The sequence below is a fragment of the Oncorhynchus masou genome, chromosome 31 (assembly GCF_036934945.1).
Source record: "Oncorhynchus masou masou isolate Uvic2021 chromosome 31, UVic_Omas_1.1, whole genome shotgun sequence".
NCBI lineage: Eukaryota > Metazoa > Chordata > Actinopteri > Salmoniformes > Salmonidae > Oncorhynchus > Oncorhynchus masou.
In genome coordinates, this window is record NC_088242.1 from 1,940,487 (window position 1) to 2,012,575 (window position 72,089).

Genomic DNA, 72,089 nt, shown 5'->3' on the forward strand with positions numbered 1-72,089 from the left:
ACCTGAGCGCACACGTCCCACCACTGGATACCGCTGGTATCACTCCCACTATTCACTCCGACTCTGAGAAATACCGGTGGCCCACTTTGGCGTAGGACGTGGCCCACTTTGGCGTAGGACGTGGCCCACTTTGGCGAGGACGTGGCCCACTTTGGCTTAGGACGTGGCTCACTTTGGCGTAGGACGTGGCCCACTTTGGCGTAGGACGTGGCCCACTTTGGCGTAGGACGTGGCCCACTTTGGCGTAGGACGTGGCCCACTTTGGCGTAGGACGTGGCTCACTTTGGCGTAGGACGTGGCCCACTTTGGCGAAGGACGTGGCCCACTTTGGCGTAGGACGTGGCTCACTCTATCAACTCATGCTCAGTATGTGCCCAAACAAAAATCCCCCCAGCAGGGAAACTCCTTCCCCTTCCCGTGCCTCAGCGTCCGTGGTCACATCTGTCCTTACCCCCCCGACGGTTGGTGGACAGATTCTCTAAATCATACCGGTTTTTATTCCTCTCTCTGTGGTCTCCCTCCCGCTCTCCAGGTCACTGTTCCAGCAGGTCTTCAGGTGGCCTTCCAGAGGACATCGTCTCCGACCGTGGCTCCCAATTTACGTCACGGGTATGGAAGGCATTCATGGAGGGGTCACCAAGGGGTCACTGTCAGCCTCACTTCTGATTCCCAGCCTCAAGTGGAGAGTGGAGAGGATGAACCAGAAGCTGGCGCGGTTCCTCAGAATTCACTATTTGCTAGATTACTTGTTGGTTATTACTGCATTGTTGGAACTAGAAGCACAAGCATTTCACTACACTCGCATTAACATCTGCTAACCATGTGTATGTGACAAATACATTTGATTTGATCTGATTTTGATTTGATTTGAGAATACAATGCAGCGTTTTCTGGAAGTATTCAGACCTCTTGTTGACTTTTCCCACATTTTTCTTATGTTACAACCATGTTCTAAAATGTATTAAATTAATACCGCCCCCTCAAAAATCTACACACAATACTACATAATGACAAACGCAAAAACAGGTTTTTATTTTTTTTAAATACAAATCTGAAATAACACATTTTAAGTAAGTATTCAGACACTTTACTCAGTACTTTGTTGAAGAACCTTTGGCAGCCATTACAGTCTTGATCCTTTTTTAGGTATGACGCGACAAGCTTGGCACACCTGTATTTGGGGAATTTCTCCCATTCTTCTCTGCAGATCCTCTCAAGCTCTGTGAGGTTGGATGGGGAGTGTTACTGTATTCATACCCCAATACATGTCAGAATCACCTTTGGCAGAGATTACAGCTGTGAGTCTTTCTGGGTAAGTCTCTAAGAGCTTTGTACACCTGGATTAGACAGTATTTACACATTATTATTTTAATTCTTCAATCTCTGTCAAATTGGTTGTTGATCATTGCAAGACAGCCATAGATTTAAGCTGATTTAAGTAAAACCTGTAACTAGGCCACTCAAGAACAATGATACAGTAGTTTCATTTTTAGTTATGACGGTATGAGAAGCACAGAGCAGATTTCAAAAAGTAGCAGGAGATGAGTCTACTTTACAGTAGCAGGAGATGGGTCTACTTTACAGTAGCAGGAGATGATCCTACTTTACAGTAGAAGGAGATGATCCTACTTTACAGTAGCAGGAGATGATCCTACTTTACAGTAGCAGGAGATGAGTCTACTTTACAGTAGCAGGAGATGAGTCTACTTTACAGTAGAAGGAGATGATCCTACTTTACAGTAGCAGGAGATGATCCTACTTTACAGTAGCAGGAGATGAGTCTACTTTACAGTAGCAGGAGATGAGTCTACTTTACAGTAGAAGGAGATGATCCTACTTTACAGTAGCAGGAGATGAGTCTACTTTACAGTAGCAGGAGATGAGTCTACTTTACAGTAGAAGGAGATGATCCTACTTTACAGTAGCAGGAGATGGGTCTACTTTACAGTAGCAGGAGATGAGTCTACTTTACAGTAGCAAGAGATGATCCTACTTTACAGTAGCAGGAGATGATCCTACTTTACAGTAGAGGATTAGTCTACTTTACAGTAGAAGGAGATGAGTCTACTTTACAGTAGCAGGAGATGATCCTTCTTTACAGTAGATGGGTATTGTAACGAAACCAATTATTAGCCTGCTAATATTGTTGCACTCGCTAAATCTCGGGTCTTAGTAACTTGTCTGTAACCTGATTTGATGTGTACAGTCCCAGCAGACTATTCGTTGTTCAAAGTGCTTTTCCCAAAAAGTGTTCAAAGTGCTTTTCCCAAAACGAAAATGACAAAAAAACATCCCCAAAGATTAAAAACTCAAAGTTAAGGCATCCTGGCCACCAAACTAAACCTCACAGCCTGGTTACTGCTGCCTCCTGGCCACCAAACTAAACCTCACAGCCTGGTTACTGCTGCCCCCTGGCCACCAAACTAAACCTCACAGCCTGGTTACTGCTGCCCCCTGGCCACCAAACTAAACCTCACGGCCTGGTTACTGCTGCCCCCTGGCCACCAAACTAAACCTCATAGCCTGGTTACTGCTGCCCCCTGGCCACCAAACTAAACCTCACGGCCTGGTTACTGCTGCCCCCTGGCCACCAAACTAAACCTCACAGCCTGGTTACTGCTGCCTCCTGGCCACCAAACTAAACCTCACGGCCTGGTTACTGCTGCCTCCTGGCCACCAAACTAAACCTCACAGCCTGGTTACTGCTGCCTCCTGGCCACCAAACTAAACCTCACAGCCTGGTTACTGCTGCCTCCAGACCACCACACTAAACCTCACAGCCTGGTTACTGCTGCCTCCTGGCCACCAAACTAAACCTCACAGCCTGGTTACTGCTGCCTCCTGGCCACCAAACTAAACCTCACAGCCTGGTTACTGCTGCCTCCTGACCACCAAACTAAACCTCACAGCCTGGTTACTGCTGCCCCCTGGCCACCAAACTAAACCTCACAGCCTCACAGCCTGGTTACTGCTGCCTCCTGGCCACCAAACTAAACCTCACAGCCTGGTTACTGCTGCCTCCTGACCACCAAACTAAACCTCACAGCCTGGTTCCTGCTGCCTCCTGACCACCAAACTAAACCTCACAGCCTCACAGCTTGGTTACTGCTGCCTCCTGGCCACCAAAGTAAACCTCACAGCCTGGTTACTGCTGCCTCCAGACCACCAAACTAAACCTCACAGCCTGGTTCCTGCTGCCTCCTGGCCACCAAACTAAACCTCACAGCCTGGTTACTGCTGCCTCCTGGCCACCAAACTAAACCTCACAGCCTGGTTACTGCTGCCTCCTGGCCACCAAACTAAACCTCACAGCCTGGTTACTGCTGCCTCCTGGCCACCAAACTAAACCTCACAGCCTCACAGCCTGGTTCCTGCTGCCTCCTGGCCACCAAACTAAACCTCACAGCCTGGTTACTGCTGCCTCCTGGCCACCAAACTAAACCTCACAGCCTGGTTACTGCTGCCTCCTGGCCACCAAACTAAACCTCACAGCCTGGTTACTGATGCCTCCTGGCCACCAAACTAAACCTCACATCCTCACAGCCTGGTTACTGCTGCCTCCTGGCCACCAAACTAAACCTCACAGCCTGGTTACTGCTGCCTCCTGGCCACCAAACTAAACCTCACAGCCTGGTTACTGCTGCCTCCTGACCACCAAACTAAACCTCACAGCCTCACAGCCTGGTTACTGCTGCCTCCTGGCCACCAAACTAAACCTCACAGCCTGGTTACTGCTGCCTCCTGACCACCAAACTAAACCTCACAGCCTGGTTACTGCTGCCTCCTGGCCACCAAACTAAACCTCACAGCCTGGTTACTGCTGCCTCCTGGCCACCAAACTAAACCTCACAGTCTCACAGCCTGGTTACTGCTGCCTCCTGGCCACCAAACTAAACCTCACAGTCTCATAGCCTGGTTACTGCTGCCTCCTGACCACCAAACTAAACCTCACAGCCTGGTTACTGCTGCCTCCTGGCCACCAAACTAAACCTCACAGCCTGGTTACTGCTGCCTCCTGGCCACCAAACTAAACCTCACAGCCTGGTTACTGCTGCCCCCTGGCCACCAAACTAAACCTCACAGCCGGGTTACTGCTGCCTCCTGGCCACTGAACTAAACCTCACAGCCTGGTTACTGCTGCCTCCTGGCCACAAAACTAAACCTCACAGCCTGGTTACTGCTGCCTCCTGGCCACCAAACTAAACCTCACAGCCTGGTTACTGCTGCCTCCTGGCCACCAAACTAAACCTCACAGCCTGGTTACTGCTGCCCCCTGGCCACCAAACTAAACCTCACAGCCTGGTTACTGCTGCCTCCTGGCCACCAAACTAAACCTCACAGCCTGGTTACTGCTGCCTCCTGGCCACCAAACTAAACCTCACAGCCTGGTTACTGCTGCCCCCTGGCCACCAAACTAAACCTCACAGCCTGGTTACTGCTGCCTCCTGGCCACCAAACTAAACCTCACAGCCTGGTTACTGCTGCCTCCTGGCCACCAAACTAAACCTCACAGCCTGGTTACTGCTGCCTCCTGACCACCAAACGAAACATCACAACCTCACAGCCTGGTTACTGCTGCCCCCTGGCCACCAAACTAAACCTCACAGCCTGGTTACTGCTGCCTCCTGGCCACCAAACTAAACCTCACAGCCTGGTTACTGCTGCCTCCTGGCCACCAAACTAAACCTCACAGCCTGGTTACTGCTGCCCCCTGGCCACCAAACTAAACCTCACAGCCTGGTTACTGCTGCCTCCTGGCCACCAAACTAAACCTCACAGCCTGGTTACTGCTGCCTCCTGGCCACCAAACTAAACCTCACAGCCTGGTTACTGCTGCCCCCTGGCCACCAAACTAAACCTCACAGCCTGGTTACTGCTGCCTCCTGGCCACCAAACTAAACCTCACGGCCTGGTTACTGCTGCCTCCTGGCCACCAAACTAAACCTCACAGCCTGGTTACTGCTGCCTCCTGGCCACCAAACTAAACCTCACAGCCTGGTTACTGCTGCCTCCTGGCCACCAAACTAAACCTCACAGCCTGGTTCCTGCTGCCTCCTGGCCACTGAACTAAACCTCACAGCCTGGTTCCTGCTGCCTCCTGGCCACTGAACTAAACCTCACAGCCTGGTTACTGCTGCCTCCTGACCACCAAACTAAACCTCACAGCCTGGTTCCTGCCGCCTCCTGGCCACTGAAGTAAACCTCACAGCCTGGTTACTGCTGCCTCCTGGCCACCAAACAAAACATCACAACCTCACAGCCTGGTTACTGCTGCCTCCTGGCCACCAAACTAAACCTCACAGCCTGGTTACTGCTGCCTCCTGGCCACCAAACTAAACCTCACAGCCTGGTTACTGCTGCCTCCTGGCCACCAAACTAAACCTCACAGGCTGGTTACTGCTGCCTCCTGGCCACCAAACTAAACCTCACAGCCTGGTTACTGCTGCCTCCTGGCCACCAAACTAAACCTCACAGCCTGGTTACTGCTGCCTCCAGACCACCAAACTAAACCTCACAGCCTGGTTACTGCTGCCCCCTGGCCACCAAACTAAACCTCACAGCCTGGTTACTGCTGCCTCCTGGCCACCAAACTAAACCTCACAGCCTGGTTACTGCTGCCTCCTGACCACCAAACTAAACCTCACAGCCTGGTTACTGCTGCCTCCTGGCCAACAAACTAAACCTCACAGCCTGGTTACTGCTGCCTCCTGGCCACCAAACTAAACCTCACAGCCTGGTTACTGCTGCCTCCTGGCCACCAAACTAAACCTCACAGCCTGGTTACTGCTGCCTCCTGGCCACCAAACTAAACCTCACAGCCTCACAGCCTGGTTACTGCTGCCTCCTGGCCACCAAACGAAACCTCACTGCCTGGTTACTGCTGCCTCCTGGCCACCAAACTAATCCTTCACAACCTCACAGCCTGGTTACTGCTGCCTCCTGGCCACCAAACTAAACCTCACAGCCTGGTTACTGCTGCCCCCTGGCCACCAAACTAAACCTCACAGCCTGGTTACTGCTGCCTCCTGGCCACCAAACTAAACCTCACAGCCTGGTTACTGCTGACTCCTGGCCACCAAACTAAACCTCACAGCCTGGTTACTGCTGCCTCCTGGCCACCAAACTAAACCTCACAGCCTGGTTACTGCTGCCTCCTGGCCACCAAACTAAACCTCACAGCCTGGTTACTGCTGCCTCCTGGCCACCAAACTAAACCTCACAGCCTGGTTACTGCTGCCTCCTGGCCACCAAACTAAACCTCACAGCCTCACAGCCTGGTTACTGCTGCCTCCTGACCACCAAACTAAACCTCACAGCCTGGTTACTGCTGACTCCTGGCCACCAAACTAAACCTCACAGCCTCAGAGCCTGGTTACTGCTGCCTCCTGACCACCAAACTAAACCTCACAGCCTGGTTACTGCTGACTCCTGGCCACCAAACTAAACCTCACAGCCTCACAGCCTGGTTACTGCTGCCTCCTGACCACCAAACTAAACCTCACAGCCTGGTTACTGCTGCCTCCTGACCACCAAACTAAACCTCACAGCCTGGTTACTGCTGACTCCTGGCCACCAAACTAAACCTCACAGCCTCACAGCCTGGTTACTGCTGCCTCCTGACCAACAAACTAAACCTCACAGCCTGGTTACTGCTGCCTCCTGGCCACCAAACTAAACCTCACAGCCTGGTTACTGCTGCCTCCTGGCCACCAAACTAAACCTCACAGCCTGGTTACTGCTGCCTCCTGGCCACCAAACTAAACCTCACAGCCTGGTTACTGCTGCCTCCTGGCCACCAAACTAAACCTCACATCCTGGTTACTGCTGCCTCCTGACCACCAAACTAAACCTCACAGCCTGGTTACTGCTGCCTCCTGGCCACCAAACTAAACCTCACAGCCTCACAGCCTGGTTACTGCTGCCTCCTGGCCACCAAACTAAACCTCACAGCCTGGTTCCTGCTGCCTCCTGGCCACCAAACTAAACCTCACAGCCTGGTTCCTGCTGCCTCCTGGCCACCAAACTAAACCTCACAGCCTGGTTACTGCTGCCTCCTGGCCACTGAACTAAACCTCACAGCCTGGTTACTGCTGCCTCCTGGCCACTGAACTAAACCTCATAGCCTGGTTACTGCTGCCTCCTGGCCACCAAACTAAACCTCACAGCCTGGTTCCTGCTGCCTCCTGGCCACTGAACTAAACCTCACAGCCTGGGTACTGCTGCCTCCTGGCCACTGAACTAAACCTCATAGCCTGGTTACTGCTGCCTCCTGGCCACTGAACTAAACCTCATAGCCTGGTTACTGCTGCCTCCTGGCCACCAAACTAAACATCACAACATCACAGCCTGGTTACTGCTGCCTCCTGGCCACCAAACTAAACCTCACAGCCTGGTTACTGCTGCCTCCTGGCCACCAAACTAAACCTCACAGCCTGGTTACTGCTGCCTCCTGGCCACCAAACTAAACCTCACAGCCTGGTTACTGCTGCCTCCTGGCCACCAAACTAAACCTCACAGGCTGGTTACTGCTGCCTCCTGGCCACCAAACTAAACCTCACAGCCTGGTTACTGCTGCCTCCTGACCACCAAACTAAACCTCACAGCCTGGTTACTACTGCCTCCTGACCACCAAACTAAACCTCACAGCCTGGTTACTACTGCCTCCTGGCCACCAAACTAAACCTCACAGCCTCACAGCCTGGTTACTGCTGCCTCCTGGCCACCAAACTAAACCTCACAGCCTGGTTACTGCTGCATCCTGGCCACCAAACTAAACCTCACAGCCTCACAGCCTGGTTACTGCTGCCTCCTGGCCACCAAACGAAACCTCACAGCCTCACAGCCTGGTTACTGCTGCCTCCTGGCCACCAAACTAAACCTCACAGCCTCACAGCCTGGTTACTGCTGCCTCCTGGCCACCAAACGAAACCTCACAGCATCACAGCCTAGTTACTGCTGCCTCCTGGCCACCAAACGAAACCTCACAGCCTCACAGCCTGGTTACTGCTGCCTCCTGGCCACCAAACTAAACCTCACAGCCTGGTTACTGCTGCCTCCTGGCCACCAAACTAAACCTCACAGCCTCACAGCCTGGTTACTGCTGCCTCCTGGCCACCAAACGAAACCTCACAGCCTCACAGCCTGGTTACTGCTGCCTCCTGGCCACCAAACTAAACCTCACATCCTCACAGCCTGGTTACTGCTGCCTCCTGGCCACCAAACGAAACCTCACAGCCTCACAGCCTGGTTACTGCTGCCCCCTGACCACCAAACTAAACCTCACAGCCTGGTTACTGCTGCCTCCTGACCACCAAACTAAACCTCACAGCCTGGTTACTACTGCCTCCTGACCACCAAACTAAACCTCACAGCCTGGTTACTACTGCCTCCTGGCCACCAAACTAAACCTCACAGCCTCACAGCCTGGTTACTGCTGCCTCCTGGCCACCAAACGAAACCTCACAGCCTGGTTACTGCTGCCTCCTGGCCACCAAACTAAACCTCACATCCTCACAGCCTGGTTACTGCTGCCTCCTGGCCACCAAACGAAACCTCACAGCCTCACAGCCTGGTTACTGCTGCCCCCTGGCCACCAAACTAAACCTCACATCCTCACAGCCTGGTTACTGCTGCCTCCTGGCCACCAACCTAAACCTCACAGCCTGGTTACTGCTGCCTCCTGGCCACCAAACTAAACCTCACAGCCTGGTTACTGCTGCCTCCTGACCACCAAACTAAACCTCACTGACCACCAAACTAAACCTCACAGCCTGGTTACTGCTGCCTCCTGGCCACCAAACTAAACCTCACAGCCTGGTTACTGCTGCCTCCTGGCCACCAAACTAAACCTCACAGCCTGGTTACTGCTGCCCCCTGGCCACCAAACTAAACCTCACAGCCTGGTTACTGCTGCCTCCTGGCCACCAAACTAAACCTCACAGCCTGGTTACTGCTGCCTCCTGACCACCAAACTAAACCTCACAGCCTGGTTCCTGCTGCCTCCTGACCACCAAACTAAACCTCACAGCCTGGTTACTGCTGCCTCCTGGCCACCAAACTAAACCTCACAGCCTGGTTACTGCTGCCTCCTGGCCACCAAACTAAACCTCACAGCCTGGTTACTGCTGCCTCCAGACCACCAAACTAAACCTCACAGCCTGGTTCCTGCTGCCTCCTGGCCACCAAACTAAACCTCACAGCCTGGTTACTGCTGCCTCCTGGCCACCAAACTAAACCTCACAGCCTGGTTACTGCTGCCTCCTGGCCACCAAACTAAACCTCACAGCCTGGTTACTGCTGCCTCCTGGCCACCAAACTAAACCTCACAGCCTGGTTACTGCTGCCTCCTGGCCACCAAACTAAACCTCACAGCCTCACAGCCTGGTTCCTGCTGCTTCCTGGCCACCAAACTAAACCTCACAGCCTGGTTACTGCTGCCTCCTGGCCACCAAACTAAACCTCACAGCCTGGTTACTGCTGCCTCCTGGCCACCAAACTAAACCTCACAGCCTGGTTACTGCTGCCTCCTGGCCACCAAACTAAACCTCACATCCTCACAGCCTGGTTACTGCTGCCTCCTGGCCACCAAACTAAACCTCACAGCCTCACAGCCTGGTTACTGCTGCCTCCTGGCCACCAAACTAAACCTCACAGCCTGGTTACTGCTGCCTCCTGACCACCAAACTAAACCTCACAGCCTCACAGCCTGGTTACTGCTGCCTCCTGGCCACCAAACTAAACCTCACAGCCTGGTTACTGCCGCCTCCTGACCACCAAACTAAACCTCACAGCCTGGTTACTGCTGCCTCCTGGCCACCAAACTAAACCTCACAGCCTGGTTACTGCTGCCTCCTGGCCACCAAACTAAACCTCACAGTCTCACAGCCTGGTTACTGCTGCCTCCTGGCCACCAAACTAAACCTCACAGTCTCATAGCCTGGTTACTGCTGCCTCCTGACCACCAAACTAAACCTCACAGCCTGGTTACTGCTGCCTCCTGGCCACCAAACTAAACCTCACAGCCTGGTTACTGCTGCCTCCTGGCCACCAAACTAAACCTCACAGCCTGGTTACTGCTGCCCCCTGGCCACCAAACTAAACCTCACAGCCTGGTTACTGCTGCCTCCTGGCCACTGAACTAAACCTCACAGCCTGGTTACTGCTGCCTCCTGGCCACAAAACTAAACCTCACAGCCTGGTTACTGCTGCCTCCTGGCCACAAAACTAAACCTCACAGCCTGGTTACTGCTGCCTCCTGGCCACCAAACTAAACCTCACAGCCTGGTTACTGCTGCCCCCTGGCCACCAAACTAAACCTCACAGCCTGGTTACTGCTGCCTCCTGGCCACCAAACTAAACCTCACAGCCTGGTTACTGCTGCCTCCTGGCCACCAAACTAAACCTCACTGCCTGGTTACTGCTGCCCCTGGCCACCAAACTAAACCTCACAGCCTGGTTACTGCTGCCTCCTGGCCACCAAACTAAACCTCACAGCCTGGTTACTGCTGCCTCCTGGCCACCAAACTAAACCTCACAGCCTGGTTACTGCTGCCTCCTGACCACCAAACGAAACATCACAACCTCACAGCCTGGTTACTGCTGCCCCCTGGCCACCAAACTAAACCTCACAGCCTGGTTACTGCTGCCTCCTGGCCACCAAACTAAACCTCACAGCCTGGTTACTGCTGCCTCCTGGCCACCAAACTAAACCTCACAGCCTGGTTACTGCTGCCTCCTGGCCACCAAACTAAACCTCACAGCCTGGTTCCTGCTGCCTCCTGACCACCAAACTAAACCTCACAGCCTGGTTCCTGCTGCCTCCTGGCCACTGAACTAAACCTCACAGCCTGGTTACTGCTGCCTCCTGGCCACCAAACAAAACATCACAACCTCACAGCCTGGTTACTGCTGCCTCCTGGCCACCAAACTAAACCTCACAGCCTGGTTACTGCTGCCTCCTGGCCACCAAACTAAACCTCACAGCCTGGTTACTGCTGCCTCCTGGCCACCAAACTAAACCTCACAGCCTGGTTACTGCTGCCTCCTGGCCACCAAACTAAACCTCACAGCCTGGTTACTGCTGCCTCCTGGCCACCAAACTAAACCTCACAGCCTGGTTACTGCTGCCTCCTGGCCACCAAACTAAACCTCACAGCCTGGTTACTGCTGACTCCTGGCCACCAAACTAAACCTCACAGCCTCACAGCCTGGTTACTGCTGCCTCCTGGCCACCAAACTAAACCTCACTGCCTGGTTACTGCTGCCTCCTGGCCACCAAACTAATCCTTCACAACCTCACAGCCTGGTTACTGCTGCCTCCTGGCCACCAAACTAAACCTCACAGCCTGGTTACTGCTGCCCCCTGGCCACCAAACTAAACCTCACAGCCTGGTTACTGCTGCCTCCTGGCCACCAAACTAAACCTCACAGCCTGGTTACTGCTGCCTCCTGGCCACCAAACTAAACCTCACAGCCTGGTTACTGCTACCTCCTGGCCACCAAACTAAACCTCACAGCCTGGTTACTGCTGCCTCCTGGCCACCAAACTAAACCTCACAGCCTGGTTACTGCTGCCTCCCTGGCCACCAAACTAAACCTCACAGCCTGGTTACTGCTGCCTCCTGGCCACCAAACTAAACCTCACAGCCTGGTTACTGCTGCCTCCTGGCCACCAAACTAAACCTCACAGCCTGGTTACTGCTGCCTCCTGGCCACCAACCTAAACCTCACAGCCTGGTTACTGCTGCCTCCTGGCCACCAAACTAAACCTCACAGCCTGGTTACTGCTGCCTCCTGGCCACCAAACTAAACCTCACAGCCTGGTTACTGCTGCCTCCTGACCACCAAACTAAACCTCACAGCCTGGTTACTGCTGCCTCCTGGCCACCAAACTAAACCTCACAGCCTGGTTACTGCTGCCTCCTGGCCACCAAACTAAACCTCACAGCCTGGTTCCTGCTGCCTCCTGACCACCAAACTAAACCTCACAGCCTGGTTCCTGCTGCCTCCTGGCCACTGAACTAAACCTCACAGCCTGGTTACTGCTGCCTCCTGGCCACCAAACAAAACATCACAACCTCACAGCCTGGTTACTGCTGCCTCCTGGCCACCAAACTAAACCTCACAGCCTGGTTACTGCTGCCTCCTGGCCACCAAACTAAACCTCACAGCCTGGTTACTGCTGCCTCCTGGCCACCAAACTAAACCTCACAGCCTGGTTACTGCTGCCTCCTGGCCACCAAACTAAACCTCACAGCCTGGTTACTGCTGCCTCCTGGCCACCAAACTAAACCTCACAGCCTGGTTACTGCTGCCTCCAGACCACCAAACTAAACCTCACAGCCTGGTTACTGCTGCCCCCTGGCCACCAAACTAAACCTCACAGCCTGGTTACTGCTGCCTCCTGGCCACCAAACTAAACCTCACAGCCTGGTTACTGCTGCCTCCTGGCCACCAAACTAAACCTCACAGCCTGGTTACTGCTGCCTCCTGGCCACCAAACTAAACCTCACAGCCTGGTTACTGCTGCCTCCTGGCCACCAAACTAAACCTCACAGCCTGGTTACTGCTGCCTCCTGGCCACCAAACTAAACCTCACAGCCTGGTTACTGCTGCCTCCTGGCCACCAAACTAAACCTCACAGCCTGGTTACTGCTGACTCCTGGCCACCAAACTAAACCTCACAGCCTCACAGCCTGGTTACTGCTGCCTCCTGGCCACCAAACTAAACCTCACTGCCTGGTTACTGCTGCCTCCTGGCCACCAAACTAATCCTTCACAACCTCACAGCCTGGTTACTGCTGCCTCCTGGCCACCAAACTAAACCTCACAGCCTGGTTACTGCTGCCCCCTGGCCACCAAACTAAACCTCACAGCCTGGTTACTGCTGCCTCCTGGCCACCAAACTAAACCTCACAGCCTGGTTACTGCTGCCTCCTGGCCACCAAACTAAACCTCACAGCCTGGTTACTGCTACCTCCTGGCCACCAAACTAAACCTCACAGCCTGGTTACTGCTGCCTCCTGGCCACCAAACTAAACCTCACAGCCTGGTTACTGCTGCCTCCTGGCCACCAAACTAAACCTCACAGCCTGGTTACTGCTGCCTCCTGGCCACCAAACTAAACCTCACAGCCTGGTTACTGCTGCCTCCTGGCCACCAAACTAAACCTCACAGCCTGGTTACTGCTGCCTCCTGGCCACCAACCTAAACCTCACAGCCTGGTTACTGCTGCCTCCTGGCCACCAAACTAAACCTCACAGCCTGGTTACTGCTGCCTCCTGGCCACCAAACTAAACCTCACAGCCTGGTTACTGCTGCCTCCTGACCACCAAACTAAACCTCACAGCCTGGTTACTGCTGCCTCCTGACCACCAAACTAAACCTCACAGCCTGGTTACTGCTGCCTCCTGGCCACCAAACTAAACCTCACAGCCTGGTTACTGCTGCCTCCTGGCCACCAAACTAAACCTCACAGTCTCACAGCCTCACAGCTCTCCAAGATGTCTGACTATCACCTTAATTAGATAAGTATTTATCAAGGTTTAGCTAAGCAACGAGACCCGGTTACTGCAACCTCCTGGCAATAAAGTGTGGAAGAGTCTCCTGGATAGTGTTTGTCTGTGTCCTAACACCCCCCCATATCAATACAGTATGTCACCGTGTATATTTCAAACAAGACTACACTACCTGTTCCATTTTTGTATAGCTTGCTAACTCTCAAAATGCCTTCACCATCACTCTGACCTTTGCCCTTTCGTGCCCTTTTTTTTGTTTTCTTACTAGCACTGGCTTTGCTCATAACTGCTTTATTTATGAAAAGTTGTATTTTTAATTCTATGACTGTGATATGTGGTTGTTCTGGATAAGAACACCCGCTAAGTCAGGGTTTAATAAACTTGGTCCAAGGTACATGTTCATTTTTTAAAATGTTTTTTTGCCCCTATCACGACACAGCTGATTCAATAATCAAAGCTTATTGGTTAGTTGAATCAGCTGTGTAGTGATTGGGCAAGAACCAAAAAGGGGGGGGGGGGGGCGAGACCAAGTTTGGGGAAGCATTTTGTAAATGACTTAAACGTTATGTGAGATGTGGAGGAAAAGGAAAGTGGTATTAGATGCATCACAGACTCGGTGAACATGTAAGAACCGTGGCAAAACTGCACTAAGCACTTTATGAACAAAAAAATGAAACTATATATTTGCTGAAGTTTGTAATTTGGAAAAAAGTTATTTCATCAACATTTTTAAAGCAGATGGCACTGAAATAGTATTACAGTTTAATGTATGGTACGAACGCTCTAGGGAATTGTACACCACCGTTCAAAAGTTTGAGGTCACTTAGAAATGTCCTTGTTTTTTTAAAGAAAAACACATTTTTTTGACAATTAAAATAACATCAAATTGATCAGAAATACAGTGTGGACATTGGTAATGTTGTAAATTACTATTGTAGCTGGAAACGGCTGATTTTTTTATGGGATATCTACATCGGCGTACAGAGGCCCATTATCAGCAACCATCACTCCTGTGTTCCAACGCTCACTGTTTCAGTCCATTTTCTTATGTTTGGTGCCTAATGAACATGCCCACGATGACGTGAGTCTTTAGGATGCGAAAAGCCCTATATCTGGCAGGAGAGCAGAAACAGTCTAGTACTCAGGCTAAAGCCTGGCTATCAAATGCAATCCACTTCCCATTGTGTCACAGAAGCTGGGCAACTAGAAAGAACTATGGACATCAAAAGACCTTTTCTCATTAATTTCTGCATGGTGTCCTGGAGGTTTGAAGCCCCCAGTGACCCGCGGCGGGGTCCACTGAGAGGCTCCGGCTCCGGATCCTTCTGCAAGACCACGTCAGTGTCCCGTTCCAGATGAATCAGCAAGCCCGTGATGATACAAGGAGCGGTATCTTGTACATAGTAGTTTCTCTCCAAGGTTCTCCAAGCCTCTCACTACAGCACCCCGCTCCCATCTACATCTCCATCGTGTGTCACAGAGCTTCCGTGGTCTTTGTGTGGCTTTCACGATAAGGGAAAGCTCATACCGAGGCGTGACAAGAACAGACAATAATACAGTTTAAACGTCCAGACATTATCGACATTCTCTGAGTGTCAAGATGCTATGTTGAGAAATGAGGGGGATCAGAACATTATAGATTACGTAAAATTCATACGCCAGACTTTTACCAAATAGGTAAATATTTATAGATATTTATAGAGATAGGGGGCTTAAACCGTTTTGCATAAGAATACTGTGACTAGGGCTATCACAGACTAAAAAAATATTGGTAAAACCAAGAGTTGTCTGTTCTTTCGACCAATCAACTGGTCTAAATTTTAAAACGTGTATTTTTCCATACATAAGCAGACCCTTATGTGTTTTAATAAAATCAACTACATTTAGGCTACTGAGCTTGTCTGATGCTTTAAGCTGTGATTAAATAAGGACTTAAGAGGGAGGCAGAGATCAAAATAAGAAAAAACCCAACCACCTCTTGGCGCTGCCTGTTGGCCTTTGCAGATTCTTTAAGCTCCTGAAGTTGCAGTAATAGGCTGAACCAGGTGTCGGAAACCTTTTCCATTTGAAGTGCCGATGTATCTTACGATTTATTATTTATTTATTTATTTTCATTTTGACCGATCTGCACGCCAGTTATGATTTTCATATGCATATTTTTGTGGAACAGTTTCATTTATTTTATTTTGAATTCGTCTTATCTCAAAATCATTGTCATGTGGTTAGTAAAAATGTATATTTAAATGAAAATTATACAAATATAAAAGTAACTTCTATTGCGATTGCCAACTATGTAAAAATAGCCTACATAAAGCCAACAAATAAAAACATTGAAGCCTGCGGGTGAAAGATATCCTGAATAACAATAAAGCACATTGGCTACACATGGCTTGTCTGCAAGGAACTTGAAACATTGTATCTACTGTCAACTTGGTCTATCCTGAAGCTTGCACTGACAAACTAATATCCTGGACCCTCAGAGTTTCCAGGGCCAGTGAGCTTCGGGCTGTAGGCTATTTGCACAAGGTATAAGAAGTAATCAGGTAGGACCTATTTTATGACGTTTCGACCGGTTCAGAGCATGACATTTTTTCCCCCCTTACACACCTGAATGGTTATGGAAAGGGAGAGAGCCGGAAATATTTTTCTCATAGGATACGTTGGAGGAACTTTTGTCATTCTCAATGGATGTAAAAACAAGACTTTGTTTACTTGCTGTTTGAGGTGAAGACAAAGTTACTTTGAGAAGCTTCACAGCTCATTACTGGCGATGAGGTAAGACAATCAGAAATGCAATCAGATCCCCAAATGGGCACATTTATAAGCCTACATCTGTCCAGACTGGGTAGTGTAAGCCTACATCTGTGCAGACTGGGTAGTGTAAGCCTACATCTATGCAGACTGGGTAGTGTAAGCCTACATCTATGCAGACCGGGTAGTGTAAGCCTACATCTGTGCAGACTGGGTAGTGTAAGCCTACATCTGTGTGCAGACTGGGTAGTGTAAGCCTACATCTGTGCAGACTGGGTAGTGTAAGCCTACATCTGTGTGCAGACTGGGTAGTGTAAGCCTACATCTACGTCCAGACTGGGTAGTGTAAGCCTACATCTGTGCAGACTGGGTAGTGTAAGCCTACATCTGTGCAGACCGGGTAGTGTAAGCCTACATCTGTCCAGACTGGGTAGTGTAAGCCTACATCTGTGCAGACTGGGTAGTGTAAGCCTACATCTGTCCAGACTGGGTAGTGTAAGCCTACATCTGTGCAGACTGGGTAGTGTAAGCCTACATCTGTCCAGACTGGGTAGTGTAAGCCTACATCTGTGCAGACTGGGTAGTGTAAGCCTACATCTGTGCAGACCGGGTAGTGTAAGCCTACATCTGTCCAGACTGGGTAGTGTAAGCCTACATCTGTCCAGACTGGGTAGTGTAAGCCTACATCTGTGCAGACTGGGTAGTGTAAGCCTACATCTGTCCAGACTGGGTAGTGTAAGCCTACATCTGTGTGCAGTCCAGACTGGGTAGTGTAAGTGCAGACCGGGTACATCTGTGCAGACCGTGGACCGGGTAGTGTAAGCCTACATCTGTCCAGACTGGGTAGTGTAAGCCTACATCTGTCCAGACTGGGTAGTGTAAGCCTACATCTGTCCAGACTGGGTAGTGTAAGCCTACATCTGTCCAGACTGGGTAGTGTAAGCCTACATCTGTCCAGACTGGGTAGTGTAAGCCTACATCTGTGCAGACTGGGTAGTGTAAGCCTACATCTATGCCTAATCAGGTGCACGTCCTTACTCAACATTGACAGGAGCGCTCCAAACAAAACGCAATTAATATTGACCAGGAATGGTCTTGTTTTGATTCATTGTATTTCTGAAGAACAGAGGAAAAGATTGCAGTGAGCCTCAAAAGAATCCGGACAACAGAAGTTTTCTGTTTTGAACTTTGGAGTAGTGCACCAGTCAAAGGAGTCATCTCAGGAGTGATGAAAGATGTTCAGGTTGAATCCCTGATGAGAATTCCTGGTGTGATTAGTGCCCGGCGTCTGACCCGCTTGGTGAATGGAGAAAAAAGATAAATAGCAAATACCTACACATGTGAAGCTTGGTTATGTAAGATACGATGTAAGAGCTTTCGTCCCCAAACTATTACAGTGTAAGAATTGTAAAGGATTTGGCCATTTAACAAGTGTGTGCAGACAGATGGAGTATATTGAAGAACAGTGTGTAGAAGGACGACAAGTGTTGCAATTTTGGTGTGGATCATGATCCCGAGTTTCTGGAGTGCCCTGTAACAGTAAAGGAGATTGAGGTGGCAAAAGTTAGAGCGATGAATCAACTCTCCTATGTGGAGGCGATTAAAATAATTGAGAAAACAAGTGATGCTAGTGAAGATATGGTAGTGGGCGCACAACAGCCTGTCGTAAATGTTTGCTGCCAGGCAAAAGATACCCTGTTGTGTTAAAAAGGTGGATTTTGTGGCGTTCATTTCCACAGTTGTAAACTGTACGACACAAGTCTCAAGGGGATCGAAGAAACGGGACATTACTGTGGCCGCGGCAGAAAAGTTTTTGGGACTGAAGGATTTTACATCTGATGACCTGCAAGGGGTCCTGGTGCCGGAAGACCTGCCCTCCTGGGTTCCCCTTGAGCTTGTTTATGGATCCGATCTGTTTTATTTTTATATATTTTTTACATCATTTAAAAAAATGTTTATTTTATTTATTTTTTGGTAGTTTGGTAGATGTTTTTGGTATTTTGTTCCATTTTTGGGAATCCTGTTTCCATCCCGAACAGTAGGTGGCAGTACGCACATTAAATTGTGCGCTCGCCAACATACCATAGAAGAAGAAGACTTCCGCGTTTCTTTTCAGCACACAGGCGTGGTAAAAAATGGCAGAAAAAATTCAGTGCCGAGTGATCTTTACAAGCATGTATATTCATTTCTACTGGAGAACAAGTTTACCAAGGCTGCTCAACACTTCATCAAACAAGCTAAAGTGGTAGGCGCCATATTCTGTATCTCTATTTATCTCTCACGGTTGTTTTGTTTACCGTTTAAGCTAGCTCGGTGAGCTAACGAGCTACGCAGGCGGTGCACGCCGTGGCGCTAACACGTGTGATGCCAACCCACCAAGTTTGAATGAGAATGCACTTTTTAAAAATATATTTTTGTTGTTTGACGGGTGCATTTTTTTCTTTAAATGTTTGCTTTTTATCAATTGCCCTCGTTGAATTATTGGACCAACTACATAGTTAACGAACGTTGACATTGAAATAAAATGTCTCTGGCTAGCCCGCAGGCTAAGAAATGCATTGAGCCTTGTTTTACAGACGACTTCTATAGCCAGGCGTCCTTGATCAACCAAATCTAAACTAGTCGTCTGTAAACAATGGCTCGTTGCAGGACGAAGCAAAGAAATGGTTTGTAGTGAGGTACAGGTTAACTCATAACCTGCGTGGGTTTCGGGTCATGACATATTGTGTGTGTTAAGGGTGGGCGTGCTGATGAACGATACACACACAAATCCACAAATGTATATTTCTTGTGGAATTTATATCTATACACTACATTTTGAATTTCTTGCCTTATTTTTAGGCTGTATGGTATTAGTGCTGTAAACTTAAATTGCCTACACGCCAATCACTAAATACTTTGTCCTTAAATTGTTCTGCAAATTCCTCAAAGTCCGAGTTTAATTCTATAACAGAAAAGCTGCGAAATGGAGAGTTGAAGAGGGACAGAAAAGTAATGTTTGGGACAGATTTAGCTAAATGAGGACGATAGCCGTGAATGTTATGTGGTTGGACAGTCACAAGAGAGGGACTTCAAATCGGCCTATGGCAAGTTCAGGGAACTGTAGCTTACTGTTCAGATGTGTTAAATGGACACCTGGACACTGACTGTAGGTGTTTAATCTCTCTCCTTAATATTAACGCCTGTAGAATGAAACATTTCTTGCAGTAAAATGGTTCACCAGATGTAGGCAACATTTTGACTCAGGAACAGGAGTGGGAAAAGTGATTTATTTCATCTTAAGAGAATGCACAGTTAGGGACCGTCTGTAAACGTGCTTTCTTTATCAGCATCATAAAAGCTGATAGTATTTCTACCACAGTTAGGGACCGTCTGTAAACGTGCTTTCTTTATCAACATCATAAAAGCTGATAGTATTTAAATGTCATAAAATATGCATCCAAGTCCAACTGAAATCTTATCAGAAACATGTCTGGTCGTTTTTACAACTTTATATTTCCTAACAACCGTTCACACTTGATGTTGTTTGGACATTTTGCACAGAAAATCTTTACTGTTTTTAGTTATTGCATTTTCTCCCCAGTCCCTGAATGTCTTTGCTCCTTGAAAGAAGCAGAGATGACAGAGAACTTTACTGATGTCAAATAGATAGAAGCATTTGTTTCGTTCTATTAGATTTTTTACATTATTGTGAGGAAAAGAGGTTGATTTAGGTTTCTGGGACAACATATGACAGCATGTATCTAGTTTTTGACAAGTTGACTATCCAATAGCCTTCCCAAATGCCTGAAATTATAAGCAGAAAAATATCTTAAAATTCTTCTGCCCTCTCTGACTGTAACAGCAGATTTTCTTTATCAAATCCAATTTTATTGGTCACATACACATGGTTAGCAGATGTTAATGGTCACATACACATGCAGATGTTAATGGTCACATACACATGGTTAGCAGATGTTAATGCGAGTGTAGTGAAATGTTTGTGTTTCTAGTTCCGACAGTGCAGTAATATCTAACAAGTAATCTAACAATTCTCCAACAACTACCTAATACACAGGAAACCTAAAGAATGAGAAAACATTGTTCAGCGTTTCTTCCCGTATCATGCAACACGGTGGCTAGAAACAAAGAGAATATTAACTGTCTGATTTTGTTAACGATTCTTCCTTTTACAACAGCCACCCCAGAATGAAAAACAAGATGCCGGTCTGCTTGACATATTCAACTTCTGGGTGAAGTATGTAGTTAGTACACTCAATCTGATTTCATTCCTTCAATGTATTGTCCCCCACTTGGCGGGAATGACAACCTGTATATTACAATCCTCAATTTTCCCCAGAGTTCCTGGGGGCTAAACCTCACGTACCTTTGTGTAATTTAGTGTAAATTTTGCAATCCTTTGTGGCTAGTTTTGAATGCCACTCACTGCTCTTGTTTGCGCCGTGCTCATTTTCAGGTCTCCTGAAGCTAAGAAACGGAAGGCTCTGCCCAACGGTCCTGGAACAAGTGACAGTCCGTCTGCTAAGAAGGCAAAGACTGCGGAGAGCTCCAGTGAGGAGTCGAGCAGCGACGAGGAGGAAGCTGCAGTACCTGCCAAGGCCACACCCACAGGTTTGCACTCATCCTTTTAGTATATCCCATTTAGCAGACACTTTTATCCAAAGCAACTTAGGGTGGTGCGTATGTAAAGTACATACAGTTTTTGGTATTATTGTCCGTTGCGACGTTTGCAAGTTAGGAAGCCAGCCCATTGAGAGAACATTGCATTGTGGGTTTTGTAGTCTTGAGCTGCACAAAGATTATCCATGTTGCTAACCAACCTTATTATAACTGCAAAATGAAAAATTTCTTCACAAAAAAAAACATTGTTCTCACATATTAGTGTTATTTAACACTGTAGATTAAAGGAATGAGTGGTTTTGTTTGTTTCCGTTAAGGTCCCAAGTGGATCTTGGTGATGGGGGGGCAGAGTTGCCCTTTTTTTGTTGTTCTGTTCCATGATGAGGTTTTGTATCGTTACCAGCTACAGTGGCCGAGTCCAGCAGCAGCGACGATTCCAGCGACGAGGAGGCCGCAGCGAAGGTACAGGAGCTCTGTGATGTCTTACAACAACTTCACGTAAAATAAATAACTAATGTTTTTATTGTCACGTTAAAGGCAGTGCTGTTTACAGAGCTGTAGGAGGACAAATGAACAATATATTTGTGTGCCCCCTGATGAAGGCAGCTTGTTGGTGAAACATATTAGTTTGAAATCTGCTCCTCTTCTCTGCTCACAGAAGCCTGCAGCAACCAAAGCCTCAGTGAAGACCCCTGTCGCGGCAGCAACCAAAGCCTCAGTGAAGACCCCTGTCGCGGCAGCAACCAAAGCCTCAGTGAAGACCCCTGTCGCGGCAGCAACCAAAGCCTCAGTGAAGACCCCTGTCGCGGCACCAACCAAAGCCTCAGTGAAGACCCCTGTCGCGGCAGCAACCAAAGCCTCAGTGAAGACCCCTGTCGCGGCAGCAGTCAGGAAAAAGGACTCCAGCTCGAGCAGCGAGTCATCTGAAGATGAGGCTCCAGCTAAATCACCCGTGGCCAGTGAGTACATTTAACCTGGCCAGTGAGTACATTAACCTGGCCAGTGAGTACATTAAACCTGGCCAGTGAGTACATTAAACCTGGCCAGTGAGTACATTTAACCTGGCCAGTGAGTACATTAAACCTGGCTAGTGAGTACATTTAACCTGGCTAGTGAGTACATTTAACCTGGCTAGTGAGTACATTAAACCTGGCTAGTGAGTACATTAAACCTGGCTACATTAAACCTAGCTAGTGAGTACATTTAACCTAGCTAGTGAGTACATTTAACCTAGCTAGTGAGTACATTTAACCTAGCTAGTGAGTACATTTAACCTAGCTAGTGAGTACATTTAACCTAGCTAGTGAGTACATTTAACCTGGCTAGTGAGTACATTTAACCTGGCTAGTGAGTGCATTTAACCTGGCTAGTGAGTGCATTTAACCTGGCTAGTGAGTGCATTTAACCTAATTTAACCTGGCTAGTGAGTGCATTTAACCTGGCTAACATTTAACTGGCTAGTGAGTACATTTTTAACCTGGCTAGTGAGTGCATTTAACCTGGCTAGTGAGTACATTTAACCTGGCTAACCTGGCTAGTGAGTACATTTAACCTGGCTAGTGAGTACATTTTAACCTGGCTAGTGAGTACATTTTAACCTGGCTAGTGAGTACATTTTAACCTGGCTAGTGAGTACATTTTAACCTGGCTAGTGAGTACATTTAAACCTGGCTAGTGAGTACTTTTAACCTGGCTAGTGAGTACATTAAACCTGGCTAGTGAGTATATTTAACCTGGCTAGTGAGTACATTTTAACCTGGCTAGTGAGTACATTTTAACCTGGCTAGTGAGTACATTTTAACCTGGCTAGTGAGTACATTTTAACCTGGCTAGTGAGTACATTTTAACCTGGCTAGTGAGTACATTAAACCTGGCTAGTGAGTACATTTAACCTGGCTAGTGAGTACATTTAAACCTGGCTAGTGAGTACATTTAAACCTGGCTAGTGAGTACATTTAAACCTGGCTAGTGAGTACATTTAAACCTGGCTAGTGAGTACATTTAAACCTGGCTAGTGAGTACATTTTAACCTGGCTAGTGAGTACATTTTAACCTGGCCAGTGAGTACATTTTAACCTGGCTAGTGAGTACATTAAACCTTGAAGTCCCTTATGTTTGCCTTTTATTTAACTTGGAGCCTAACCAAGACAATAACTTTACAACAGGGTTTCTTAAACTTCTTCGGGCCTGGGAGCCAAATGAGAAATTCAGTGTTTTCCTGGGACCCAAGCTCATGAAAACATAACCCCCTTTAGTGGGACATTAGTGAGACCTCCTCTTGACGGAGGGGAGACATTTTTAGTTTTATTGAAGTTAATTTCCTGAAAAGATTAACAACGTGCTCGACTCCACCTAACATAAACTTAAATTGGGTGTATATAATCCAAAGAACAGAAGTAGCACAGCACTCCGGGAAATAAACTTAAATTGACATATTTTTATTGCCTCACGAACGTTTGGGGTGTGAGCCCTTCTTCGGCTAGGCCGTGGCAGTCAATGTCACAACACCACACAGGTAGGCTTCATGATACATTCCAATCAAGAGATCCCAGCAGTTTAATTTCCTACAATTCTACCCATTTTGCCACAGAGCGGAGAGGAAATGTTGCAATTTTTTTTTTACAGATAACTTCCTGCAATTTTGTAATATTTAGCCATGACTTATGCCGTGTTAATGATATCTGAGTGAGAGTGCCTAACAAAATGAATGGGGGTCCCAAGAGGATCAGGGCCCCTGGGCACAACCAAATTTTGAAATTGCAGCTTGTCTATTCTACTATCCTAAAGCAACAGTAAATTGAGGCCCTTTTCCCACTACGAGAGGCGGTGTCTGAGGAGCGGCCTGGCGCAAGATTTCTACTTTTCAATTAACATTACAACTTGGATGGAAAATTACTGAGGATAATAGTGGATGATATTGCTACTCCTATTTGCCATGTTTCCAATTTAAGTCTACTAGAAAGTGTTTGCCTTCCGGCTTAGAGGGAAGCAAAGATCATTCCGCTACCCAAGAAAAGTAAAGCTCCCTTTACTGGCTCCAATATGCGATCAATCAGCCTGTTACCAACCCTTAGTAAACTTTTTTGAAATAAATTGTTTAACCAGATACAATGTTATTTTACTGTTATCAAAATGACAACAGACTTTCAGCATGCTTATAGGGAAGGACGTTCAACAAGCACAGCACACACAAACGACTGATGATTGGCTGAGAGAAATAGTGTGGGTGCTGTTTTGTTAGACTTTTGACATTATCAATCATATTCTGATGCTGGAAAAATGGTTTTAAACCCGCTGCGATATTGTGGATAGAGTTACCTGTCTAACAGAACACAGAAGGTGTTCTTTAATGGAAGCCTCTCCAACATAATCCAGGTAGAATCTGGAATTCCCCAGGGCAACTGTCTAGGTCCCTTACTATTTTCAATCTTTACTAATGACATGCCACTGGCCTTTGAGTAAAGCCAGTGTCGCCATGTAAAATTGAAGTCGGAAGTTTACATGCACTTAGGTTGAAACTCAATTTTCAACCACTCCACAAATTTCTTGTTTAGAAACTATGGTTTTGGCAAGTCAGTTAGGACATCTACTTTGTGCATGACGTAATTTTTCCAACAATAGTTTACAGACAGATTATTTTACTGTATCCCAATTCCAGTGGGTCAGAAGTGGCTGTGGCTTTAATAAACAGCTTAGAAAATTCCAGAAAATTATGACATGGCTTTAGAAGCTTTTGATAGGCTAACTGACATCATTTGAGTCAATTGGAGGTGTACCTGTGGATGTATTTCAAGACCTACCTTCAAACTCAGTGCATCTTTGCTTGACATAATGGGAAAATCAAAAGAAATTAGCCAAGACCTCGGAAAAAAATGGTACAACTCCACAAGTCTGGTTCATCCTTTGGGAGCAATTTCCAAATGCCTGAAGGTACCACGTTCATCTGTACAAACAATATAGTACGTAAGTATAAACACCATGGGACCACGCAGCCGTCATACCGTCCATACCGTGACCCATACTTTTTAAGAACTTGCTTGACCCACCATTAGCATGTCCTTTGCGACCCATATTTTTAAGAAATGCTGCTTCACGACAGGATCACATGTTTTTATAAGCATCTTTTCAGTCAGTTTCTTACTGACTGTTCTTCTCTGTAGAAGGAAAAGCTGCAGCCGCGACCGCCAAAGCAGTAGCTCAGAAGAAGGCTGAGACCAGCAGCAGTGAGGACAGCTCCAGTGAGGACGAAGCGCCCGCTAAGGTACTGAAACTGATCCACAACACACCACCACCTCACCTGAGGTGTATTCATTAGTTACACACCGTTGCAAAACATTTTGCACCGGAAACACCAGTCTCTGTTGGAGAAATTGATGTAGGTCCCTGTTTCATTTCATCTTCTGCATGCGTCCTAGTGAATACATCCCAGCACAGCTTTCTGTTTGGTTCTGTATGCATACTAGTGAATACATCCCAGCACAGCTTTCTGTTTGGTTGCGTAAACATCCTAGTGAATACACCCCAGCACAGCTTTCTGTTTGGTTCTGTATGCATACTAGTGAATACATCCCAGCACAGCTTTCTGTTTGGTTGTGTATGCATCCTAGTGAATACATCCTAGTGAATACATCCCAGGACAGGTGTTCAAGTTACCATGGGAGCTGTGTTGCCAGTTACCATCCCTACTTGTGGCTCGGTATCTCCTTGATCTGTCAAACCAGCCTTGTGTGCCACAGTCATATGATGCAGTAAGGGACACTTTATATTGTGGAGTATAATATTTTTGGGGGGAAATGGAAGAAGGAAGAAAAACAAACTAGAACCGACTTTAACGGTGAAACTCATTCATAAAATATGAACATTGTAGATATTTTATGAAGATATGTAATTACAAAAAAAAAAAACCTAACGCTGCACTCTTCATATTTGGTTTGAGTTAAAATTCCTTTTTTATTTTGGCATGTCCACAACGGCAATTAAAACCACACATTTACGCCTTTCGGCTTTCTTCAGTGTCTTCAAAGTAACCAGCTTTACTTCCAGTACTGACCCAGTCTCTCCGAACAGACCCCTCCAGCTAAGACCCCTGCTAAGGCAGCCGAGTCTAGCAGCGATGACTCTTCTTCAGATGAAGAGGAGACTCCTCCCAGCAAGAAGGCCAAACCAGGTGTGTGTTCATGTCTAGTAGTATCAAACGGTGTTATTATCTATCCGTATCTCTCTATGCCTGATCACAGGTCATTAGGAGAGTGATTAGACTTTTTTTTTTTTTTTTTTTATTTCACCTTTATTTAACCAGGTAGGCTAGTTGAGAACAAGTTCTCATTTACAACTGCGACCTGGCCAAGATAAAGCATAGCGGTGTGAACAGACAACACAGAGTTACACATGGAGTAAACAATTAACAAGTCAATAACACAGTAGGAAAAAAAAAAGACTCCCCCTATGTACAATGTGTGCAAAAGGCATGAGGACTAAGGCTTATGACCAATAAGTAGGCTTGGGCGGTATACCGGGGTATTTTTGACATACCGACAGTATGATTTTCCATTTTTTTTTCGCCAAAAAATGTAATTGAGACGAGGTGTTATGTTTGTTTACAAAGAGTACGGCGCAAATAGAACTGACTTGAAATTCGCTATAATGTTAGCCAGCTAAATATCTTAATGCAAGAGACTGTTTGGTTAGCTACGATTCGATAGCACTCATGTGATATGCAGAGTTTGCGAAACAAATGCAAACTTATACAATCATCAATATAATTCTGCCAGATCGGCATAGGCTACTTTGTAGTTAACATTTTAGTTGAGAAGGTTTTTGGGAGAGCCTTGTCTCTCTCTGCCAGAGAACGGTTACCATAGCTAACGGCTACACAAAGTGAAGATCAATGTACGCGCCCACCGCAGACGAATCAGATCACTGATGTGTTTTGTTCATGTCTTTATGATTGATTTAACTTGGTTCAAATATATATATTTTTTTCTGATAAGTTTAATAGATTTAGTCGATTTTCTACAAAGTTACATTTCTTAATGTCTGTATTCCGTGATTACCTTCTGTGTTATCTTCATCGTAGATTTTATAGGGCCCTATATGTAATTATGAGCTTGGGTTGTCTTTCCTTGCATTTAGTTTGTTTGCTTACTTGCGCCTGTTAGCATTTAGCTAGGGTCCGCTATGGACGTTTACTTGTACTTTTCTTTTAGCGTTTGTTAGCATAGTTTGTGGGCCCCCTTGTGTGCAATTTCGGTGGGACTGTATACTCAAGGTATGGAGATCTGTATAACGCCCTGCCACCTCTTGATACTCCCCACCCCGGATCCGGGATCGTGAATAAAGCCTCAGGCTCATTAGCATAACGCAACGTTAACGATTTCTGAAAATCTCAAATAAAATGAAAATAATGCGCCTGCTCTCAAGCTTAGCCTTTTCTTAACAACAATGTCATCTCAGATTTTCAAAATATGCTTTTGAACCATAGCAAATCACTAATTTGTGTAAGAGTATGCTAAGCTAGCTTAGCATTTTGAGTAGCATTTAGCACGCAACATTTTCACAAAAACCAGATAACCAAATAAATAAAATCATTTACCTTTGAAGAGCTTCGGATGTTTTCAATGAAAAGACTCTCAGTTACATAGCAAATGTTCAGTTTTTCCTGAAAGAATCTTTGTGTAGGAGAAAGTAACCAGCTTTTGTACATCACATTTCTCCGAACAGACCCCTCCAAAGACCCCTTCCAGTCACCAAAGACCCCTCAAACTTTTTCGAATTAACTCCATAATATCCTCCCAGCAAGAATGCCAAACGTTGTTTGGAATCAATCCTCAAGGTGTTTTTTCCATATCTCTTCATTGATATGCAGTTCATTAGAAGCTTGCTTTCCCCTTTTTTTTATTTCATGGAAAAAACCAGCAGCTGAAAAAGTTCGCACCAATTTCGACGGAGGACACCATAGCGGTGTGACACCTGGAAAAGAGTCTCAATGGTCAATCTTCCAATGATAACACAGTACAAAAAAAAAGTCCCCCTATGTACAATGCTGCAGACACCTTGGACTAACATGACCAATAAGTAGGCTTGGCTCATTTTTGACATCCGACAGTATGATTTTCCATTTTTTTCAGCCAAAAAATGTAAGGAGACAATGTTATGTTTGTTTACAAAGAAACGGAGCAAAAAACCTGCTCATTTCCTGGATGCCGCTTTCATCTTGAGACTTTTGCCTTAGCTCCCGTTCTAGGCACTCATGAGAATATCTTTGCAGTTCTGGAAACAAATGCAAACTTTCCAATCATCAATTATATGCATATCGAGCATCTTTTTGTGACAAAATTTTTGGGAGAGCCTTGTCTCTCTCTGCCAGAAACGGTTACCATAGCTTACACAAAAATGAAATAGCGCCCACCGATAGATCAAGATGTTTTTGTTCATGTCCAGTGGTTAGTGGTTCAGGTCATATTTTTCATAAGTTTAATAATTTAGTCCCGCCATTTCTTAATGTCTGTATTCCGTGATTACCTTCTGTGTTATCTTCATCGTAGATTTTATAGGGCCCTATATGTAATTATGAGCTTGGGTTGTCTGCCTTGCGTTTGTTTGCTTACTTGCGCCTGTTAGCATTTAGCTAGGGTCCGCTATGGACGTTTACTTGTACTTTTCTTTTAGCCTTTGTTCTGTTTGTGGGCCCCGTGTGCAATTTCGGTGGTTCTGCTCGGTATGGAGCCTGTATAACGCCCTTCCTTAATGACCAGTGGTGTAGTGGAAGGTCAATTCCAACTCAATTTACCCGCCTGGTTCTGCTGTGGCGCCGTGTACCCGCCTGGTTCTGCTGTGGCGCCGTGTACCCGCCTGGTTCTGCTGTGGCGCCGTGTACCCGCCTGGTTCTGCTGTGGCGCCGTGTACCCGCCTGGTTCTGCTGTGGCGCCGTGTACCCGCCTGGTTCTGCTGTGGCGCCGTGTACCCGCCTGGTTCTGCTGTGGCGCCGTGTACCCGCCTGGTTCTGCCGTGTGCCCGCCTGGTTCTGCCGTGGCTCCGCGTACCCGCCTGGTTCTGCCCCGGCGCCGCGTACCCGCCTGGTTCTGCCGTGGCTCCGCGTACCCGCCTGGTTCTGCCGTGGAGCCGTGTGCCCGCCTGGTTCTGCCGTGGCCCGTGTGCCCGCCTGGTTCTGCCGTGGCCCGCGTACCCGCCTGGTTCTGCCGTGGCTCCGTGTGCCCGCCTGGTTCTGCCGTGGAGCCGTGTGCCCGCCTGGTTCTGCCGTGGAGCCTCGTGCCCGCCTGGTTCTGCCGTGGCTCCGCGTACCCGCCTGGTTCTGCCGTGGAGCAGTGTGCCCGCCTGGTTCTGCCGCGTGCCCGCCTGGTTCTGCCGTGGAGCAGTGTGCCTGCCTGGTTCTGCCGCGTGCCCGCCTGGTTCTGCCGTGGCTCCGCGTGCCCGCCTGGTTCTGCCGTGGAGCCGTGTACCCGCCTGGTTCTGCCGTGTGCCCGCCTGGTTCTGCCGTGGAGCCGTGTACCCGTCTGTAACAGTGTTTTTTGAACCACAGAGTATTCAGACCCATCGGCTTTTCCCACATTGTTACGTTACAGCCTTATTCTAAAATGGATTGAGGCTTATTTATTTAATCTAACACACACTACCTCATAATGGCAAAGCAAAACGTTTTTTATTTTTATTTATGTTTGCAAATGTATTAATTAATAATTGGAAATACCTTATTTACATAAGTATTCAGACACTTTGCTATGAGACTCGAAATTGAGCTCAGGTCCGTCCTGTTTCCGTTAATCATGTTTTCTATGAGTCCACCTGTGGTAAATTCAATTGATTGGACATGATCTGGAAAGACACACCTGTCTATATAAGTTCCCACAGTTGATGGTGCATGTCAGAGGAAAAACTAAGCCATGAGGTCGAAGGAATTGTCCGTAGAGCTGCGAGACAGGATTGTGTCAAGGCACAGATTTGGGGAAGGGTACCAAAACATTTCTGCAGCATTGAAGGTCCCCAAGAACACAGTGGCCTCCATCATTCTTAAATGGAAGACGTTTGGAACCACCAAGACTCTTCCGAGAGCTGGCTGCCCAGCCAAACTGAGCAATCGGGGGAGAAGGGCCTTGGTCAGGGAGGTGACCAAGAACTTTGACAGAGCTCCTTTTGGAGATGGTTGTCCTTCTGGAAGGTTCTCCTATCTCTGCAGCTCTCCACCAATCAGGCCTTTATGGTAGAGTGGCCAGACGGAAGCCTCTCCTCAGTAAAGGGCACATGCCAGTCCGCTTGGAGTTTGCCAAAAGGCACCTAAAGACTCACAGACCATGAGAAACACGATTATCTGGTCTGATGATACCAAGGTTGAACTCTTTGGCCTGAATGCCAAGCGTCACGCCTGGAGGAAACCTGGCACCATCCCTACGGTGAAGCATGGTAGTGGCAGCATCATGCTGTGGGGATGCTGTGTGGATGTGGAGACAAGTCAGGATCGAGGGAAAGATTAATGGATCAAGATTAATGGATCAAAGAACCTTGATGAAAACCTGCTCCAGAGCACTCAGGACCTCAGACTGTGGTGAAGGTTCACCTTCCAACAGGTCAATGACCCTAAGCACACAGCCAAGACAACGCAGGAGTGGCTTCGGGACAAGTCTCTTAATGTCCTTTAGTGGCCCAGCCAGAGCCCGGACTTGAACTCGATCTAACATCTCTGGAGAGAACTGAAAATAACTTTGCAGCAACGCTCCCCATCCAACCTGACAGAGCTTGAGAGGATCTGCAGAGAAGAATGGGAGAAACTCCCCAAATACAGGTGTGCCAAGCTTGTAGCATCATACCCAAGAAGACTGGAGGCTGTAATCACTATTACATTTTTTTGTTGTTTATATTTCCTAAAATTTCAAAAGCTGTTTTTGCCCTGTCATTGTGATGTCATTATGGGGTATTGTGATGTCATTATGGGGTATTGTGATGTCATTATGGGGTATTGTGATGTCATTATGGGGTATTGTGATGTCATTACGGGGTATTGTGTGTCGATTGAGGGGGAAGGACCATTTAATCCATTTTAGAATAAGGCTGTAATGTAACAAAGTGGATTGAGTCATGTGGTCTGCGTACTTAAGGTACTCTTTTTATATAACACCAAGTATTTCCTGCATTAGAGTTGAACCACATGATTTACCCACAGCATGCGCGCACACACACACACTCTTTGTTTTTAGCGCTCTGTTCGTGCTAATCCCTCGTGTGTGTGTGTAGGTGAATACAGTGCAGTGCCACCCCCTGGAGCTGCCTTAAAGAAGGCCTTGCCTCCTACAGTGGCCAGCAAGGCCAAAAAGGACTGCTCCTCAGACAGCAGGGAGGCGGAGAAAGTGTCAGGTAACAACTACTGAACCCCATGGGATGTGTCACAATACCTATACTTGCTTTTTGGGTATATATACGAAAATAGGTTGTATAGTTTTGAAAATGATTTTTGACTTTTCATCGAGTGGAGTTTCTGGTGTGTACTGTTGAGGAAGAGAATCGTCTTTTCTCCCTTATGACAACAGCTGATAATCAGAATAAGGGAAGCTCTCTTCTATACTGAGAAGGTGTCATGTACAGATGGGGTAGTATGCTGATATTTGTTGCTTACTAATGCTTTTACTAAACAGTGCGTTCTATGTAGTACTGTTAGTAGTAGGTTTAGTAAGTGGTGGTGGCGGTTGTAGTGAGTTGCAGCTGTTTTAGTAGCAGGAGTCAAGACAGATTTTGGACAGTTCCCTCGTCTCCTTTTCTAAGTGGTGATCCTGTCTGAACATTGAGTTCACTTTGTCTTTCGTAAGCAAAGCGTAACATTAGACGGTTTTTAAATGTGATACATGACTGTCTACCTACTTTCCTTTAGTTGAAAGCACCGAATGCTAGTCTCTCTGGATTAGAGTGTCTTCTAAATGACTAATGTCCGCTTTGATCATCAATAGATAAAGCATCCCGTGTTCACAATGAGCGATCTCTGACACTACATTATTCTCCTCCGTTAAAGCAGTCCCTGTGAAGTCTACCCCAGCAAAGACGGTGACCCCTAAACCTGCTGCTGCTGCTGCTAAGAAGGCAGAGTCCAGCTCTGAGAGCTCAGGTAGGTTCTGGATGTAGATTCTAAAGGTTCTAGACCGAGCTTCTAAAGGCGGTAGATTCTAAAGGTTCTAGACCTAGCTTCTAAAGGCTGTAGATTGTAATTGGTCTAGACCGAGCTTCTAAAGGCTGTAAATTGTAATTGGTCTAGACCTAGCTTCTAAAGGCTGTAAATTGTAATTGGTCTAGACCTAGCTTCTAAAGGCGGTAGATTGTAATTGGTCTAGACCGAGCTTCTAAAGGCGGTAGATTGTAATTGGTCTAGACCGAGCTTCTAAAGGCGGTCTAGACCGAGCTTCTAAAGGCGGTAGATTGTAATTGGTCTAGACCGAGCTTCTAAAGGCGGTAGATTGTAATTGGTCTAGACCGAGCTTCTAAAGGCGGTAGATTGTAATTGGTCTAGACCGAGCTTCTAAAGGCTGTAGATTGTAATTGGTCTAGACCGAGCTTCTAAAGGCGGTAGATTGTAATTGGTCTAGACCGAGCTTCTAAAGGCGGTAGATTGTAATTGGTCTAGACCGAGCTTCTAAAGGCGGTAGATTGTAATTGGTCTAGACCGAGCTTCTAAAGGCTGTAGATTGTAATTGGTCTAGACCGAGCTTCTAAAGGCGGTAGATTGTAATTGGTCTAGACCGAGCTTCTAAAGGCGGTAGATTGTAATTGGTCTAGACCGAGCTTCTAAAGGCGGTAGATTGTAATTGGTCTAGACCTAGCTTCTAAAGGTTCTAGAGCAGAGGTTTCCCACCTTCAGTCCTCCAGGGCCTAGTTGCGTAAAACATCTTGTGTATTCCTTAAAACCTCTTAGAACTACCCCTCCCGGATCCGGGAGAATTGTCGTCAACTGACACTAATTAGCATAAAGCAACGGACAAAAAATATTACTAGAAAATATTCATATTCATGAAATATAGTGGAACACAGCTTAGCCTTTTGTTAAGGGTTTACCTTAAGGAATAATTTCCCCTTACCTCAAGAAATTGTTTAAGGATGTTGCATAGAGCTGTTCAGAAATGTCTTCAGAATCATTTAAGGGTTTTATTGTGGTTTGAAGGAATGTACGGTAGACAGTCTCTGGTCGCCATGCAGTCGGGCTGTCCCCGATTTAAAAAAATAAATAAAATAAAAAAGAATAATAATCTTTGTCTAAAAAAAAAAATGTTAAATGTGAATTTTTCCATATATTGACACATCCTATTTATTCTAATCAAATCAACTATATTCACTGAGCTTGTCTGATGCTTTAAGCACACTGTTTGGTTACTTAAGACACACAAATGTCTATAGAGGGAGTCCGAGCAGCAATTGATTTGATTTGTGCCGGGCCGGACTCAGACTTCCTGCACAGTACAAAAATAAATTTCCTGGAGAGCGGCTGACCATGACTAGTGCCCGTTGTCTCTCCTCACTGCTGCAGTGACCACCACAGAACATCAGTGTTTATCGCACCGCCTCAGTGTTGCTGACTCTGCAAAATCATCACAGACAGTTCTATACTGAAAACGTCTGTTAGCCAAAATCCGTCATTTGTTTAGGAGAAACATTCCCTCAACCCCTTGCTCTCTTTACGTGACACGTGTTCAGTCGCATACACTTGGCCAAAGACCTACTCACACGGGACCGGGCTGGAGAACGTTGGTTATGTACTCCAGAATGTCTGTTATTCCGAAGGACGATTCCCGACGGGATTACTTTTTCCCCAAACTACCCCCTGTAGTTCTTAACCCCCCCCCCACTAAATGTACAGTTTTAAAGGAAGCCTGGAGGTTTTGACTCTTGGTGTGCTTCCACGTGTCCATGTGATAGGGCCACACTGATAACTTGGGAACCAAGCTGGAGTTTCTAAACCATACTAAACCATAATTCCTTCAGTGTCTCCATAATATTTGAATTGATGAAGTGTGATCATAATCATTAGGATATTTTAGCGATCCGCAGTAGATCCTAAATGCCTTCAGATGGGAGCTCAACAGTAGATCCTAAATGCCTTCAGATGGGAGCTCAACAGTAGATCCTAAATGCCTTCAGATGGGAGCTCAGCAGTAGATCCTAAATGCCTTCAGATGGGAGCTCAACAGTAGATCCTAAATGCTTTCAGATGGGAGCTCAACAGTAGATCCTAAATGCCTTCAGATGGGAGCTCAACAGTAGATCCTAAATGCCTTCAGATGGGAGCTCAGCAGTAGATCCTAAATGCCTTCAGATGGGAGCTCAACAGCACAACTGCACGTGAGATGCATTTTAAGACTGAATGAGGAAGTTAACTTATCATTTTCTAAACCTTTAGGTCAGTTGTGTGCTGCTGCTGCTGCTTTGCCATCTATGAACAGCAGGAATTGTATTAAATAAACATTCAATTCATACACACAAAACATATAAACCACAGCATTCGCTGTGTAAGTCGATTTGTCACATGTAGGCCAGGGTGCCACCAACTGGCGGACCACAAGCAATGTTATTTGGCACTCCAAATTAATTATTAATATTTAAAAAAAATAATAATTATAATAATAATAATTTAGAAAAATAATGGACCCGAGATGCAAAAACTCCCAAATTCAATGTCCCAGTAAGGAAGTTACCCCTTTAAAAAAATAAGGAAGTTACCCCTTTAAAAAAATAAGGAAGTTACCCCACCTTTAAAAAAAATAAGTTACCCCACCTTTAAAAAAATAAGTTACCCCACCTTTTTATTTAATTCCTTAGAGACACCTTGCAACCGCAGCGCAATAGGAAGGGAACAGCACTTGGTGTTAAATATACCTCCCTCCTTATGCAAGTCTGGCACAGCAACAGACGGAGAAACCTATGCTAATCCGAGTAATTCATTTAAACAATAGTCTTCATGTTAATTTGACTTTACAAACAAACAAGGGCTTTAATTGAAGTCTATTTCTTCAGTCTAAGGCCTACAGTGGGGCAAAAAAGTATTTAGTCAGCCACCAATTGTGCAAGTTCTCCCACTTAAAAAGATGAGAGGCCTGTAATTTTCATCATAGGTACACTTCAACTATGACAGACAAAATGAGATAAAAAAAAAAAAATCCAGAAAATCACTTTGTAGGATTTTTAATGAATTTTTTTGCAAATTATGGTGGAAAATAAGTGTGATAACAGAACTGATATTGCAGGCGAAAGCCTTAGAAAAATCCAATCCGGAAGTGACTCGTGTTTTGAAAGCTCTGCGTTCCAATGCGTCCCTATTGAGTAATGAATGGGCTATCAACCAGATTCCTTTTTCTACGTATTCCCCAAGGTGTCTACAGCATTGTGACGTAGTGTCACGCATTTATGTTGAAGAATACCCGTAAGTGGCTACATTGCGCAAGTGGTCTCCTGATGGCTCTCCGAGTGATTCTCGCGTACAATACAGAGGTAGCCATTATTCCAATCGGTCCTACTGAAAAACCAATTGTCCCTGTGGATATATTATCGGATAGATATTTGAAAAACACCTTGAGGATTGATTATAAACAACGTTTGCCATGTTTGTCGATATTATGGAGCTTATTTTGAATATTGTTTGGCATTTTTGTGACTGCAATTTCCGGTCGATTTCTCAGCCAAACGTGAAGAACAAACGGAGCTGTTTCGCCTACAAAAATAATATTTTAGGAAAAAGGTAACATTGGCTATTTAGGGAGTCTCGTGAGTGAAAACATCCAAAGCTCATCAAAGGTAAACGATTTAATTTGATTGCTTTTCTGATTTCTGTGACCAAGTTACCTGCTGCTAGCTGGACAAAATGCTATGCTATGCTATCGATAAACTTAAACAAATGCTTGTCTAGCTTTGGCTGTAAAGCATATTTTGAAAATCTGAGATGACAGGGTGATTAACAAAAGGCTAAGCTGTGTCTCAATAGATTTCACTTGTGGTTTTCATCAATAGGAAGATTTATGTCCATTGCGTTTTGCCTGACCCGGGATGGAGAGTCACTAGAGGTTAAACAAATTGTAGTGCAGACCTATTAATTGTGCTAATATTATATTTTTATTATGTTCTGGCCTATTAGGCCAGGGAAAATTTGGGCCGAGGCCAAACCTAGTTGATAATGTAGGCCCTTCATATATATCTTATGTTCAATTGATCGAGTCGGTGGTTTTCTTACGAAAAACTGAAAACACCTGTCAATCTCAGACATTTCTCTCAAAACACAGGGATGTCGATTAGCACAATACTAGTATTATCGGAGAGGAAAAAACATTTAGGTTATTCTGGCTGGAATTGTTACTGTCCTGCCATGTAAAAAAGTACTGCCATGGCAGATTCAAACGAGACTAAAATTACCGATGTGGTGTTTTGTGCTCGTGAGCATAATTACATTACCCGACCAAACAAATCCAGTCCGAATAGGGATCAGTAGGGCCTGACCTATAGCATAACACAATCACGTAACATTATAACACATGCGACAGCAAAATAGATGCAGAGGACGTGACAAACGAACTTGAAACAGGGAGTATTTACAGGTTGCTCAGGAGGTAAAGGGAATGTTTGTGTGGATAGTAAAATAAGAAGTGCATATAATGTGCTGTAGAGATTACAATATAATCTTTAATATCTATCTATTTATTATAAGCTGGAAGTCTGTAATGTGTTTTTTTAGTCTTTATTACAGCAAAAGACTAAAAACAATTTGCATTATTTCGTGACGACCTGATTCACTGACTGAACATCTCTCATCAGAGACAACTTCTACATTGATTGATTCAGAAGAACATAAAACATGTTTACTATAGTTACCAACGTGTCTGTATTACTTTCTGGCACGTCAAGCTAACTGACAGAGTAGCTAGCGAGGTCTGTAGCCATTGTTTAGCTACATAGCTAGCTAGCTGATGAATGTTTTCCTTTTGAAACCAGGCCAGAGGAAAGCAACATTCACCTCCACAAATGCTATTTACAGTGATATTCATACTAAATGAAGCACTTAAGGGACCTAATGGGCCTTAACTTTTTCACTTAATTGTAAGGGGGAAATGCACCATAAAATCTTTGGTTTCAACTGACTAAAAGTTGAGGTAAAAGATAAGTGGAATATTGACTTATCTCAGATTTTCAAAATATGATGTTTCAAGCGCTTAGCATTTTGAGTAGCATTTAGACCCATTTTCACAAAACCAGATAACCAAATAAATAAAATCATTTACCTTTGAAGAGCCATGTTTTCAATGAGGAGACTCTCAGTTACCCTCAATCTGTGTGTAGCACATCACATTTGGCTTGTTGTGTTTTTTCCTCTTCATTGATATGCCGTTCCATGGAAAAATACTTGCGCTGACTTTTGCGCACCAGGACACGGTGGTAAATGTGGTCTCTTATGGTCAATCTTCCAATGATATGCCTACCAATCGTCACAATGCTGCAGACACCTTGGGGAAACGACAGAAAGGGCAGACTTACTCCTCTCGCATTCACAGCCATATAAGGAGACAATGGAAAACAGAGCCTTAAAAATCCTGCTCATTTCCTGGATGCCGTCTCATCTTGTGTTTTGCCTGAAGCTCACGTTCTAGATATCTTTGTAGTTCTGGACACGTCAAGAGTGTTTTCTTTCGAAAGCTATCAATCTTTTTGTGACATATCCATTGAGCTGACTTTCGCACCAATTTCGTTGGTCTTATGGTCAATCTTCCAATGATATGCCTACCTCGTCACAATGCTGCAGACCCTCAATAGCACACATTTGTTGTTGTCCCCGTTCAAACGCACCTGATGCAACTCCATTGAGAGCTTGATGATTATTTGTTGAGTCGGGTGTGCATGTCTGCTGTTGGGGTTACAGGGGAAACTGTTCTAGTAAGCCACTTCTATATCGTCAGCCAGTTTTCCTGGTTTCGACAGAATCATTACACTGATGGTTTGTTTTTTTTTTGCTTCCATTTAAGAAAAGTTTTGCAAAAGGAATGAAATGGCAGAAACCTAGTTGAATTTGTCCAATATAAATTTTCGTTCTAGTTGCAAAACTTTCTGTTTGGACTGTTACATCCCTGAGTTTGCATAACATTGGGGTTTTATTTTAAAGTTGAAGGTAACATCAGTCATTTCTTCTCTTGTTCCTCTCTTAAGACTCTAGCTCTGAAGATGAAGACGCAACAAAGGCCCCGGCCAAGTCTGCCCCGCCAAGTCTGCCCCGGCCAAGTCTGCCCCGGCAGAAGATTCTTCCTCGGACTCGAGCTCAGAGGATGAAGAGGTGACAGTGAAAGTGGCACCAGGTAAGACGACTCCTACGGGGACCAAGGCTGCAGAATCCTCCTCTGACTCAAGCTCAGAAGATGAGAAAGAAGCTAAGAAGCCTGTTGCCAAGGCCGCACCTGCCAAGGCCGCACCTGCCAAGGCCGCACCTGCCAAGGCCGCACCTGCCAAGGCCGCACCTGCCAAGGCCGCACCTGCCAAGGCCGCACCTGCCAAGGCCGCACCTGCTAAGAAAGCCGACTCGTCAAGCTCAGGTAAAATAGACAAAATAGGACTGAGTCCTTTTTTTTGAACTGACTACTAGAGGAGACTGAGTTCCAGACTCTAACTCCTGTGTCACGCCAGTTGTGAGTTGTGGCAAGATAACACAAAGATCTGGAACTCAAGCTGGGGAAGAACATGTTTCAATATCAACAGGATTTATGTTACAAAAAACGTTAAACAGTATGTTGCTATTCATACTCACCTCTGCGGTCTTGCGCGGGGCTTTTCTGCGGTCTTGCGCAGGGCTAGTAGTTGGCTAGATAGTACTCTTGTTTGTGACGTCTATCAGATCTGACATACATGTTGCTTCTATTCTCACCCTGTTGTTTTAAGATGGTAAACTAAGCTGGAAGTTCACTTACCTTGTATGTAAAATATTGAGTTCTTTAAGGTTTTGTTGGCTGTTCTTCGTTCGTTTGTCATCTATATTAGTGACACTTTTATATTATTAAAGTGTCTGGGATTGTAATATCAGACCCACAGACTAACTGAATCTGACATGTTCCCCTCGGTCCTGTAGACTCTGACAGCAGCTCTGAGGACGAGGCCCCAGCCAAACCTGCTGCAGCTATTAAGAAACCTGCAGCAGCTACCAAGAAACCTGCAGCGACCCCCAAGGTCCAAGCCAAGGCTGCTGCAGAGAGCAGCTCGGACTCCGACTCTTCATCTGAAGATGAGGCTCCAGCTAAGAAGGCTACCCCAGCCCCTGTTACCAAACCAGCCTCCAAACCAGTCTCCAAACCAGCTGTTAAACCAGCTGCTGCAGAGAGCAGCTCGGACTCCGACTCTTCATCTGAAGATGAGGCTCCAGCTAAGAAGGCTACCCCGGCCCCTGTTACCAAACCAGCCTCCAAACCAGCCACTCCCGTGGTGAACAAACTAGCCCCAACTAAGGCCGTAGCCGAGAGCAGCTCCGATTCTGACAGCTCGGACTCGGAGGACGAGGTCGCTGCAGCCAAAAAGACAACCAAACCTACAGCCGCAGCCAAGACTCCTGCTTCAGCCAAGACTCCTGCTTCAGCCAAGACTCCTGCTTCAGCCAAGACTCCTGCTTCAGCCAAGACTCCTGCTTCAGCCAAGACTCCTGCTTCAGCCAAAGCCGCAGAGTCCAGCAGCAGTGACGACAGCTCTAGCGATGAGGAAGAGGGTAACATACTTTTTTTCTTTTTTTCCTCGACATCGAGGCAAGCTGAAGTGGGTAGCCAAAGTCTACGCTAGAGTCATTCACGGGTCCAAAAAGTTGTTTCAACGTGGACCTGGGGCTTTCCCCACCCGTACCTGATATGCATGAATACATTAAAAAAAAAGATATACAGACCTGTTCCGGACAGACCCGAGGACAGCCAGATCCGTTCCGTATAGACCTGGTCGGACCAGTCCGATCCGAGGACAGCCAGATCCGTTCCGTATAGACCTGGTTGGACCAGTCCGATCCGAGGACAGCCAGATCCGTTCCATATAGACCTGGTCGGACCAGTCCGATCCGAGAGAGGGACGCAGAAAAGTCTAAGCTACTTTATTAACCGGAGATGAGAAACCTTGAGGGAGCCTCTAGCTGACCACTTGTTGTCCTTCAAAATAAAAGCCTGAAACTATGTATAAGCCATAGAAAAAGGAATCTGGTTGATGGCGAAATGGCTCCGTTTGTTCTTCACGTTTGGCTGAGAAATCGACAGGAAATTGAGGTCACGACAACGCCGAAAAATATTCCAAATTCGCTCCACAATGTCGACAGAAACATGGCAAACGTTGTTTATAATCAATCCTCAAGGTGTTTTTTAAATATCTATTCGATAATATATCAACCGGGTGGCTTCTTAGTAGGAAAGAGAGAAACAATGGCCGCATTTGTCCTTTACGCACAAAACATTCTGAGAGACTTCAGCTGACCACTGACGCAATGTTGACGTTAAGGCTCATTTTTCAAAATAAAAGCCCGAAACTATGTATTGTGACACTAGACACATCAGGGAAGCCATAGAAAAAGGAATCTGGTTGATATCCCATTCACTGCTCAATAGGGACGCATAGGAACGCAGAGCTTTCAAAACATGAGTCACTTCCGGATTGGATTTTTTTCTCAGGCTTTCGCCTGCAATATCAGTTCTGTTATACTCACAGACAATATTATTACAGTTTTGGAAACTTTAGTGTTTTCTATCCTAAGCCATCAATTATATGCATATTCTAGCATCTGGTCCTGACAAAATAGCCCGTTTACTTTGGGGACGTTATTTTTCCAAAAATGAAAAAGTGCCCCCCAGTTTCAAGAGTTTAACCGGAGCTGAGAAACTGAGGGAGAGGAGGTAGAGAGGTGACGCTCTAGCAGGGGTCGTACTGTGTAGCTTAACTTTTGCCACATAGGCTTTTGAGGCTCTACGACTAGCCTATTGCCCATTTGATGACCATATGATTGGCCAACTACAACAAGCAACACGTGCCACTCGCGTAAAGCAACACGTGCCACTCGCGTAAAGCAACACGTGCCACTCGCGTAAAGCAACACGTGCCACTCGCGTAAAGCAACACGTGCCACTCGCGTAAAGCAACACGTGCCACTCGCGTAAAGCAACGCGTAAAGCAACACGTGCCACTCGCGTAAAGCAACACGTGCCACTCGCGTAAAGCAACACGTGCCACTCAAGTTGAAATTACATATTGACATCACCCGTGATAATCATATCAGATCCGACTTGTGATATTATTTTTATTTCTGGATCCGGATCTGCTCGGGGCCCGGATTGGGTTTTGGGGGACAGGTGGCTCCGTGAAGATCTCTAGTCTACCCCCCTTCGTCGTTGATTAGTCAACAGTAGGGAATTCTTCATTTAACTGTTTGTCATTCATCGAGAGACTACTCCTTTCTCAAAAACGTCAAACTTAATGATCGATTTCTTGTTCTTAATTCTGACTACTTTGAGGAAGTGAAAACTGGCTATGGCGTATCAATATGGAAGGTCTTATAAGCGAGTCTGTCAGCTCGACGCTGGCTGAACCAAAGCTGATGCTTTCAGAAGACTCTTTCTCATGGTGCCTTCTCACTGTGACCTAGTCCGACATGTATTTGATATATGTACTGTGTAAGGCCTATTTATTGCGTATCATAGCTATTTTATATATTTTGAGGTTGATTTGTTAGTAAGCATTTCATTGCATTTGTATGCGTATCAATTGAACCTTGAACCTTGCAGCGACCCCAGCCCCGACTAAGAAGGCAGCTACGCCTAAAGCCTCCTCCACCCCCGCTGCCAAGGCAACAACACCGGCTAAGGCTGCCGAGCCGTCATCGTCCCAGGACAGTAGCTCTGAGGAAGAGGAGGGGAAAGCACCGGCAGCAGTCACCACTCCCATCACCAACGGTGAGCTTTGAACTCTAGAAGGTTCGGTCTGGAACCTGGGAATCTGGTCAATGGTCATTTCAAATCATGATATTTACCCATTGATTCTGAAATAATATAACTTATCAATTAGTGATGGGGGGGGGTTGATAGTTACATATTGGGATATTATTTTTAATGTATCGTTTTGACATTGCAATATTGTTTTTGTTTTAGTTAGCCGTACCTGCAGCAAATCCCGTGTTTATTTCTCCTTTGTAAAAAAAAAATGGGGAGCCAATTTGTTTCAACACTTATTTCCATTTGTTTTCTTATTTGTCTGCAGAAGATGTATTGTGAGCACTATGTTTGGAACAGCGAAACACAATAAAATCACGGTATCGAATCCCAGTACACATACAGCTGAAGTCAGAAGTTTACATTCACTTAGGTTGGAGTCATTAAAACCCGTTTTTCAACCACTCCACAAATTTCTTGTTAACAAACTATAGTTTTGGCAAGTCGGTTAGGACATCTACTTTGTGTTTGACACAAGTAATTTTTCCAACAATTGTTTTACAGACAGATTATTTCACTTATAATTCACTGTATCACAATTCCAGTGGGTCAGAAGTTTACATGCACTACGTTGACTTGGAAAATTCCAGGAAATTATGTCATGGCTTTAGAAGCTTCTAATAGGCTAATTGACATAATTTGAGTCAATTGGAGGTGTCCCTGTGTATGTATTTCAAGGCCTACCTACAAACTCAGTGCCTCTTTGCTTGACATCATGGGAAAATCAAAAGAAATCAGCCAAAAACATTGTAGACCTCAGAGTCTGGATCATCATTGGGAGCAATTTCCAAACGCCCAAAGGTACCACGTTCGTCTGTACAAACAATAGTACGCAAGTATAAACACCATGGGACCACGCAGCCATCATACCGCTCAGGAAGGAGACTCATTCTGTCTCCTTGAGATGATCGTACTTTGGTGCGAAAAGTGCAAATCAATCAATCCCAGAACAACGATAAAATATTAAGTACACTTAGCATCAGGTAGCTCGGTCACAAAAATCAGAAAAGCATCAATGAATCAAATGAATCGTTTACCTTTGATCTTCAGATGTTTTTACTCACAAGACTCCCAGTTCCACAACAAATGTTCCTTTGTTGCATAAAGATGAGTTTTAGATCCAAAATACCTCCGTTTGTCTCGTTATGTTCAGAAATCCACAGGAAGAGCGGTCACGACAACGCAGACAAATTCCAAATAGTTTCCATATAATGTCCACAGAAACATGTCAAACGTTTTTTTATAATCAATCCTTCAGGTTGTTTTTAGAATATATAATCAATAATATATCAACCGCAAATGTATTTCACGGTAGGAGAGGGAAAAGCAAACTGTTGCGCAAATCTCATGTGACCACCTGACACGATGTTATCGTTCTGGTTTGTTTTTCAAAATAAAAGCCTGAAACTATGACTGAAGACTAACACCTTAAGGATAGGAAAAGAAATCTGGTTCATATCCCTTTAAAAGGGAGGCTATGGAACATGGAGTTTTCAAAATAGAATCCACTTCCTGTTTTGATTTTCCTCCAGGTTTCGCCTGCAATATCAGTTCTGTTCAGTTTACTCAGACAATATTTTGACTGTTTTGGAAACGTTAGTGTTTTCTATCCAATGCTAATATATATTAGTGACTGAGGAGCTGGCCGTTTACAATGAGCACCTTTTCATCCAAGCTCCTCAATACTGCCCCCTGCAGCCATAAGTTAAAGGCAATGCTACCGAATACTAATTGAGTGTATGTAAACTTCTGACCCACTGGGAATGTGATGAAAGAAATAAAAGAGGGGGATTCTCTCTACTATTATTCTGACATTTCACATTCTTAAAATAAAGTGGTGATCCTAACTGACCTTAAACGAGGATTACATGTCAGGAATTGTGAAACTGAGTTTAAATGTATTTGGCTAAGGTGCATGTAAACTTCTGACTTCAACTGTAGAATCCCAATACATATCGTATCAGCACCTAAGTACGGTGGTGATGTCGTATTGTGAAGCCCGACTATCAAGGTCTTGTGAGTTTTTAGTACAGTTGTCTAATGTGTTGAGTGTCAGTTTACAAGGTCAAGGGAAATATATTTTGCAGTCATTTACCAAGAGGGGTAAAATTGATCATTTTTATTTTATTATTATTTATTATTTTTATTTTATTATTATTAATATTATTTTTTTATTTTTTATAAAAAAATAAATATATTTTTTAAATGATTATAATTTAAAAAAATATATATATATATATATTTTTTTTTGTCGCAGTAGCTCACCCGTGTCTTGTTGAATCCCGCTGGGCTTTTTCTCCTTTTTAAATGGGGGAAATCGGTAAACGTTTCGGAATTCCTTCTCATGTCATTCTCACGAAGGTTTGAATTATTTTAGAAGCCAAGGTCGATTATTTACAAGGACAGTTTTCTCAATGCCCCCCCCCCGTCCTCTCTCCCTCCCCAGGCAAGAGAAAGAGAAAGGGGGATGGAGAAGACTCGTCTTCTGAGAGCGAGGAGGAAGTAACGACGCCTAAAAACCATAAAGTATTACCAGCACCACAGACTTACCCCAAAGTCTCTAAGAAGGTGAGACCCGCTGACTGGGTTCAGAGCCTGGACTGACTGGCTGCTGACTGACTGGCTGGCTGCTGACTGACTGGCTGCTGACTGACTGCTGACTGGCTGCTGGCTGACTGGCTGCTGACTGACTGGCTGCTGGCCGACTGGCTGCTGGCCGACTGGCTGCTGGCCGGCTGGCTGCTGGCCGGCTGGCTGCTGGCCGGCTGGCTGCTGGCCGGCTGGCTGCTGGCCGCTGGCCGGCTGCTGGCCGACCGGCTGGCTGACTGACTGACTGGCTGCTGACTGGCTACTGACTGTCTGCTGGCTGCTGACTGGCTACTGACTGTCTGCTGGCTGGCTGCTGGCTGGCTGGCTGCTGACTGGCTGCTGGCTGGCTGCTGACTGACTGGCTGCTGGCTAATGACTGGCTACTGACTGGCTGCTGGCTGGCTGCTGACTGACTGGCTGCTGGCTAATGACTGTCTGCTGGCTGGCTGCTGACTGGCTGCTGACTGGCTGACTGTCTGCTGACTGGCTGGCTGGCTGGCTGCTGACTGGCTGGCTGCCTGCTGACTGGCTGGCTGCTGACTGGCTGACTGGCTGGCTGCTGACTGGCTGGCTGGCTGCTGGCTGGCTGGCTGCTGGCTGACTGACTGGCTGGCTGCTGACTGACTGCTGGCTGCTGGCTGGCTGCTGACTGACTGGCTGGCTGCTGGCTGGCTGCTGACTGGCTGGCTGGCTGCTGACTGACTGCTGGGTTTTTTGGTTCAATGTATTTGTTATGGCATAGTCTCAGTATTCAGAAATGGGCCCTGACCTTGATGATGGATCTGTAGCGCTACATGTATATAGCCAACAACATCTATTCATGCCAGAACTACCATGCCAGCAGAATCAATGTTTGGGCCCATTTCTGAATAAATATATTCACACTCAGAAGTGTGTTTGTAAATAAATGCTTTGGGCTGTAGAACAGAGGTGCATTGTGGTACTAACCGGTGTGGGGCGTTGTCAGACTGAACTAAACCCCTCATTCTCTCTGTGACTGTGTCTCACCGTCTGTGTCCCTCCTCTAAAGATCAATGTACCTTTCCGTAGAATAGTAGAGGAGGAAATTGAAGTGGACAACCGTCTGGCAGACAACTCCTTCGATGCCAAGGTGAGTTAATCTGCGCCCCTCTGTCCCTCTGGCGTGTCCACGCCCCCCTCTGGCGCGTCCACGCCCCCTCTGGCGCGTCCACGCCCCCCTCTGGCGCGTCTACGCCCCCCCTCTGGCGCGTCTACGCCCCCCCCTCTGGCGCGTCTACGCTCCCCCCTCTGCCGTGTCTACATGAATCCAGCACTGACTTGATTCAGTTGCAATTTGTAAGGCTATTTTCTTGTACAGGATGTTGTAACACGCTGCTGCTCTGTGTGCTAAGCCCCTCATCTGAACGCCCAGCTCTGCCAAGCGGTGAAACCTAGAAAGTTACCCATCTGTTTCTGTTTCCGTTCTGTACGGTCAGGTATGTGGATCAGAGCCACACCTGTATTGGAGGAATCTCACTATAATACGAGATGAGAAGCGGTTAGTTAAAAAAAAAAAATAAAAATTGGTAATCACAATTTTTTTTTCGTGATATCCAATTGGGAGTTAGTCTTGTCCCATCGCTGCAACTCCCGTACAGACTCTGGAGAGGCGAAGGTTGAGAGCCGTGCCGAAACACGACCCAAACCAAGCCGCACTGCTTCTTGACACAATGCCCGCTTAACCCGGAAGCCGGCCCGCCAACAGTCTCCAGTGCGCCGTCCCATGGGTCTCCCGGTCGCAGCCGGCTGACTAGGACCCAGAATCAGCTAACACTGTGATGTCTTAGACCACTGCTCCAGTCGGGATGCCTCGTGGGTTTGTTTTATTTTACTGTCGTCATCTTGGCTGTTTGAACGATGGTCCTTGGGCTCGAGGGAGCTGCTCTAAAGTTGTATCTTAATGCAGAGGGTCACTGAATGGCTGAATCATATATTTGTGTTGCTTGATCTTAACGCGAGGATGTCCCACCGGACATGCAGTTCTGGGAGTCGGTCAGAACCTGTCAGTCAAAGGGCACACCTTATGAATATTTGTCTTCCCGCCCACTCAGCCTTACTGATAGTTAGAGAATTAGCATTTTCCCCGCCCACTCAGCCTTAATGATAGTTAGAGAATTAGCATTTTCCCCTCCCACTCAGCCTTACTGATAGTTAGAGAATTAGCATTTTCCCCGCCCACTCACCCTTACTGATAGAGAATTTGCATTTTCCCCGCCCACTCACCCTTACTGATAGAGGATTTGCATTTTCCCCGCCCACTCACCCTTACTGATAGAGAATTTGCATTTTCCCCGCCCACTCAGCCTTACTGATAGTTAAAGAATTAGCATTTTCCATAGGATATTCAGAGGTACTGCGATGTCATCCTTAAAAGAGTAAAAGAGCTCCAATATAAATTGTCTGTATTGTGTTGATCCAGGGATGTGATCATGGTGCTGGATGTGTTTTGACTCGTCTCTTTCTGTTCACCTCAGCGCGGGTCGGATGGAGACTGGGGCCAGAGGGCCAATGACGTTCTCCGCTTCACCAAGGGGAAGTCCTTCCGTCACGAGAAGACCAAGAAGAAGAGGGGAAGCTACCGCGGAGGAGCCATCTCCCAGTCCGTCAACTCCATCAGGTTCGACAGCGACTGAGAACCTAGTCATCACCATCACCCCTCTTCATCCTGTCGCTTGACCCCCCCCCGACCTGATTGAGCCGAAACATCAACTGAACTACCTACAGCTGTGTTGACAAGACGGTCACATTGACAGCTGGCTCCCTAGTGATTTTAGTTCATAAGTCTGTGTTAAACCTTTTTTAAAGGTTTTTTTATGGGGTAGAAGACGACACAAGTGGTCCTGAAATGGCACCTTATTTGCTTTGTAGTGCTGTTGATCTGATCGAGAGCAGTGCGCTATTTAGGATGCTGTCTCATGGGTCAAGGCTGCAGGGGGAGTAGTGTGTCTCTGTGCTTTAAACGTGGTACAGGTTACTAAAGGGTTAATGTCCTTAAGCTGCATTTACAACCTATAGCCACCTGGTGGCGGTAGTACGCCACCAATTCTGTTAAATATCCATTTAAAAGTGTAAACTGTTCTCAATTTTTTTTTTTTTTTTTTCTCTCAGCCATTAAATCTGTTGCTTGTTGTAATATTGTTAGCCCGGCATCTTCCCCCTTCTGTCCAGTGTCTTTTCAGTATCAACATTTTGAAATGCTCTGTTCTTGTTGTTTTTATCACGGTTTGGAGGAGGGGGGTTACTTGATTTTTAATGCAGACCAGGCCTTTTGAATGATGCCGTCCCCTACCAGATGTTGCCGTCCTCTACCAGATCTCACAACACCTGGATAAGTATTTAACCAACGGTCTGGAACGTGTTCGTCCGTCTCATGGAGACCCATCACAGTTTAGATATGAAGGTTTTATGTACGTACTGTAAGCTGGGGGTCATCCAACTGTTACTACGAGCTCTATAGTCTGGAAGTAACTCCCTGGGTCATGTTCGGTATACAAAACGTTTGGAAACAGGAAAACACACTTGTTGTACAAGTCCATGCTGTACCTACCTTTTTCACTCAGTTATAAAACATTCTCTTCACCCTCCCCTCTACTGAACAGGATCTGGGTGTATCTGAAATGGCACCCTAAAGTAGTGCACTACATAGGGAATAGGGCCCTGGTCTAAAGTAGTGTACTATATTGGGAATAGGGCTCTGGTCTATAGTAGTGCACTACATAGGGAATAGGGCCCTGGTCTAAAGTAGTGTACTATATAGGGAATAGGGCTCTGGTCTAAAGTAGTGCACTATATAGGGAATAGGGCCCTGGTCTAAAGTAGTGCACTATATAGGGAATAGGGCTCTGGTCTAAAGTAGTGCACTATATAGGGAATAGGGCTCTGGTCTAAAGTAGTGCACTATATAGGGAATAGGGCCCTGGTCTAATGTAGTGCACTATATAGTGAATAGGGTTCCATAGGGCCCTGTTCTAGAGTAGTGCACTATATAGGGTGCCATTTAATTCCTGCTTATGTGAGACTGCCCCCGTCGGTCTGGTAGACTGCCCCCCGTCGGTCTGGTATACTGCCCCCCCGTCGGTGTGGTAGACTGCCCCCCGTCGGTCTGGTAGACTGCCCCCCCCCCCGTCGGTCTGGTAGACTGCCCCCCCCGTCGGTCTGGTAGACTGCCCCCCGTCGGTCTGGTAGACTGCCCCCCCCCGTCGGTCTGGTAGACTGCCCCCCGTCGGTCTGGTAGACTGCCCCCCCGTCGGTCTGGTAGACTGCCCCCCGTCGGTCTGGTAGACTGCCCCCCCGTCGGTCTGACAGACTGCCCCCCCGTCGGTCTGGTAGACTGCCCCCCCGTCGGTCTGGTAGACTGCCCCCCCGTCGGTCTGGTAGACTGCCCCCCGTCGGTCTGGTAGACTGCCCCCCGTCGGTCTGGTAGACTGCCCCCCGGTCGGTCTGGTAGACCCGCCCCCTGGGTGGTTCATCATTGGCTGCTGAGGTACCTCTCTTGGCCCAGCAGCTTTGATTGACAGCTGGAACAGCTAACCTCGAGGTTATAATTTTGTGAATTTAAATTTCCTGTTTCTACTCGAATGTAACCCTTTTCTTATTGAGTCTTGTTTATTATTGGAATAAAATATTTTGTCCCAATTTCCTTCCTCCCTGCACATTTAAAAGCAGTATAGCAGTCATTTCCTTTTGACTTGTGAAGTCGAGCAGCTCTTTGGAGCTCAATGAAATTAAATAAAAGAAGCTTGTTTAAAAATACAACCAACATGTAAATAACCCTGAGAGTTGCCTCTGTTCTGTTCTCTGCCTCTGTTCTGTTCCCTCTCTGTTCTGTTCCTCTGTTCTGTTCCCTGCCTCTGTTCTGTTCCCTGCCTCTGTTCTGTTCCCTGCCTCTGTTCTGTTCTCTGCCTCTGGTCTATGTCTGCCTCTGTTCTGTGCCCCTGCCTCTGTTCTATGTCTGCCTCTGGTCTATGTCTGCCTCTGTTCTGTGCCTCTGCCTCTGTTCCCTGCCTCTGTTCTCTGCTTTTGTTCCCTGCACCTTGGTTGGAGAGCGCGGTAGCGGCAGTGAATCCACCCTTAACGTTTGACCAGGACCATAACTTGGGGACAAAAGTCCACTTTAAATGGGCAGTTTTGTCAAACAACACAGATGTTTCAAGTTGAGGGAGCGTGCAAAAAAACCCATCAAGAAGCTGATTTAACAGCATGATCATTATGCAGGTGCATCTTGTGCTGGGGACAAGTCCACTCTAAAAATGGGCAGTTTTGTCAAACGACACAATATCACAGATGTTTCAAGTTGAGGGAGCTGACTGCAGGGATGTCCTGCAGCTGCCTCCAACGTTTTTTGAGAATTTGTCACAACCGAAGCCCTCGGGTAACCAGTGTAACCACGCCAACCCAGGACCTCCACATCCGGCTTCTTCACCTGCGGGATCATCTGAGACCAGCCACCCGGACAGCTGAGGAAACTGGGTTTGCACAATCAAAGAATATCTGCACAAACTCAGAAACCGTCTTGAGGGAAGCTCGTCTGCGTGCCCATCGTCCTCATCAGGGTCTGGACCTGACAGCAGTTTGGTGTCGTAACCAACTTCAGTGGGTAAATGCTCACCTTAGATGGCCACTGGCATGCTGGAGAAGTGTGCTCTTCACAGATTAATCCTGGTTTCAACTACCGGGCAGATGTCAGACCGTGTGTATTGAGTTGTGTGGGCGACCGGTTTGCTGATGTCAACGTTATGAACATAGAGCCCCAAGGTGGTGGTGGAGTTATAGTATGGGCAGGCATAAGCTACGGACAACGAACCAAATTGGATTTTATCAGTGGGAATTTGAATGCACAGGGATACTGTGAAGAGATCCTGAGGCCCCTTGTCGTACCATTCATCCTCCTCCATCACCTCATGTTTCAGGGTGATGATGAATGAACAGAGACACCGTGAAGAGATCCCCCGTTGTTGTGCCATTCATCCTCCTCCATCACCTCATGTTTCAGGGTGATGATGAATGAACAGAGACACCGTGAAGAGATCCTGAGGCCCGTTGTCGTACCATTCATCCTCCTCCATCACCTCATGTTTCAGGGTGATGATGAATGAACAGAGATACCGTGATGAGATCCTGAGGCCCGTTGTCGTGCCATTCATCCTCCTCCATCACCTCATGTTTCAGGGTGATAATGCACGGCCCCATGTCGCAAGGATCTGGACACAATTCTTGAAAGCTGAAAATGTCCCAGTTCTTCCATGGCCTTCATACTCACCAGACACCCATTAAGCATGTTTGGGATGCCTGGATCATTGAGCATGTTTGGGATGCTCAACATGGATTTTCTGATCGTGTGCCCCCCTTCTCCCCACATGCCCCCGAGAGAAATTAGTTCTGATTTGTATAACATTTCAAAATGCAATTGCAGCTTTGAAAGCTTTGTCCCTGTCGAGGAGAGGAGGGTCTAAGCTTTCTGTTGGTGTGCTTTTTTTATTTCTCAATATTCAGCTCAATAGCAACTATTTTACTACGGCTTTGAGATATCGCGCGGCACACCGGCCATAGGTTTCACTGGTAGTCGTCTTCAACTGCAATGTTTGTTTTTGTTGGACATTACAGTTGGATGAATACATGGCTACTAGTCGTGGGTGGTATAGCTAGTTAATGTGTTTTGAGTTTCCACTTCCTGTTAAACCCCAAATTAATTGGCCTATGATAAATCTGGAAATTCTGGAGTCCTATTTTGACAGTAAAATGCAACCAACTATAGTCTTTTATAGTTGTCAACCCAAAAATTCATGACAGTCACTAGATTAGTTTGAAAAAATATCTTGAGTCCTGCTTGGATGTGTAAGAAATTAAACAAAACAACTTATGTGAATCCAGTCTATTATAGATCTTATCAAAACACTTTCACATGGTCACCGACCAAGTCATGGGTTGGTACCTCCAACTACAAGGCTTAAGCAGACAGGGACACCAGCAGGCAGAGGCCCAGCGAACATAGTTTTTATTGAAAAAGTACAACCTCTTTTGTCTACGTGGAAATGGAACATAGTGTAAAAAAGCGATTTGGTTGATAGCCAGAGGGCTCAACCGTATAACTCTGTTTTGACTATACTCCTTCCTGCAGACAGTCACGGGATGTCACACGCTGCAGTCGTACCTAAACAGATCCTAGCTGTACGCCATTATGACAAAGACACACCATGTCCCGTTTGTATCAGGTTAGAAAAAAAACAAGAGACTATTCTTTAAGCAGTTAAACATGGGATAGCATGACTAATTGTCATCTTTCTACCACCGTGAGGCAGACTCAATGCTGCAATTCTGATTGGAATATGTTTAAAGATTCATCCACCCAGGACTCATCCATCAACATTGAGGATGATATATATATCATATATATATCGCCAGTCAGTCTTCATTAGGAAATGTGTTGACGTTGTACCCACAATAACAATCCGGACTCTAACCATAAACCCTGGATGAGCGGAGATATCCTTACAATGCTGAGAGTCCGTACTGCAGCATTCAATGTCAGCAGAATGAACCCTGATGACTCAGTGGTGCGACACGTACAAGGCAAGCAGACACACACCTATTACGGACGCAAAAAGACAATACAACCTCGGGCTATCAACCTCAACTTGAATTGGTGTTTGACAACTCAGACTGGCGATGCATGTGGAAAGGACTACAGACTATCACAGACTACAAAGGCAAATCCAGCTATGCCCACCGAAGCCTCCCTCCCAGACGAGTTCAACACATTCTACGCTCTCTTCGAGGCCAACTATACCAAGCCGTCCAGGAAGACTCTCATTGCTCCAGACCTGTTTCCACCATCTTCCCAGTGTCCAAGAAAACCAAGGTGACATCCCCAAATTACCCTGTCGCACGTACCCCCGGTCATCATGACGTACTTTGAGAGGCTGGTCATGGCCCACATCAAGGCCAGCCTGCCAGACCCACTGGACCCACTACAATTCCCCTACCGCTTCCACAGAAGATGCCATTTCCATTGCTATTCACACGGCACCAACACGTCTGGACAAGAGAAACACCTATGTGAGAATGCTGTTCATTGACTACAGTTCATTATTCAACACTATTGTTCCTACCAAACACAGATCCCTGGGTTTGGACAGCAGACACCATCCTGTGAAACTAGATCCTGGACTTCCTGACTAGATCACTGACTCAACACAGGGGTCCCCCGGGGGTGTGTCCTCAGTCCTCTGCTGTACTTCCTTAGGGGCACCCCAGGGGTGTGTCCTCAGCCCTCTGCTGTACCCCCTGTTCACCCATGGCTGCGTGGCTTTTAGGAGTCTGTGTTAGGTGGGGTGTCATATATTAAGTCCTTGGAGTCAATGTAAGGTGGGATGTCCTAGGAGTTAATGTAAGGTGGGGTTCGTTATGAAGTCAACAATCACGTTCGCCCTTTAGCCAAAGGAAGCAAAGAAGGATAACTTAGCATTGGTTTATTAAAGTTAGACTCAGCGGTCTGATGCAGACAGTAAACAGCAGGGGTCCATTTCAACTAAGAGCGTTTGGAAGTACGAGGCTCGACTTCTGCACATCCCAATATGGGATTAAAATGTAATTGTCCATTTTCCTCAACAACTCCTGTGTTGTTGTCTGTGTCTGTTTTATCTTCTAAACTGGCCGACCTGGTTAAATAAAGGTGAAATATATATATTTTAAATGGTAAGGCAATAAATAGGCCGTAGGAGCAAAGAAATGAGAATTTAGCAGATTAACACTGGAGTGATAGATGAGCAGATGGTGTAAATAGCCATACTGGTGTGCAAATACCCATACTGGTGTGCAAATGGTGATGCTGGTGTGTAAATAGTGATGCTGGTGTGCAAATGGTGATGCTGGTGTGTAAATGGTGATACTGGTGTGTAAATAGTGATGCTGGTGTGTAAATGGTGATGCTGGTGTGTAAATGGTGATGCTGGTGTGTAAATGGTGATGCTGGTGTGCAAATGGTGATGCTGGTGTGTAAATGGTGATGCTGGTGTGTAAATGGTGATGCTGGTGTGTAAATGGTGATGCTGGTGTGTAAATGGTGATGCTGGTGTGTAAATGGTGATGCTGGTGTGTAAATGGTGATGCTGGTGTGTAAATGGTGATGCTGGTGTGTAAATAGTGATGCTGGTGTGTAAAAAAAAGAGCAGTGAAAGTTTGTCCTGTGAAGTTGCATGCCTTTCTCTGTTAGCTGTAATTCATACTTTTTTAAATAAACGTTAATAAACGTTAATCAAATACAACCACTGACTGTTTGATTGTTTCTGTTTCTCCAAGATGGCAACCAAACGACTATATCATCGGAGATTAATTAGTGCGGAAATGTCATGTTTAGTTTCGAGGTTGCAAATTAAAAACAAAAAAAAACATCAGTTAATTCTCAGGGGAGAAATCACTCAAGCTGTCTAAAGCTGGTACACCAGAGGCTTCATGGTGAGAAACTGTATGTGTGGGAGATGATTGGTTGGTAGATTAAGCAGATTAGCCTATTGCAACGTTAGATTCTCCCCTTCTTTCTATTTGCTAACGGAGGCCAAGTTTGACCTAAAAAAAAATAGCTTTCCAACTAGTTTTAGTTTTGAGGTAAGAAAACAATTAACTTCCTGCAATCCGATACCATTTATTTACTTAATGTCATCACGTTTGTGCTCGTCTGCACTTCCAATCCCCCATATACAGTGGGGCAAAAAAGTATTTAGTCAGCCACCAATTGTGCAAGTTCTCCCACTTAAAAAGATGAGAGAGGCCTGTAATTTTCATCATAGGTACACTTCAACTATGACAGACAAAATGAGAAGAAAAAATCCAGAAAATCACATTGTAGGATGTTTAATGAATTTATTTGCAAATTATGGTGGAAAATAAGTATTTGGTCAATAACAAAAGTTTATCTCAATACTTTGTCATTGCCAACAAAGGGTATATAACAGAGGTCAAGCGTTTTCTGTAAGTCTTCACAAGGTTTTCACACACTGTATTAATGTACACTGCTCAAAAAAATAAAGGGAACACTTAAACGACACAATGTAACTCCAAGTCAATCACACTTCTGTGAAATCAAACTGTCCACTTTGGAAGCAACACTGATTGACAATACATTTCACATGCTGTTGTGCAAATAAAATAGACAACGGGGGGAAATTATAGGCAATTAGCAAGACACCCCCAATAAAGGAGTGGTTCTGCAGGTGGTGACCACAGACCACTTCTCAGTTCCTATGCTTCCTGGCTGATGTTTTGGTCACTTTTGAATGCTGGCGGTGGTTTCACTCTAGTGGTAGCATGAGACGGAGTCTACAACCCACACAAGTGGCTCAGGTAGTGCAGCTCATCCAGGATGGCACATCAATGCGAGCTGTGGCAAGAAGGTTTGCTGTCTCTGTCAGCGTAGTGTCTAGAGCATGGAGGCGCTACCAGGAGACAGGCCAGTACATCAGGAGATGTGGAGGAGGCGTAGGAGGGCAGCAACCCAGCAGCAGGACCGCTACCTCCGCCTTTGTGCAAGGAGGAGCAGGAGGAGCACTGCCAGAGCCCTGCAAAATTACCTCCAGCAGGCCACAAATGTGCATGTGTCTGCTCAAACGGTCAGAAACAGACTCCATGAAGGTGGTATGCGGGCCTGACTCTGTACCAGTACCCCCTGTATATAGCCTCCACATTGACTCTGTACCGGTACCCCCTGTATATAGCCTCCACATTGACTCTGTACCGGTACCCCCTGTATATAGTCTCCACATTGTACCGGTACCCCCTGTATATAGAGTCAATGTGGAGGCTATATACAGGGGGTACGTACAGAGTCAATGTGAGGCTATATACAGGGGGTAGCGGTACAGAGTCAATGTGGAGGCTATATACAGGGGGCCGGTACAGAGTCAATGTGGAGGCTATATACAGGAGGTACCGGTACAGAGTCAATGTGGAGGCTATATACAGGGTGTAGAGACAATGAGAAGGCTATATACAGGGTGTAGACTGTACCGGTACCCCCTGTATATAGAGTCAGTCTCCACATTGACTCTGTACCGGTACCCCCTGTATATAGCCTCCACATTGACTCTGTACCGTAACACCCTGTATATAGCCTTCTCATTGTCTCTGTACCGGTACCCCCAGTATATAGCCTCCACATTGACTCTGTACCGGTACCCCCTGTATATAGCCTCCACATTGACTCTGTACCGGTACCCCCTGTATATAGCCTCCACATTGACTCTGTACCGGTACCCCCTGTATATAGCCTCCACATGGACTCTGTACCGGTACCCCCTGTATATAGCCTCCACATTGACTCTGTACTGTAACACCCTGTATATGGCCTCTCTATTGTTATTTTACTGCTCTTGAATGATTTGTTACTTAATTTCTTTCTTTTTTGTTGTTGTATTTTCTTAACTGCATTGTAAGTCAGCATCTAACAGTAAGGTCTACTACACCTGTTGTATTCAGCATTTCACTGTGAGGTCTACTACACCTGTTGTATTCAGCATTTCACTGTAAGGTCTAATACACCTGTTGTATTCAGCATTTCACTGTAAGGTCTAATACACCTGTTGTATTCAGCATTTCACTGTGAGGTCTACTACACCTGTTGTATCCAGCATTTCACCGTGAGGTCTACTACACCTGTTATATTCAGCATTTCACCCTAAGGTCTACTCCACCTGTTGTATTCAGCATTTCACTGTAAGGTCTACTACACCTGTTGTATTCAGCATTTCACTGTGAGGTCTACTACACCTGTTGTATTCAGCATTTCACTGTAAGGTCTACTACACCTGTTGTATTCAGCATTTCACTGTGAGGTCTACTACACCTGTTGTATTCAGCATTTCACTAAGGTCTACACCTGTTGTATTCAGCATTTCACTGTGAGGTCTACTACACCTGTTGTAGTCAGCATTTCACTGTAAGGTCTACTACACCTGTTGTATTCAGCATTTCACTGTCAGGTCTACTACACCTGTTGTATTCAGCATTTCACGGTGAGGTCTACTACACCTGTTGTATTCAGCATTTCACTGTAAGGTCTACTACACCTGTTGTATTCGGCATTTCACGGTGAGGTCTACTACACCTGTTGTATTCGGCATTTCACGGTGAGGTCTACTACACCTGTTGTATTCGGCATTTCACTGTAAGGTCTACTACACCTGTTGTATTCAGCATTTCACTGTAAGGTCTACTACACCTGTTGTATTCAGCATTTCACTGTAAGGTCTACCTACACCTGTTGTATTCAGCATTTCACTGTAAGGTCTACCTACACCTGTTCGGCATTTCACTGTGAGGTCTACTACACCTGTTGTATTCAGCATTTCACTGTGAGGTCTACTACACCTGTTGTATTCAGCATTTCACGGTGAGGTCTACTACACCTGTTGTATTCAGCATTTCACTGTGAGGTCTACTACACCTGTTGTATTCAGCATTTCACTGTAAGGTCTACTACACCTGTTGTATTCAGCATTTCACTGTGAGGTCTACTACACCTGTTGTGTTCAGCATTTCACTGTGAGGTCTACTACACCTGTTGTATTCAGCATTTCACTGTGAGGTCTACTGTTGTATTCACCTGTTGTATTCAGCATTTCACTGTGAGGTCTACTACACCTGTTGTATTCAGCATTTCACTGTAAGGTCTACTACACCTGTTGTATTCAGCATTTCACTGTGAGGTCTACTACACTTGTTGTGTTCAGCATTTCACTGTGAGGTCTACTACACCTGTTGTATTCAGCATTTCACTGTAAGGTCTACTACACCTGTTGTATTCAGCATTTCACTGTAAGGTCTACCTACACCTGTTGTATTCATTTCATTTCACTGTAAGGTCTACTACACCTGTTGTATTCAGCATTTCACTGTGAGGTCTACTACGCCTGTTGTATTCAGCATTTCACTGTAAGGTCTACTACACCTGTTGTATTCAGCATTTCACTGTGAGGTCTACTACACCTGTTGTATTCAGCATTTCACGGTAAGGTCTACTACACCTGTTGTATTCAGCATTTCACTGTGAGGTCTACTACACCTGTTGTATTCAGCATTTCACTGTGAGGTCTACTACACCTGTTGTATTCAGCATTTCACAGTGAGGTCTACTACACCTGTTGTATTCGGCGCATGTGACAAATAAAATGTAATTTAATCATGCAAAAACACATTTCTATTTTCTAGTGAGATTGGGATCTATAACCCCTGTTCTGAAGTAAGGCTGTTGCTTCGCAGTCAAACACATTTCCCAGATATCATCACATCGTCAGGTTTGTTTGTTTTGTTGTTCAGCAGGTATTATTGTTGTTTCCTGAGGCAAGTCGAAGTTCTGACGACATTGACATTTGACAGGTTTTATATTAAATTCAGATTACTGGATATTAGTTTGCCCCAGTTTCTGACATACTTTATACACTAGTCATATTTGGTTCTAAGCTTAGCAAGATTATTTGGATTCATTCTCCCTGACCCATTTCTGAGTTTGAGTTTGATGCTGTGGCAGGAAGACGAAGGATGAAGAATAGTGAAGAGTAAACACTAATCTCATCCCTGAGGAGCCACCACACTGTGGTGCTGCTGTGTGTGTGTGTGTGTGTGTGTGTGTGTGTGTTTTAGGGTGCTTCAGTGTGTGACTGATTTAGAACAATATTTGAATGGGCTGACAGCAGAGGCCTGAACAACACATTTACATTAGAAATAAGTGCTGACTACTACTGCCCTCTGTCTTAGCACACACAGTCCCTGTCTTAGCGCACACAGCCTCTGTCTTAGCGCACACAGCCTCTGTCTTAGCACACACAGCCTCTGTCTTAGGCACACAGCCTCTGTCTTAATCACACAGCCTCTGTCTTAGCGCACACAGCCTCTGTCTTATTCGCACACAGCCTCTGTCTTAGCGCACACAGCCTCTGTCTTATGCGCACACAGCCTCTGTCTTAGCGCACACAGCCTCTGTCTTAGCGCACACAGCCTCTGTTTTCTAATAATAGGGACTCTTTAATCTTATAAAGTCCTTCAGTAATAATAATAATAACTCTGAAATAAAACACCACGATAACAGCAGAGTGGACAACAGCAGAGTGGATAACAGCAGAGTGGATAACAGCAGAGTGGACAACAGCAGAGTAGATAACAGCAGAGTGGACAACAGCAGAGTGGATAACAGGATGGTAACAGCAGAGGGGATAACAGCAGAGTGGATAACAGCAGAGTGGATAACAGCAGAGTGGATAACAGCAGAGTGGATAACAGGATGATAACAGCAGAGTGGATAACAGCAGAGGGGATAACAGGATGATAACAGCAGAGGGGATAACAGCAGAGTGGACAACAGCAGAGTGGATAACAGCAGAGTGGACAACAGCAGAGGGGATAACAGCAGAGTGGATAACAGCAGAGTGGATAACAGCAGAGTGGACAACAGCAGAGGGGATAACAGCAGAGTGGACAACAGCAGAGGGGATAACAGCAGAGTGGACAACAGCAGAGTGGACAACAGCAGAGTGGACAACAGCAGAGTGGACAACAGCAGAGTGGATAACAGCAGAGTGGATAACAGCAGAGTGGATAACAGCAGAGTGGATAAGGGGACAGCAGAGTGGATAACAGCAGAGTGGATAACAGCAGAGTGGACAACAGCAGAGGGGATAACAGCAGAGTGGATAACAGCAGAGTGGATAACAGCAGAGTGGACAACAGCAGAGGGGATAACAGCAGAGTGGATAACAGCAGAGTGGATAACAGCAGAGTGGATAACAGCAGAGTGGACAACAGCAGAGGGGATAACAGCAGAGTGGATAACAGCAGAGTGGATAACAGCAGAGTGGACAACAGCAGAGTGGACAACAGCAGAGTGGACAACAGCAGAGTGGACAACAGCAGAGTGGACAACAGCAGAGTGGACAACAGCAGAGTGGACAACAGCAGAGTGGACAACAGCAGAGTAGATAACAGCAGAGTGGACAACAGCAGAGTGGATAACAGGATGGTAACAGCAGAGGGGATAACAGCAGAGTGGATAACAGCAGAGTGGATAACAGCAGAGTGGATAACAGCAGAGTGGATAACAGGATGATAACAGCAGAGTGGATAACAGCAGAGGGGATAACAGCAGAGTGGATAACAGCAGAGTGGATAACAGCAGAGGGGATAACAGCAGAGGGGATAACAGGATGATAACAGCAGAGGGGATAACAGCAGAGTGGACAACAGCAGAGTGGACAACAGCAGAGGGGATAACAGCAGAGTGGATAACAGCAGAGTGGATAACAGCAGAGTGGACAACAGCAGAGGGGATAACAGCAGAGGATAACAGGACAACAGCAGAGGGGATAACAGCAGAGTGGATAACAGCAGAGTGGATAACAGCAGAGTGGATAACAGCAGAGTGGACAACAGCAGAGGGGACAACAGCAGAGGGGGATAACAGCAGAGTGGATAACAGCAGAGTGGATAACAGCAGAGTGGACAACAGCAGAGTGGACAACAGCAGAGTGGACAACAGCAGAGTGGACAACAGCAGAGTGGACAACAGCAGAGTGGACAACAGCAGAGTGGATAACAGCAGAGTGGATAACAGCAGAGTGGATAACAGCAGAGTGGATAACAGCAGAGTGGATAACAGCAGAGTGGATAACAGCAGAGTGGACAACAGCAGAGTGGACAACAACAGAGGGGATAACAGCAGAGTGGATAACAGCAGAGTGGATAACAGCAGAGTGGACAACAGCAGAGGGGATAACAGCAGAGTGGATAACAGCAGAGTGGATAACAGCAGAGTGGATAACAGCAGAGTGGACAACAGCAGAGGGGATAACAGCAGAGTGGATAACAGCAGAGTGGATAACAGCAGAGTGGACAACAGCAGAGTGGACAACAGCAGAGTGGACAACAGCAGAGTGGACAACAGCAGAGTGGACAACAGCAGAGTGGACAACAGCAGAGTGGACAACAGCAGAGTGGACAACAGCAGAGTGGACAACAGCAGAGTGGATAACAGCAGAGTGGATAACAGCAGAGTGGATAACAGCAGAGGGGATAACAGCAGAGTGGATAACAGCAGAGTGGATAACAGGATGGTAACAGCAGAGTGGATAACAGCAGAGTGGATAACAGCAGAGTGGATAACAGCAGAGTGGATAACAGCAGAGTGGATAACAGCAGAGTGGATAACAGGATGGTAACAGCAGAGTGGATAACAGCAGAGTGGATAACAGCAGAGTGGATAACAGCAGAGTGGACAACAGCAGAGTGGACAACAGCAGAGTGGACAACAGCAGAGTGGACAACAGCAGAGTGGATAACAGCAGAGTGGATAACAGCAGAGTGGATAACAGCAGAGTGGATAACAGCAGAGGGGATAACAGCAGAGGGGATAACAGCAGAGTGGATAACAGGATGGTAACAGCAGAGTGGATAACAGCAGAGTGGATAACAGCAGAGTGGATAACAGCAGAGTGGATAACAGGATGGTAACAGCAGAGTGGATAACAGCAGAGTGGATAACAGCAGAGTGGATAACAGCAGAGTGGATAACAGCAGAGTGGATAACAGCAGAGTGGATAACAGGATGGTAACAGCAGAGTGGATAACAGCAGAGTGGATAACAGCAGAGTGGATAACAGCAGAGTGGATAACAGGATGGTAACACAGCAGAGAGGATAACAGCAGAGTGGATAACAGCAGAGTGGATAACAGCAGAGTGGATAACAGCAGAGTGGATAACAGCAGAGTGGATAACAGGATGGATAACAGCAGAGTGGATAACAGCAGAGTGGATAACAGCAGAGTGGATAACAGCAGAGTGGATTACAGCAGAGTGGATAACAGCAGAGTGGACAACAGCAGAGTGGATAACAGCAGAGTGGACAACAGCAGAGTGGATAACAGCAGAGTGGATAACAGCAGAGTGGACAACAGCAGAGTGGACAACAGCAGAGTGGACAACAGCAGAGTGGATAACAGCAGAGTGGATAACAGCAGAGTGGATAACAGCAGAGTGGATAACAGCAGAGTGGATAACAGCAGAGTGGATAACAGCAGAGGGGATAACAGCAGAGGGGATAACAGCAGAGTGGATAACAGCAGAGTGGATAACAGGATGGTAACAGCAGAGTGGATAACAGCAGAGTGGATAACAGCAGAGTGGATAACAGCAGAGTGGATAACAGGATGGTAACAGCAGAGTGGATAACAGCAGAGTGGATAACAGCAGAGTGGATAACAGCAGAGTGGATAACAGCAGAGTGGATAACAGCAGAGTGGATAACAGGATGGTAACAGCAGAGTGGATAACAGCAGAGTGGATAACAGCAGAGTGGATAACAGCAGAGAGTGGATAACAGCAGAGTGGATAACAGGATGGATAACAGCAGAGGGGATAACAGCAGAGTGGATAACAGCAGAGTGGATAACAGCAGAGGGGATAACAGGATGGTAACAGCAGAGTGGATAACAGGATGGATAACAGCAGAGTGGATAACAGCAGAGTGGATAACAGGATGATAACAGCAGAGGGGATAACAGCAGAGTGGATAACAGCAGAGTGGATAACAGGATGGTAACAGCAGAGGGATAACAGCAGAGTGGATAACAGCAGAGTGGATAACAGGATGGTAACAGCAGAGGGGATAACAGCAGAGTGGATAACAGCAGAGGGGATAACAGGATGATAACAGCAGAGTGGATAACAGCAGAGTGGATAACAGCAGAGTGGATAACAGCAGAGGGGATAACAGGATGGTAACAGCAGAGTGGATAACAGCAGAGGGGATAACAGGATGATAACAGCAGAGGGGATAACAGGATGATAACAGCAGAGGGGATAACAGCAGAGGGGATAACAGCAGAGGGGATAACAGCAGAGTGGATAACAGCAGAGTGGATAACAGCAGAGGGGATAACAGGATGGTAACAGCAGAGTGGATAACAGCAGAGTGGATAACAGCAGAGTGGATAACAGGATGGATAACAGCAGAGTGGATAACAGCAGAGGGGATAACAGGATGATAACAGCAGAGTGGATAACAGCAGAGGGGATAACAGCAGAGTGGATAACAGCAGAGTGGATAACAGCAGAGGGGATAACAGGATGGTAACAGCAGAGTGGATAACAGCAGAGTGGATAACAGCAGAGGGGATAACAGCAGAGGGGATAACAGCAGAGGGGATAACAGGATGGTAACAGCAGAGTGGATAACAGCAGAGTGGATAACAGCAGAGTGGATAACAGCAGATAACAGTGGATAACAGCAGAGTGGATAACAGGATGGTAACAGAGTGGATAACAGCAGAGTGGATAACAGCAGAGTGGATAACAGGATGGTAACAGCAGAGTGGATAACAGCAGAGTGGATAACAGCAGAGGGATAACAGCAGAGTGGATAACAGGATGGATAACAGCAGAGGGGATAACAGCAGAGTGGATAACAGCAGAGTGGATAACAGCAGAGGGGATAACAGGATGGTAACAGCAGAGTGGATAACAGGATGGTAACAGCAGAGTGGATAACAGCAAGTGGATAACAGCAGAGTGGATAACAGCAGAGTGGATAACAGGATGGTAACAGCAGAGTGGATAACAGCAGAGTGGATAACAGCAGAGTGGATAACAGGATGGTAACAGCAGAGTGGATAACAGCAGAGTGGATAACAGGATGGATAACAGCAGAGTGGATAACAGCAGAGTGGATAACAGCAGAGTGGATAACAGCAGAGTGGATAACAGCAGAGGGGATAACAGGATGGTAACAGCAGAGTGGATAACAGGATGGATAACAGCAGAGGGGATAACAGCAGAGTGGATAACAGCAGAGTGGATAACAGGATGGTAACAGCAGAGGGATAACAGGATGGTAACAGAGTGGATAACAGCAGAGTGGATAACAGCAGAGGGGATAACAGGATGATAACAGCAGAGGGATAACAGGAGTGGATAACAGCAGAGGGGATAACAGGATGATAACAGCAGAGTGGATAACAGCAGAGGGGATAACAGGATGGATAACAGCAGAGGGGATAACAGCAGAGGGGATAACAGGATGGATAACAGCAGAGTGGATAACAGCAGAGTGGATAACAGCAGAGTGGATAACAGGATGGTAACAGCAGAGGGGATAACAGCAGAGTGGATAACAGCAGAGTGGATAACAGCAGAGGGGATAACAGGATGATAACAGCAGAGTGATAACAGCAGAGTGGATAACAGCAGAGGGGATAACAGGATGGATAACAGCAGAGTGGATAACAGCAGAGGGGATAACAGGATGGATAACAGCAGAGGGGATAACAGCAGAGGGGATAACAGGATGGATAACAGCAGAGGGGATAACAGCAGAGTGGATAACAGGATGGCAACAGCAGAGTGGATAACAGATGATAACAGCAGAGGGGATAACAGCAGAGGGGATAACAGGATGGATAACAGCAGAGTGGATAACAGCAGAGGGGATAACAGGATGGTAACAGCAGAGTGGATAACAGCAGAGGGGATAACAGCAGAGTGGATAACAGCAGAGGGATAACAGCAGAGGGGATAACAGGATGGTAACAGCAGAGTGGATAACAGCAGAGGGGATAACAGCAGAGTGGATAACAGGATGGCAACAGCAGAGTGGATAACAGCAGAGGGGATAACAGGATGAAACAGCAGAGTGGATAACAGCAGAGGGATAACAGCAGAGTGGATAACAGCAGAGTGGATAACAGCAGAGGGATAACAGCAGAGGGATAACAGGATGGATAACAGCAGAGTGGATAACAGCAGAGTGGATAACAGCAGAGGTGGATAACAGCAGAGGGGATAACAGCAGAGGGGATAACAGCAGAGTGGATAACAGCAGAGTGGATAACAGCAGAGTGGATAACAGCAGAGTGGATAACAGCAGAGTGGATAACAGCAGAGTGGATAACAGCAGAGTGGATAACAGAGAGTGGATAACAGCAGAGTGGATAACAGGATGGTAACAGCAGAGTGGATAACAGCAGAGTGGATAACAGCAGAGTGGATAACAGCAGAGTGGATAACAGCAGAGTGGATAACAGGATGGTAACAGCAGAGGGGATAACAGCAGAGTAACAGGATAACAGCAGAGTGGATAACAGCAGAGGGGATAACAGGATGGTAACAGCAGAGTGGATAACAGGATGGTAACAGCAGAGTGGATAACAGCAGAGTGGATAACAGCAGAGTGGATAACAGGATGGTAGCAGCAGAGGGGATAACAGCAGGATAACAGCAGAGTGGATAACAACAGCAGAGTAACAGGATAACAGCAGAGTAACAGGATAACAGCAGAGTGATAACAGCAGAGTGGATAACAGCAGAGTGGATAACAGCAGAGTGGATAACAGCAGAGTGGAGAGGGATAACAGGAGAGTGGATAACAGCAGAGGGATAACAGGATGGTAACAGCAGAGTGGATAACAGCAGAGGGGATGGATGGTATAACAGCAGAGGGATAACAGCAGAGGGATAACAGGATGGAAACAGCAGAGGGATAACAGCAGAGGATAACAGGATGGATAACAGCAGAGTGGATAACAGCAGATGGATAACAGCAGAGTGGATAACAGCAGAGGGATAACAGCAGAGTGGATAACAGCAGAGGGGATAACAGCAGAGTGGATAACAGCAGAGGGGATAACAGGATGGATAACAGCAGAGTGGATAACAGCAGAGTGGATAACAGCAGAGTGGATAACAGCAGAGGGGATAACAGGATGGATAACAGCAGAGTGGATAACAGCAGAGAGGGATAACAGGATGGATAACAGCAGAGTGGATAACAGGGGGATAACAGCAGAGGGGATAACAGCAGAGGGGATAACAGGATGGATAACAGCAGAGTGGATAACAGCAGAGTGGATAACAGCAGAGTGGATAACAGCATGGATAACAGCAGAGTGGATAACAGCAGAGTGGATAACAGCAGAGGGGATAACAGCAGAGTGGATAACAGCAGAGTGGATAACAGGATGGTAACAGCAGAGTGGATAACAGCAGAGGGGATAACAGAGATGGATAACAGCAGAGTAACAGCAGATAACAGGATGGTAACAGCAGAGGGGATAACAGGATAACAGCAGAGTGGATAACAGCAGAGTGGATAACAGCAGATAACAGCAGAGTGGATAACAGCAGAGGGGATAACAGGATGGTAACAGCAGAGTGGATAACAGCAGAGGGATAACAGCAGAGGGGATAACAGCAGAGTGGATAACAGCAGAGGGGATAACAGGATGGTAACAGCATAACAGAGTGGATAACAGCAGAGTGGATAACAGCAGAGTGGATAACAGCAGAGTGGATAACAGCAGAGTGGATAACAGCAGAGTGGATAACAGCAGAGTGGATAACAGCAGAGTGGATAACAGCAGAGTGGATAACAGCAGAGGGGATAACAGCAGAGTGGATAACAGCAGAGTGGATAACAGCAGAGTGGATAACAGCAGAGTGGATAACAGCAGAGTGGATAACAGGATAACAGCAGAGTGGATAACAGCAGAGTGGATAACAGCAGAGTGGATAACAGGATGGATAACAGCAGAGGGGATAACAGCAGAGTGGATAACAGCAGAGTGGATAACAGCAGAGTAACAGGATAACAGCAGAGTAACAGGATAACAGGATGGTAACAGCAGAGTGGATAACAGCAGAGTGGATAACAGCAGAGGGATAACAGCAGGATAACAGCAGAGTGGATAACAGGATGGTAGCAGCAGATAACAGGGATAACAGCAGAGTGGATAACAGCAGAGTGGATAACAGGATGGTAACAGCAGAGTGGATAACAGCAGAGTGGATAACAGCAGATGATAACAGCAGAGTGGATAACAGCAGAGTGGATAACAGCAGAGTGGATAACAGCAGAGTGGATAACAGCAGAGTGGATAACAGCAGAGTGGATAACAGGATGGTAACAGCAGAGTGGATAACAGCAGAGTGGATAACAGCAGAGGGGATAACAGCAGAGGGGATAACAGGATGGATAACAGCAGATAACAGGAGGATAACAGCAGAGTGGATAACAGCAGAGGGGATAACAGCAGAGGGATAACAGCAGAGTGGATAACAGCAGAGTGGATAACAGGATGGTAACAGCAGAGTGGATAACAGGAGTGGATAACAGCAGAGGGGATAACAGGATGGATAACAGCAGAGTGGATAACAGCAGAGGGGATAACAGGAGAGGGGATAACAGCAGAGGGGATAACAGGATGGATAACAGCAGAGTGGATAACAGCAGAGTGGATAACAGCAGAGTGGATAACAGCAGAGGGGATAACAGGATGGTAACAGCAGAGGGGATAACAGCAGCAGAGTGGATAACAGCAGAGTGGATAACAGCAGAGGGGATAACAGGATGGATAACAGCAGAGTGGATAACAGCAGAGGGATAACAGGATGGTAAACAGCAGAGTGGATAACAGCAGAGGGGATGGATAACAGCAGAGTGGATAACAGCAGAGTGGATAACAGGATGGATAACAGCAGAGTGGATAACAGCAGAGGGGATAACAGGATGGTAACAGCAGAGTGGGATAACAGCAGAGTGGATAACAGCAGAGTGGATAACAGCAGAGGGATAACAGGATGGTAACAGCAGAGTGGATAACAGCAGAGTGGATAACAGGATGATAACAGCAGAGTGGATAACAGGATGGATAACAGCAGAGTGGATAACAGCAGAGTGGATAACAGCAGAGTGGATAACAGCAGAGTGGATAACAGCAGAGGGGATAACAGCAGAGTGATAACAGCAGAGTGGATAACAGCAGAGTGGATAACAGCAGAGTGGATAACAGCAGAGTGGATAACAGGATGGTAACAGATAACAGGGATAACAGCAGAGGGGATAACAGCAGAGTGGATAACAGGATGGTAACAGCAGAGTGGATAACAGCAGAGGGGATAACAGCAGAGGGGATAACAGGATGGATAACAGCAGAGGGGATAACAGCAGAGTGGATAACAGCAGAGTGGATAACAGCAGAGTGGATAACAGGATGGTAACAGCAGAGTAACAGGATAACAGCAGAGTGGATAACAGCAGAGGGATAACAGCAGATAACAGCAGAGTGGATAACAGGATGGTAACAGAGAGTGGATAACAGCAGAGTGGATAACAGGATGGTAACAGCAGAGTGGATAACAGCAGAGTGGATAACAGGATGGTAACAGCAGAGTGGATAACAGCAGAGTGGATAACAGCAGAGTGGATAACAGCAGAGGGATAACAGGATGGTAACAGCAGAGTGGATAACAGCAGAGTGGATAACAGCAGAGTGGATAACAGCAGAGTGGATAACAGCAGAGTGGATAACAGGATGGTAACAGCAGAGTGGATAACAGCAGAGTGGATAACAGCAGAGTGGATAACAGGATGGATAACAGCAGAGTGGATAACAGCAGAGTAACAGGATAACAGCAGAGTGGATAACAGCAGAGGGGATAACAGCAGAGTGGATAACAGGATGGGATAACAGCAGAGTGGATAACAGCAGAGTGGATAACAGCAGAGTGGATAACAGCAGAGTGGATAACAGGATGGTAACAGAGAGTGGATAACAGCAGAGTGGATAACAGCAGAGTGGATAACAGCAGAGTGGATAACAGCAGAGTGGATAACAGCAGAGGGATAACAGCAGAGTGGATAACAGCAGAGTGGATAACAGCAGAGTGGATAACAGCAGAGTGGATAACAGCAGAGGGATAACAGGATGGTAACAGCAGAGTGGATAACAGGATAACAGCAGAGGGGATAACAGCAGAGTAACAGGATAACAGCAGAGTGGATAACAGCAGAGGGATAACAGCAGAGTGGATAACAGGATGGATAACAGCAGAGGGATAACAGCAGAGTGGATAACAGCAGAGTGGATAACAGGATGGATAACAGCAGAGGGGATAACAGCAGAGTGGATAACAGCAGAGTGGATAACAGGATGGATAACAGCAGAGTGGATAACAGCAGAGTGGATAACAGCAGAGTGGATAACAGCAGAGTGGATAACAGCAGAGGATAACAGGATAACAGGATAACAGCAGAGTGGATAACAGCAGAGTGGATAACAGCAGAGTGGATAACAGCAGAGGGGATAACAGGATGGTAACAGCAGAGTGGATAACAGCAGAGTGGATAACAGCAGAGTGGATAACAGCAGAGTGGATAACAGCAGAGGGGATAACAGCAGCAGAGTGGATAACAGGATGGATAACAGCAGAGTGGATAACAGCAGAGTGGATAACAGCAGAGTGGATAACAGCAGAGTGGATAACAGGATGGTAACAGCAGAGTGGATAACAGCAGAGTGGATAACAGCAGAGTGGATAACAGGATGGATAACAGCAGAGTGGATAACAGCAGAGTGGATAACAGCAGATAACAGCAGAGGGGATAACAGGATGGTAGCATAACAGCAGAGTGGATAACAGCAGAGTGGATAACAGCAGAGTGGATAACAGCAGAGTGGATAACAGGATGGTAACAGCAGAGTGGATAACAGCAGAGGGGATAACAGCAGAGTGGATAACAGCAGATGGATAACAGCAGAGTGGATAACAGCAGAGTGGATAACAGCAGATGGATAACAGGATGGTAACAGCAGAGTGGATAACAGCAGAGTGGATAACAGCAGAGTGGATAACAGCAGAGTGGATAACAGCAGAGGGGATAACAGGATGGTAACAGCAGAGTGGATAACAGCAGAGTGGATAACAGCAGAGTGGATAACAGCAGAGTGGATAACAGCAGAGTGGATAACAGGATGGTAACAGCAGAGTGGATAACAGGATGGTAACAGCAGAGTGGATAACAGCAGAGTGGATAACAGCAGAGTGGATAACAGCAGAGTGGATAACAGGATGGGATAACATAACAGGATGGATAACAGCAGAGTGGATAACAGCAGAGTGGATAACAGCAGAGTGGATAACAGCAGAGTGGATAACAGGATGATATAACAGCAGAGTGGATAACAGCAGAGTGGATAACAGCAGAGTGGATAACAGCAGAGTGGATAACAGCAGAGTGGATAACAGCAGAGTGGATAACAGCAGAGTGGATAACAGCAGATGGATAACAGCAGAGGGGATAACAGGATGGTAACAGCAGAGTGGATAACAGCAGAGTGGATAACAGCAGAGTGGATAACAGCAGAGTGGATAACAGGATGGTAACAGCAGAGTGGATAACAGCAGAGTGGATAACAGCAGAGTGGATAACAGCAGAGTGGATAACAGCAGAGTGGATAACAGCAGAGTGGATAACAGCAGATGGATAACAGCAGAGTGGATAACAGCAGAGTGGATAACAACAGAGTGGATAACAGCAGAGTGGATAACAGGATGGATAACAGCAGGATAACAGTGGATAACAGCAGAGTGGATAACAGCAGAGATAACAGCAGAGTGGATAACAGCAGAGTGGATAACAGGATGGTAAATAACAGAGTGGATAACAGCAGAGGGATAACAGCAGCAGAGGGATAACAGGATGGTAACAGCAGAGGGGATAACAGCAGAGGGGATAACAGGATGGTAACAGCAGAGTGGATAACAGCAGAGTGGATAACAGCAGAGAGGGATAACAGGATGGTAGCAGAGAGTGGATAACAGCAGAGTGGATAACAGCAGAGTGGATAACAGCAGAGTGGATAACAGCAGAGTGGATAACAGCAGAGTGGATAACAGGATGGTAACAGCAGAGGGATAACAGCAGAGTGGATAACAGCAGAGTGGATAACAGCAGAGTGGATAACAGCAGAGTGGATAACAGCAGAGTGGATAACAGCAGATGGATAACAGGATGGATAACAGCAGAGGGGATAACAGCAGAGTGGATAACAGCAGAGTGGATAACAGCAGAGTGGATAACAGCAGAGTGGATAACAGCAGAGTGGATAACAGGATGGTAACAGCAGAGTAACAGGATAACAGCAGAGTGGATAACAGCAGAGTGGATAACAGCAGAGTGGATAACAGCAGAGTGGATAACAGCAGAGTGGATAACAGCAGAGGGGATAACAGGATGGTAGCAGAGGGATAACAGCAGAGTGGGATAACAGGATGGTAACAGCAGAGTGGATAACAGCAGAGTGGATAACAGCAGAGTGGATAACAGCAGAGTGGATAACAGCAGAGTGGATAACAGCAGAGTGGATAACAGCAGAGTGGATAACAGCAGAGTGGATAACAGCAGATGGATAACAGGATGGAAACAGCAGAGTGGATAACAGCAGAGTGGATAACAGCAGAGTGGATAACAGCAGAGTGGATAACAGGATGGTAACAGCAGAGTGGATAACAGCAGAGTGGATAACAGGATGGATAACAGCAGAGTGGATAACAGCAGAGTGGATAACAGGATGGTAACAGCAGAGTGGATAACAGCAGAGTGGATAACAGCAGCAGAGGGGATAACAGGATGGTAACAGCAGAGTGGATAACAGCAGAGTGGATAACAGCATGGATAACAGCAGAGGGGATAACAGCAGAGTGGATAACAGCAGAGTGGATAACAGGATGGTAACAGAGTGGATAACAGCAGAGTGGATAACAGCAGAGTGGATAACAGGATGGTAACAGCAGAGTGGATAACAGCAGAGTGGATGGTAACAGCATAACAGCAGAGTGGATAACAGCAGAGTGGATAACAGCAGAGGGGATAACAGCAGAGTGGATAACAGCAGAGTGGATAACAGCAGAGTGGATAACAGATAACAGCAGAGTGGATAACAGCAGAGTGGATAACAGCAGAGTGGATAACAGCAGATGGATAACAGCAGAGTGGATAACAGCAGAGTGGATAACAGCAGAGTGGATAACAGCAGAGGGGATAACAGCAGAGTGGATAACAGCAGAGTGGATAACAGCAGAGTGGATAACAGCAGATAACAGCAGAGTGGATAACAGCAGAGTGGATAACAGCAGAGTGGATAACAGCAGAGTGGATAACAGCAGAGGGATAACAGGATGGTAACAGCAGAGTGGATAACAGGATGGGATAACAGCAGAGTGGATAACAGCAGAGTGGATAACAGATAAACAGCAGAGTGGATAACAGCAGAGAGTGGATAACAGCAGAGTGGATAACAGCAGAGTGGATAACAGCAGAGTGGATAACAGCAGAGTGGATAACAGCAGAGTGGATAACAGCAGAGTGGATAACAGCAGAGTGGATAACAGCAGAGTGGATAACAGCAGAGTGGATAACAGCAGAGTGGATAACAGCAGAGTGGATAACAGCAGAGTGGATAACAGCAGAGTGGATAACAGCAGAGTGAACAGCAGAGTGGATAACAGGGATAACAGCAGAGTGGATAACAGCAGAGTGGATAACAGGATGGATAACAGCAACAGCAGAGTGGATAACAGCAACAGAGAGGGATAACAGCAGAGTGGATAACAGCAGAGTGGATAACAGCAGAGTGGATAACAGGATGGTATAACAGCAGAGTGGATAACAGCAGAGTGGATAACAGCAGAGTGGATAACAGCAGCAGAGTGGATAACAGCAGAGTGGATAACAGGATGGATAACAGCAGAGTGGATAACAGCAGAGTGGATAACAGCAGAGTGGATAACAGCAGAGTGGATAACAGGATGGATAACAGCAGA

The 72,089-nt window shown here is 46.3% G+C and overlaps 1 protein-coding gene across 1 annotated transcript; it reads left to right on the forward strand.

Moving 5' to 3' along the window:
- The first annotated feature begins 14,593 nt into the window (after positions 1-14,593).
- Positions 14,594-48,498, forward strand: LOC135524872 (nucleolar and coiled-body phosphoprotein 1-like). Its single transcript, XM_064952728.1, is given in 18 exon segments — positions 14,594-14,598; positions 14,783-14,865; positions 18,356-18,513; positions 20,447-20,505; positions 20,725-20,879; positions 21,292-21,350; positions 21,547-21,847; positions 25,049-25,149; positions 25,956-26,055; positions 31,134-31,253; positions 31,903-31,995; positions 38,061-38,105; positions 38,108-38,440; positions 38,971-39,597; positions 41,642-41,809; positions 44,292-44,413; positions 45,465-45,545; positions 46,930-48,498. Coding segments are annotated over 18 exon segments (2,769 nt in total). The 3' UTR covers positions 47,089-48,498.
- Positions 48,499-72,089: the final 23,591 nt, after the last annotated feature.